The sequence below is a fragment of the Ziziphus jujuba genome, chromosome 8 (assembly GCF_031755915.1).
Source record: "Ziziphus jujuba cultivar Dongzao chromosome 8, ASM3175591v1".
NCBI classification, from domain to species: domain Eukaryota; kingdom Viridiplantae; phylum Streptophyta; class Magnoliopsida; order Rosales; family Rhamnaceae; genus Ziziphus; species Ziziphus jujuba.
The window spans coordinates 9,995,703-10,050,470 of NC_083386.1; the positions used below are offsets into that span (position 1 = coordinate 9,995,703).

Genomic DNA, 54,768 nt, shown 5'->3' on the forward strand with positions numbered 1-54,768 from the left:
AGTGCACCAAAACTGAGATTTTTTTTTATTTTTTATTTTTTATTTTTTACTATATATAGTTAACAGGCGATGCACCAATAAGATTGTGCGTCGCTTGTTCTCTCTTCACTTTTTTTTTTGATTTTTTAATCAATCTAATTTTATTTTAATAATAAATAATCAGTCAAAATATTAGTGCGTCAAAACTTAGCTTTTTTTTGTTTTGTTATATATAGTTAAGGCAACGCACTATTAAAATTGTGCGTCGCCTATTTTCTCTTCATCTTTTTTTTTAGTCTTTTAATAATCTAATTTTATTTCAACAATAAATAACCAGTAAAAATATTAGAGTGACAAAATTGAGATTTTATATATATATATATATAGTTAAATGGCGACGCACTATTTATTTAGATTGTGCGTCCCTGTTCTCTTTTTAAATTTTTTTTTTTTTATGTAGTTAACAGGCGACCTGTTCTCTTTTTAAGTTTTTTTTTTTTTTTTATGTAGTTAACAGGTGACGCGTTTGTTCTTTTTTTTTTTTTTTTCAATTTTTTTGTTTTAACATTTAAAAAAAAAATCAAAATAAGACCATAACAAGAATTGAACCCAGAACCTCCTACATTTTCAAGAAATCACCACACCACCAAGTCAAATGACTTGTATGTATTAATGCAACAAAAACTGGTTAATATAGTGTTAAGCGACGAATTATTTAAAGAATGCGTCGCCAAATAGATGAAGCATTCTTCAACAATTCCGTTGCCTCTTTTTTCTTTTTTTTTTTCAATTTTTTCGTTTAAACATTTAAAAATAAATAAAATCAAAATAGGACCATAACAAGAATTGAATCTAGGACCTCCTACACTCTCAAAAAATCACCATACCACCAGGCCAAATAACATATATGTACCGATACAGCAAAAACTAATTAATATAGTGTTAGACGACGCATTATGTTAAGAATGCATCGTCAAATAGATGAACAGACGCATTATTCAACAAATGCGTCGTCTGTTCTTTTTTTTTCTTTTTTCAATTTTTTTGTTTAAACATTTAAAAAAAAATCAAAATAGGGCCATAACAAGAATTGAACCCAGAACCTCCTACACTCTCAAGAAATCACCACACCACCTGGTCAAATGACATATATGTACTAATACAGTAAAAACTAGTTAATATAGTGTTAGGCGACACATTATGTTAAGAATGCGTCACCAAATAGATGAACAGGCGACGCATTTTTCAACAAATGCATCGCCTATTCGTTTTTTTTTTTTCAATTTATAGGGCCATAACAAGAATTGAACCCAAGATCTCCTACACTCTCAAGAAATCACCACACCATCAGACCAAATGACTTATATGTACTGATACAGCAAAAACTGGTTAATATAGTATTAAGCGACACATTATTTAAATAATGTGTTGCCAAATAGATGAACAGGCGACGTATTATTTAAACAATGCGTCGTCAAATAGATGAACAGACGACGCATTCTTCAAGAAATGCGTCGCCTGTTCTTTTTTTCTTCATTTTTTTTTTGTTTAAACATTTAAAAAAAAATCAAAATAGAACCATAACAAGAATTGAACCCAAGACTTTCTACACTCTCAAAAAATCACCACACCACCAAGCCAAATGACTTATATGTACTGATAAAGCAAAAACTGGTTAATATAGTGTTAGGTGAAGCATTATTTAAACAATGCATCGCCAAATAGATGAACGACGCATTCTGCAACAAATGCGTCGCCTGTTCTTTTTTTTTTTTCAATTTTTTTAAACATTTAAAAAATATAAAATCAAAATAGGGACAGAATTGAACCCAAGACCTCCTACACTCTCAAGAAATTACCACACCACCAAGCCAAATGACATATATGTACTAATACAGCAAAAACTAGTTAATATAGTGTTAGGCGACGCATTATGTTAAGAATGTGTCTCCAAATAGATGAATAAGCAACACATTCTTCAACAAAAGCGTCGCCTATTTTTTTTTTTTTCAATTTTTTTGTTTAAACATTTAAAAATAAAATAAAATCAAAATAGGGCCATAACAAGAATTGAACCCAAGACCTTCTATACTCTCAAGAAATAACCACACTACCAGGCCAAATGACTTCTATGTACTAATATAGCAAAAACTGGTTAATATAGTGTTAGGCGACGTATTATGTTAAGAATGCGTCGCCAAATAGATGAACAGGCGACGCATTCTTCAACAAATGCGTCGCCTGTTCTTTTTTTTTTCCCCAATTTTTTTGTTTAAATATTAAAAAAAAAATCAAAATAGGAGCATAACAAGAATTAAACCAGAACCTCCTACATTATTAAGAAATCACCACACCACCAGGCCAAATGACTTGTATGTACTAATACAACAAAACTAGCTAATATAGTATTAGGCGACACATTATTTTAACAATGCGTCGCCAAATAGATGAACAGGTGACGCATTCTTCGACAAATGCGTCGTTTTTTTTTTTTCAATTTTTTTGTTTAAACATTTAAAAAAAAAATTCAAAATAGGGTCATAACATGAACTGAACCTAGGACCTCCTATACTATCAAGAAATCACCACACCACCAGACCAAATCACTTGGATGTAATAATACAACAAGAACTAGCTAGTATAGTTTTAGGTGACGCAGTCTTTCAAGAAAAAGTCGCTAAATAGAATAAAAGGTGATGCATTTGTAAACAACTGCATCGTCGTTTCACCCAACTAATTTTTAACTTTTTTTTCAATTTGAAAATTATTTTTAGTAATTTTTTAGTTTTACAAATATGCTTTTTTTTTTTTAATTTGTAGATAACCAATCAACAAAACTAATTAAAGATTAAAAAAAGAAAATGGAATAGGCGACATGTTTTAATGGAATTGCATTGCCTGTTCCTTCAATTATTTTTTATTTTATTTTAAAAAAAATAAAATTTAATAGATTTTCAATTTTTAAAAACAAGTAAACTATCAATGACCATAAATATATGAAAGTTAAGCTCATTTAACATACTTATCTAGATAAATTGGTCAATAAATACTTGTTGAATTAGAATTCTATATTCGGTATCCTATCTCAAATTCGGTCTTGAGATATTTTGTGCCTCGTCTATACACATATATGTATAACTAAGAAGAGCATTGATAAAACTATTTTCTATTTTTAGATCAATGGAATTTATATTCATTGGATTGCTACATGAATATATTTGTAGATGAATAATTAAAAAATTATTTAAAGATTATAAAGAAATTATAAAAAAAAATGAAACAGGCAATGGTTTTCGACCATAATACGTCACTTAATCCCAAAATTCAAGAACAGGCGACCCTTCTTGAAGAGAATACGTCGCCTGTTCTCTCAATTAAAAAAACAAAAATTTTAAAAGACATGCAAATTTTATAAAGAATAAAGGTGTACTTGAAAAACAGAAAAATAAACAGCAATCTTCGATATTTTGCTTCACATTTTTAAAAAATATTTTCAGTTTTTATTTGTAGTTGAAAAATAAAAAATTAATCAAAGAAAAAAAATGCAATTGGGAGAAAAGGTGAGTTCTTGCCATTTTTTGAAAATTTTTGGCGTGTTTTAAAATTTTTACGCGCTCTTTTGAATCTATTTTTTCTTTTTTAAAATTACATCAAGTACATTACCTAATCGATATTAGATTTGGAAGCTATCTAAGAGAGATTTGAAGAGTGCGATATTTCAGGTTTCATTTTTCATTTGCCTACATTGTCATCGGTCGAGAAGCTGGATTTCTCTGTGTCGCCCTCGTGATTTTTTGGTTTTCTTCTTTCTTTGTCTCCATCGTTTAGGTGAGTTTCTTTTTTCTTGACATCAGGTGTTTTTTTTTTTTTTTCATTTTAACTGCAGCTTAGGTTCATTAGTTTTTATTAATCTTGCTTTTGTAGAAATTATGTTTGTGATATTGCTTGACATTGTTTTGCTAAGTTCAACAAGTATTTTATGTTGAAGATCAACTTGATTCAAGATGGTCTATTGTTTTAACTTCACCATAATATCGTACTTTTGTTGAAGAAGATGTTCTTGGAGATACAAAGATGGCTCACAATCCATTTGTTATATAGTTGCCAAGTATCGATGAAAATGATAATGAGGATGAATGTGAGAGTGACTATGTTTGTAATGACTGTGAGGGGAAAAATGTGCCTCGTCAAATCTTAAGAACAATGGTAATATTATTTAAATTTTTATTTACTAAATTACAAATTTAATAATGATTAATATTTTATTTATTTTGCATAAGTGCTAATAATTTTTTAATTTTTCCATACGCAGTATGATGAAGTAATATCGTCAACAAGAGGATGTCAACTTCATCTCAATGAATATGCATTCATGGAAGTTTAATTAATATTAAATTTGTTATGAAAAATACAATAGCTTACAAATTATGTAAAAATATGTCAATGAGATGATATTTAATTTATTTAATAATTAATTTGTTATGACAAAATATTTATTTAAATTTTTTATATTCTATTTATTTTGGATGAAGCTAGTTTTTGTTTTTTTGTATTTTAATTATTTTTATATTTTTACTATTTTAATCACTTTTCACAAAATTTTAAAAAATTTTTTTTAAAAAAAAGAAGGGGCGACCCATTAACAAATAATGCATTGCTAAAAGTGTCGATGCGTCGTTAAGTAGGTGACTCTATTAATGCGTCACTAAATAGGCGATTCTACTAATGCGTCGCTAAATAGTCAACTTTATTAATGCATCGCTAAATAGACGACTCTATTAATGCGTCGCTAAATAGTCACTTTATTAATGCATTGCCAAATAGGCGACTCTACTAATGCGTTGCTAAATAGTCAACTCTATTAATGCGTCGCTAAATAGACGACTCTATTAATGCGTCGCTAAAAGTCAATATGTGTTGCTAAAAATTCAAAGATAGACGACTCTCATGCTGCGTCGTTTGTTGTTTTATAGATTTAGCGATAGGACGTTAGGCGACATCGTGCGATACGTCGTTATTTATTTTGTGCGACGCATTTATTGCATCATTTATCAATGCAATTCTAGTAGTACTGTCCCAAGAATGCGATGAAAACAAAAGTATAAATTAGAATTAAGATCGTTTAAAATAATATCAAAGTCAATAAAATCAAAACAGGTTTGAAAATACTGTATAATATAGTTGATCGAAAAATTTGCTGAAAAAAAATGATAGAAAATCAACAAAATAGACAATATCTATAAAAAATTGAAATAAATTATGAAAATTAATAGACAAAACTGAAATTTTGATTCAAACTTTAGAGTTTGCTTTTTTAATTAATTATCTATCAATAAATCATATATATATATATATATTCTCTTGTTTTTTTATTTTTTTGGTTGAACAGCTATATATATATATATATGTATATATTCTATGCTAAATATATTTTCCTAAATCTTTTATGTTGAGTTGTCACTTAAAAATTTTAAATTGGTGCTCAAATTGGCCAGCATAAATTAATTTAAATATATAAAATTTCAAAACAAAGCAGAAACGGACGAAATGTACAAACTGCGGACAAACATCACTCTGTTTCAAAGTCAGAAAGGTAAAAGTTGAACGTCATAGTCAAATCTTACTTAAGATTTTCCACGTGTAAACCATCCAGTGCTGCTGCTACATAGTCAAAACTCATGATTCAACAACTAAAATAGTAATAAACAAAGGAGTATTAGGGTAAGGCCGTTGATCAAACTTTTTTATTTTTATTATTTATTTACTGATATGGACCCACTATGTCCACGTGTGAATATATTGTAGGTTTCCTTTGACTTCGGAAACGTAGGTGTCGATGTTTTAACCACGAAAATTTTTGGTGGTGGCAATTAGGGGTTGTCTCCGATTATAAGGTTTTGGTTTTAGATGATGAAAGATATTTTGGTTGGTGCAAGTTTTATTTGAATAATTGAAGAAAGAAAAGGTTAATAATTAGTGTTTTTAAAATTTTTTAATTCGTAAACAGGATTTCCTCACAACCATTTTCAATGACATCCGTATATTTGGTAAATAATTTAAGTAGATTAAATAGTTTAATTAATATTTTTATATAAATAATTAAAATTTTTACAATATTATTATAGCTTAGTAAAATATTTATTAAATTTAGTTATTGAATAATATAATATATAATGCAGTAGTGTTTAATTAATATTTTTAATTTATTTATTCAATTAAATTTTTTTTTTATAATTAGTTATATGAATATATTAATCAATAATAATTTAATATATACTATTTAATAAATATTTTGATATTTATGTTATTATTGAATTTTTTAAATGTGTTTTATTAACTATTTGATAATGCTTATTCTGATAATAATACATAATTATTAACTATTTAATCATGTTTATTTTGATAATAATACATATTTTTAAAATTAATTGAGTTCTTTTATTGTTCTTTAAAATTTTGGACAGTTCCAATTTTTAATTTTCAAATTTAAAATATTATAATGCATTTAAATTTCAATTTGTTAGAGATCCAACTGTTGGCTGTTGATTATCTGCTATTTCTTTTGAATTTATGCCTTTTAATTTTAATTTGTTACAATATTTTTGGTCATTTAGTGTTTTTTTTTTTTTTTTTTTTTTCAATTTTTATTGGAATAAACTCGTTCATCCAAGATGGGGGCATTGGTGTGCTAAGAAGTACCTCTCACATGCCACGTACAAACAGCAGAACATGTGGCAGCAAATTTTGCAGCACGGATTAAAAATTTATATATATTTTATAATCTCTAACTTGTTATACAAACAAAAAAGGTGAGAAAAAATATCTCAAGTCCCTTCGTAATGCAGATATTTTGGTGGTTTAGCATTTTTATTTATATTATAAAAATATAAATTTAAATTATAAAAATAAAATCTGAAATAATTTGTAATTTAAAAAATTTCGTTTTTTAATAATAAATGTTTAAAAAAAACAAAAAGTCTCCTTTTATTAATAGGTTCATTTTTTATTATAAATTGCGTCTAACTTGTTTATTTTAATATATTGTTAATGTTAATTGATAATGATTAAAAATTATTAAATAAATAAATTAACTATAAATATTAAAAAATAAAAAAAATAAATTTGTTTAATTGTAATTTAATACAAATAGCGCACAAAGGCAATCAAAATTTGAGGGTTCAAAGTTTAACATTTCTAATTACTGGTCAAACTTGTAACTTCACCAAACTAGAAAATTAAAAACGTAGTTGCACTATTAATAAAATTAATGAAACTATGATGCATAAAAGAGAAATTGAAACTAATAAAAAGTAAAATAAAAAAATTAAAAGTTTTAAAGGGGTATTAATAAAATAAATTTTTTTCTTGATGTTAGCCCTTTTTATTTTCAATATTAAAATGTAAATAATTAAAAAGAGGTGGTTGTGACCTGTTTTCTCACTCAAAATAGCATATATCTACGGTTAAAACCAATGACAAGAGCACTTCAACAAAACTATAAAGAAATACATCTTCATCTTTATTAAAACTACGCATATATTCAAAAATAATTATTTTCCATATGACCAAATTTTTAAAAGCAGGGGTACATGTGATCGACAATATATTATACGTCTTTTCTTTTCTCTGTTTTTTTTTTTTTTTTGGGATAAAATAGCAGGATTAAAAGCAATTGCTAATAATTTGTTAAAAAAAAAAAAAAGCAATTGCTAGGTAATTCAGAAAATACTCACTGCAGAGTTTGGATAAGGTATGCAAAAGACAACAATTATGAAAACCTGCAATATCTTCTCAGAAAGAAACAAAAAGGGTACGTAACGTAACAAAGGAATAATGAATATTTTACCCAAAAAAAAGAAAAGAAAAAAAGAATCAAGAATGAATAAAGTAATTAAGAAAAGGAATAAATTAATAGAAGAAGAAGACTGAGTGAATAAGGTTGGTTGTTGTTGGTTGTGTCTAGGCTGCATGGTGAACACTTGTCGTCGAGCTGTGGCTTTGCTTCTTTTCATTCACAAAGTCTTTGCCCACACTTGCATGCCTGCCACCTCCATGCTTGATTACTTATTATTATATATAAAATTAGACTCGTATTAAATTTGAATTGATAATTTTAATATTGAATTTTTATATAATTTTTTGAATTTTTTAATAGTTGAAATAAAAAAAAAACTATTTATGGTTTGTTAAATTCGGTTTGCTTTTTTAATTATAATTTAAATATATCATTATATTTATATTATGATATTTATTAATTTTTACAATTATCCAAAAAATTATAGAAGATCTTACATCTGATGCTTATAACTGTCAGATCGATTTAACGACTAATGTTGGACAGCTTAGCCTGATGGTTTAACACTTATGTCTACATCGCATATAAGTAAGTTATATTCGAATGTAATTCATGGGATATTCTATGATAAATTGAGTGATATAGTACATCAACTAGTAGAATAAAATTAATATATCATTTAGGATTTTGATGTTCTTGCAACTTAATATATGTTGAAATATTCATTTGTTTCATATCTATTGTTGGGTAAATTTTCTATCAATAATAATTTTTTTTTAATCAATGGTAATTTTTAGATGGTATAGAACATAATTATTAAAAAATAAAATTAGTACCAAAACTTTGATAATTGAGAAGTCCAATTTATTTTCTTTCTTGATCTTTTTAGCACCCGTAAGCTATACAACATTACAAAAACTTGAAAAAGAAAGAAAAACAATTATTAAAGATTTTAGTACAACTAATAATGATAAGATGGTATATTAATCATATAAAATATCTCTTTTTTTTTTTTTTTTTTTCTCTCTCTCTAATTTGACCTATGGCTAGACATGACCATTTCTTTTTTCTTTTTTTTAATATTTTTCTTTTTGGAGGATTAATTAGTACATCCCGAGCAAAATGAGGGAATAAATTAGGGGGGCACTAATAATTTGTTTAGGCTTGGCGTGTTTAGAAGATTTCTTGAAAATTAATCTATATATATTTGTTATACAAATTATTTTTAGATTTTAATTAAATTACTAATTTCACTACCTGTTGTGGTGTGATCACGGGTTGATAATTTTTAGGAACATCCGAAGAATGAAAGTGGCATCAATTGCGACTTGTGAGATTCTATTATGTATTTCAAAGCCCCAAAAAAAGAAAAAAAAAAAAAAGGATTCTATTATGTAATTTGGCCTTTTTAAGGCGATGGAGAGGCATGGAGTAAATATCATACCATGGTTGGCTTCTTTTACATTATATATATATATATATGTATATATAACATTAACATCTAAATCCAAAACTAGTACTTTAATTAATTTTAGTAATCATAAAAGTTATTGCTTTTGGTTTGATCCACACAAAATTTTATAACTTTCTAATTTTCTTTCTAATTTCCATAACATTTGGAGTTTGCTGATAGTTCTATTACATGAAATTATGGAAAGGGCTGAGTTAAAGTACAGTAGTATTAAAATATTCACCTTATCAAATAATATTTATTTAGTAGCTTATAACAAATAATATTTAATTAGTAGCTTATAATAATAATGAATTATTTTTTAAAGCGGTGATCTTGATATCAGGTTGAAAATGTCAAGGTTTCAAACAATGAGCCTAAATTGCTTCAAAAAAAAAAAAAAAAAAACAATTAGCCTATATTTGAATTCCCTCTTATTACAATTTAAAAAAGTTGAAATCTTGTGATCCTTGGTTTGGACAAAAATGAAATAGATACTGAAGATTTACCAAGTACCAAGTCGGAAAAATGAAAAATAACAGTAGGGGAAAAAAAAAAAAAAAAAAAAAGTAACGCTCCAAAGGTATGGAAACACCGTCACCAAAGCCACATGTAGCAAACTTCTGACAAATTTGATTCACAACCAGACAAACTATTAAATGACAACGTTTGAGCATAAACAGAGCCTGCAATGGCGCGTGGGCCTTTATACCTTGCCAAAGACGTCCTAGCCGTTCAAGCTAAAACGACGTTTAAATTTGTAGTTTGCAGTTTTTTTTTTTTTTTTTTTCATTTTTATTTCTCTTTCATACTTTCATTTATTTATTTGTTACAAATCTGTCTGTCTTTCAAGTACGTATTCCACATACACCACCTGCCAACCCCACAATCCTTTCTCTCTCTCTCTTTCTGATATATCTCTCAGGAAGTTTCCCATTTGCTTTCTCTTCCTGAAATACCAGTCTTCCTTTTTTCTTTCTCACTCTGGTATTCTGTTTCTTCTTTTTTTGTGGTGGGGGTTAAAAAGAGAGGAAAAAAAGAGAAAAAAAAAAAAAAAAGCTTGTTTTATGGGAAAGAACCACCATTCAGTTCACTGAACATATAACACACTGAAAAAGAGAGAGAGGTTTTCTTTTGCATTTGGGTATAGAAGTAGAGGAGTTATTATATATGGGTTCTATAACAAAAGGAGGGAATGGTAATTATGATTACTCATTCAAGATACTTTTGATTGGTGATTCTGGGGTTGGCAAGAGCAGTATCTTGCTCAGCTTTATCTCCAACTCTGTTCAGGATCTTTCCCCAACTATTGGTATTAATTAATATTCCCCCCTTTTTTCCCATTTTTCTTTTATGCGTCTTTCTTATATTTTTTCTGTATCCTATTAATTTCAAAGCTTAGAAAACTCCGGTTCTAGTTCTTTTGAAATACTGATTCTCTATATGTGAATTGCTTCTTTGTTGCTTAAGCTTTCTGATGGTGGCATGCAAACTTGACTACATAATTACTATGTGTTAATGCTATTGTTTGTTTTTGCTGGGTAAGAAAAATTCGAGTTTATTTTCTCTCTTTTGTTCAGTATCTAAAACCCTATGACTAGAGTTGGGATATTATATCATGGACTTGAACCAGGAGAAAAGATATTGTTACCGTAGGAAAGTGGCTGCAATTTTGTTATGTGTTTTCTCCCTAGTTTTCATGTTTACAGAATGGTAATTAGGCTTTTAGAATTTGTTTCTGTTATACATGAACTAGTTTATTACCAATTCTTATTATAACGAGTAGACAGTTTCAGGTATTTTCCATCAAGGGATATTAGGGGCTTCTTCCTTGAAATTATTACTGCTTTTGATTATAAAAAGAGGACTCCAGAAGGAGTTCTAAGATATCTGAAAATGTATTATTTGTTCTTTATATAAACATGCTTTTGTAAATGATAAGAGCGAGTAATGATTAATATATGATACATAGTAATAGTATTTTCCATCATAACAGTGCTGAAGTGAGCCAAATCGGTTTGTGACTTCTGGTTTCCTATGGCTTAGACTAAGAACATATTTTACCTATCTTAGCATTGAACATTACCAAAATATTGAAATGTTGTATTTTTTCTGCTTTTTCTGTAATCATGTATTTAGAGCTGAAATGTTCTAACCATTTGCAGGTGTGGATTTCAAGATTAAGCTGTTATCAGTTGGCGGGAAAAGATTAAAGCTTACGATTTGGGACACAGGTAAGTGATGGATTTTCATGATCGGCAATTGCAGTCACTCGTCCTTAATTTTTCCCCTGTCCCTTGATTTTATTATTTTGTTTGAATAGCATAATTTACAATGTTTATCTAACAAAATTTACTCTGCTATTGCATATAGATGGAAATAGCTAACTGAATTGGTGCTTCAATCAGCTAAAACGCTACCTATATCTCATATTACCTTTCTCATTAAAAGCTTGTCCTTAGATTTCAAAGTAGTCTTCATTGGCAGGATGTCCTTTAAAGAGAGTGGTGAAACTTTTGCATCGAGCTTTTACGACATCTCTCCATGGCTTACGTATATCATCTCATATTACCTTTCTCATTAAAAGCTTGTCCTTAGATTTCAAAGTAGTCTTCATTGGCAGGATGTCCTTTAAAGAGAGTGGTGAAACTTTTGCATCGAGCTTTTACGACATCTCTCCATGGCTTACGTATATCATGTCTGAAGTATAAAGTGCTGATGTACAGACATAGAAGATGAACACAACATACATATTAGCAAAGAGCGAGATTGTGTTAGTGCATACTAGTTAGTCACTACAAAAACTTACAGTTTGGAAAATGTGGCCTTGTAAATAAGATTGGTACCTTGAAAGGCACAAAGTGATACATGAACATTTTGTTGTACTTTAGTTAGCTATAAAGCACAACGCTAGATGTGAAACTCATTTACAAATGAAGATAAAGATTAGAATACAATATGAGCAGTATGATGATTTCTTTAAAGAGATTATACAGAAGAGATGTAGGTTATATTGAAACCTCAACAATATTTCCCAAGTGTACATCCTGTCAGATGATTAAGTACTATTTAATTATCGGGGACAAAATGACAGGAATCTGGAAACATTATGTTAAAATGTTGTTGTTGTTTTAATATCATTTTTCACATTTATTAATTGGATTTTTGATTTGAAGTTTCTTTTTCTTCAACATTATGTTGTATTTGCAGCTGGACAGGAGAGGTTTGGAACATTAATAAGCTCTTACTACAGAGGTGCACATGGAATCATTTTTGGTATGCAATTGGAATTATATTAACATTTCATTTTGCAAATATTTAGTGGGGTTATCATTATTCTTGAAATTGATATCTACTCAAATGCTTGTATTTGGCAATAATTGGAGATCGATTTAAGTGCTGTCAGTGTTCTTATGAGAGTTTACTAACTGACAATAATCTGAAAATTTAAGCATATGAAATAATGTTGAGGAAGCCACTTTTCCTCTACAAAGGTCATTGTCTTGTTTATTATTTCTGTTTCAATCTACAAGATCTTCTTTTCTTCCTTCCATTATTAGTGTATTATGCACAAGGGAAAAAGTTGAGGAAGCTGTTTAATGTATCTGGTTTGCTTTCAATGGCCTGTAATTTCTTTTCCCACTCTAGTATCTGACAACTTAACTTGTTTCAGCTAGCAATACATATGAAATTATAGTGAAAGCAATCAAACTGGTTTGTCATTCGATTTTCATTGTAGTTTATGATGTCACACGTCGAGAAACATTCACAAACTTATTGGAAATATGGGCAAAGGAGGTAGATCTCTACTCCACAAATAAGGAGTGCATCAGAATTCTAGTTGGGAACAAAGTTGATAAGGTAAGTTTTGTTTGGTTTAGCCATTCATCTCTTCGTGGAAGATACTTAGAATAGTGCATACTTGTTTATTTATTTATTTCTTTATACCTATGAGTTCTTATGTGCTTTGAAAAGATGGTGACGTGAGTGGTTGGTAGGAGTAACTGATCATATGCTAGAATTAGAATTATGCATATGAATTGCTCGTATCACTTATGTAAACATAAAAAAGCCCTTTATCGCAGAATTGAATACTTTGTTTCTATAACAGAGAAAAATTTTGCAGGATAAAGAAAGGGAAGTAACAAGAGAAGAGGGGATGGCCTTTGCACAAGAGCATAGATGTTTGTTTCTTGAATGCAGCGCTAAAACCAGAGAAAATGTTCAACAGTGCTTTCGAGATCTTGTGTTAAAGGTGTATTCTTTGCTCTTTCAGTCTTAAGTGTCATTTCATTGGTTCCTGTGAGCATTATTTAGTCATGTTTGTTGTTTCCCCGTCGTGTTCCTAGTATTGTCAAAGCATAGCTTCTTCTCACCTTTCAGTTGGCATGGCATTCATCTAAATTTGGATGCTTATTCGTGTAGTATCCTATTCTGTTTCTTTGGTTTACAGATAATGGAAGTGCCAAGTTTACTAGAAAATGGATCAGTAACAGTGAAGAGACAAATATTGAAGCAGAAACAAACGTACCATGCACCGCGTGGTGGTGGTTGCTGCTCTTGATAAAACATGAAAGAACACCTTTAGCAATGCTAAAGCAGAATTCTGCATAGCCAAGAGAGAAGAACTTGAGGTGTCACAATGGCAATTTGGTTCGACATATCATTGTCCATTCTTCACCATGATCCAGTCTAGATGAGTACATATTCTTCAAAAGGCTTTTTGAAGCAACTTTCATCACTTTCATTACAGTTTTGGGAATATAAGGGTTTTAGCGACAGCTTCCTGTTTTTATATACATCTGTTTCTCTGTTTAATATCCTCTATAGGTGTTAAGAGAATCTGTTATTTATTTCTGTCAACAACATGTAGAAGGATCCAGGTATTATAGGGTGAATAAACTGACTTGCCATCGTAATAATGAGTTTGTATCCGAAAACTTATTTAATGTATAAGAGATGTACAGTATAGAAAATGGCTTTTAGTCCACATGTTTATATCCGAAAACTTATTTGATGTATAAGAGATGTACAGTATAGAAAATGGCTTTTAGGCCACATGGATGCTTATTCATTTTGCATATTTCTGATTCATTGTGAAGCTTCACCCGTTTATGTTAATCAGAGGTTATTTGGTTAGCTGAAAAATCCGAAGAGAACCATTATACAATTCAGGCTGAAGAATTGCAACAACCAGAAGGACAGGCCATGTTGTATGTATATATATATATATATGTACTTACACACATATATACAAAATGCTACACGGCCAGAGTCCCCCACAATAGCAAAATCATGCATATATATAAATTTAAATATGGTAAGGGATTTTCAGACTATGGAAAGTTTTTACCCCTCACAAGTAAAAAAAAAAAATCTGATTTTATGGTATATGGCATATACCACATGAAAATTACTCATTTCTTATGGAACTGGAACAGACATGAAATTTCAAATATTTTTGGGTGCTGTAGTGGATAACTACTGTCCAGTTTAAAGATCTTCAGGCTTGGGATTGCACCAAAAGATATTGTTGGGTCATAAAGTGCATTATAAGCCATTTTTTTAATTAATTGTCAGGCATGTATATAATTTGTTCTGGATATCTGTGACTTCTCCCCCAAAAAACCAAAAAAAAAAAAAAAAAAAAAAAGTTACTGGTGCAACTCAATTAGAAGGCAACTAAACCTGAAGTTTCAGTAACACCTAATGACTCTTGTCAATCAGAAACAAGAAGGTCCAAATGATACCACAGTAATATGGAGAGACTATTTGAATTGTTTCTTTGTGCAAACGGTTTTGCGCCCTGCTCCATTTCCTCGCTGGAGGATCCCGGCCCACGAGTTTTGAAAATAAATGGATACGGGATCCCGGGCACGCACGCATGCGGTGACAAGGGAGACACTTATTGGAGTACTTTCCTTGTTGCTTTCTTTGCTGATGTAGCTTTACTTGGCGGAACGTTGGCTGTGCTTGCAAGGGGTGGTATTGCTGAAACTCTTTGTGCCTATAGGAGCTTGTCAATACTGGTTTTGGTGCTGTTGAATACTATGTTGCTGTTGCCTATTACAGTAACGTGTTGGAGGTATGGACGTGCTGTCTGACAAAACATAAAATTGTATAAATTTTATCAGGCCAAGAGAATAGAGTTGTATGGGATACATGAATGCCCACAATTGGATTTTGCAGAGGCTGAATGGCCTTTGGATGTGAAGTTTAGTTTGATATTGTGTCTGGGATGCTAATTGTAGCGGTTATATTAGTGATCATATTGTTTTTACTTCAATGTACCTAATAGGTTAATTAGTAGTTAATTAACGTAAAGTGCTTTTGGGCGCTGTTATAGGCTTTAATTACTAGTTGATATTTAGAGAATAGTTACTTGTTTTTATCTGTTTGTAATCTATACGTTAGGTTAGGGATTTTTTTCCATTTATATCATTTATTGTCAAGCGGGTTGGCTCAATTGGTATGCCACTCACATCCACACTAAGGAGGTCGTGGACTCAACACATTGGGGTTTTTTTTGGGGGGACGCGGGGGGGCGGAATTGTTGTAAACGATCAAAAAAAAAATAAAAATAAAAATAAAAAATTGATCTCTTATGCAATTGTGTTGTAACAATTGCTCCATTTATGCATCAATAATATTTTGAGCATTCTTTCCATATCCTCTACCTTTCTTGCTGTATTTATACCGGTTTCACATCAATAATATTTTGAGCATTCTTTCCATATCCTCTACCTTTCTTGCTGTATTTATACCTGTTTTACATCAATAATATTTTGAGCATTCTTTTCATATTTTCTACCTTTTATATTAATTAGCATAAAGTGCTTTTAGGCACTGTTATAGGCTAAAAGGGAGACCCTTTATGTATCCTAAAAGCACGTGCCAAAGTGGAGGCTCTTTTAACAGTCTGGAAGTTGGAGTCGTTCTCTTGTCACTGGATCTTTTGCACAATGAAGTGGCTGTATCTATCTTTAGACTTCAGTTGGTGGAGTTAATACAGAGGACAGGCATGCATGGTTTTCTAGCGCCAGTGGTTCTTATTCTGTTAGTTTGGGTTCTTGGCTAGCTAAAGAATGGAGTTTATGGGGTACTAGAATGCCCAAACTGGCTGTGAAGTGTGAAGTCCAGCCGCACCAACCACAGCCGTACCAACCACAGCCACCATTTTGGCAGCCATCATTTTTGACACCACTGCACCGAAAATGGATTGTTCAACAATTGTGGGCTCTGCAGAGGCTGTTATAAGCCTATAAATAGGCTCCATCCCGTTGCATACAATACAAGCCAAGTGAGCAAGCTCAATATTATCCCAAGTGAGGAATATTGAGAGAAAACTCCGAGAGAGAGAGTGTTTAAGCTCCAGAGAGAGCTTGAGAGAAGAGTGAGCAATTCCAGAGAGAGAATTGGAGAGTGCAGAGAGAGGTTCCACGTGAGAATCCTCCATGAGAGAAGTTTTTATTTTTGTATTCTATTTTTAAGAGATTAATAGAATTCTTTTTATTTTTCTTCTCATATTTCTTCTCTAAAGTGGTCAGAGAACCACAACAAGTGGTATCAGAGCTCCAGGTCGAGAGCTTGGGTTCAAAATTTAAAGAAACAAAGCTACTGTTCTTCAAGTTGGTGTTTTGAAAAGTTGTTCAAATAATTAATTTGACAATACCAGGTGAAAGTACCCGACGAGAGGAGAACACACAAGTTCGCCGGAGAGAAAGCCAGCGTCTCACGCGCCCGCACGCGCCGCCTGAAGTTTTCTGCAACAGTTCACGCGCCGCACGCGCCGTCTGGAGGTTGAAGACGACCACGTCAGCAACCACGTCAGCGCACCCCTGCCACGCCAGCCGACACGTCGTCAGCCACGTCATCTGCCACGTGTTGACATGTCAGCACCATCTGCCACGTCATCAATATTTTCTAAAATTACGGAACAGCCCCTGAAGTATTGGAAATTACAGATTGACCCCTGTAGTTTTTTGAAATTACGGTACAGCCCCTGAACTATTGGAAATTACAGATTGACTCCTGTAGTTCCTGTATTCGCAGGTTGACCCAGAAATTTTATGAAATTACAGTTTTGCCCCAAAATTTTTGGTAATTATATTTTGACCCCGGAAGAGTCAGGTCCACCATTTTTGGCCATTCCGGACGCAACGATTAACTCCGTTTTGCCAAATTCAGCTCCATTTTTTGGTCAAGCCATAATGTCAATGGAAGAATCATCTTCGGGAGCTATGGTTAAGCTCACTGCGACAAATTATACACTTTGGAGACCTCGGATGGAAGATCTCCTCAATTGTAAGGATCTGTTTGATCCTATAGAAGCTAAAGGAGAAAACCCCGATCCCAGCAAAGTAGCAGAATGGAAGAAATTAAACAAGAAAATGATCGGTCAGATCAGGCAATGGATCGACCACAGTGTCTTCCATCATGTAGCAAAGGAAACGGATGCATATGCCCTCTGGACAAAATTGGAGGACATGTACCAGGCCAAGACTGCTCGGAACAAAGCCCTATTGCTTAAGCGATTGGTAAATCTAAAATTACAGAGTGGAACTTCTGTAGCCGAGCACACCAGTGAGTTCCAGAGCTTGGTAAATCAACTATCTGCTGTGGATTATCAACTAGGGGATGAGGATCAAGCCCTCCTACTTCTAAGCTCTCTTCCAGACAGTTGAGAGACATTGGTAGTTTCTCTAGGCAATTCAGCCCCGAATGGCAAACTTACTATGTCTATGGTTAAGGATGCCCTATTTAATGAAGAGGCCAGGAGAAAGGACATTGGCATGGATCAATCACATGCCCTCTTCACAGAGAGAGGAAGACAACAAAGAGGTAGTCGAGATAGGGGGAGAGGTAGTCGAGATAGGGGGAGAGGCAGGACCAAGAGCAGAGGCAGATCTACAGACGGCAGAAAATCATCGTATAAGTGCTATCATTGTGGCCTGGAGGGTCACATGAAGAAGAACTGCAGAAAGTTGTTGAGAGAGCAGAGACTCCAAGGTAATCAGCCGAAGAAGGATGGAGAGACACTAGTCACTTGTACAGGAGAAGTGGCGCTCTGCTCCACCGAAGAAGAGACATGCCTTCATATATCAACCCAAGATGTTGAGTGGGTAGTTGATACTGCAGCATCCTACCATGTCACTCCACACAGAGATTTCTTCAAAACGTACAAAGCAGGAGACTTTGGTACGGTAAAGATGGGAAATTCCAGTTTCGCAAAGATTATGGGAACTGGTGATATTCAGGTAAAAACGAATGCTGGTTGTACAATCACTTTGAAGGATGTCCGCCATGTTCCAGACCTTCGGCTTAATCTACTTTCGGGAGCAGCCTTAGACAAGCAAGGCTATGACAACTACTTCAGCAAAGGCACATGGAAAATGACGAAAGGTGCCATAGTTGTCGCCCGAGGACATATTTGTGGAACGTTGTACAAGACTCATGTGAAGATATGTGCAGATAGCCTCAATATTGCAGAAGGAGAGGCGTATCAAAATCTGTGGCACCAAAGACTCGGTCACATGAGTGAAAAAGGATTGTCCACTTTGGCAAGGAAGAAGCTTATCACTGTTTGCAAGGATGCTGTGCTAGATTCTTGTAATCACTGCTTGTTTGGTAAGCAGCATAGAGTCTCCTTCAGTTCCTCTGCATTGAGAAGATCAGAGTTGCTTAGTCTGGTGCACTCTGATGTTTGTGGTCCCATGGAGGTGGAATCATTAGGTGGCAACAAGTATTTCCTGACCTTCATTGATGATGCTTCTCGGAAGGTGTAGGTATATTTCTTGAAGACAAAGGACCGGGTATTGGATTACTTCAAACTGTTTCATACCATGGTAGAGCGTGAAACAGGAAAGAAGCTGAAATGTCTCCGCTCAGATAATGGAGGCGAGTATACTTCCAAGGAGTTCGATGCCTACTGCAGAAGACACGGCATTCGACATGAGAAGACGGTCCCTCGCACCCCACAACATAATGGAATAGCCGAAAGAATGAACCGAACCATTATGGAAAAGGTCAGAAGTATGATCAGTATGGCTAAGCTGCCAAAGCCATTCTGGGGAGAAGCTGTTCGTGCCGCCTGCTATTTAATCAACAGATCACCGTCAGTACCGTTGAATTTTGAAATTCCGGAGAAAATGTGGTCGGGTAAGATTCCCTCCTACTCTCATTTAAGAGTGTTTGGTTGTTTAGCTTATGTACATGTATCCAAGGAGCTCAGACAGAAGCTCGATGCAAGATCTACTCCATGCATCTTTATAGGATATGGAGATGAAGAATTCGGATACAGGTTATGGGACCCGAAAACAAAGAAGGTTATTAGAAGCAGGGATGTAGTATTCCATGAAAACCAGAAAATGGAAGACATTGAAAAGCCCAGAATGTCTCCTAATTGTAGTTCTAGTGCCGAGAATTTTTGTCCTAATCCAGCACCAGCACAAATAGCCACAGAAGATAATGAGGTGCATGAAGATATACCAGAAGCAGACCAGGAGAAAGAAGGGGATATTGAGCAGGGGGAGACTCAATCCTCTCAAGCAGCTGCAGGGCCATCACAGTGGTCAGATGATGGTACATCTCCTGAAACCAGTGGTTTACAAGTTCGAAGATCTGAGCGAGGCCGAATTCCATCAAAGAGATTTCCAGAATCTGAGTATATTCTGCTTACTGAAGAGGGGGAGCCAAAGAGTTTCCAGGAAGCTGTTTCTCATCAAGAGAAGGAAAAGTGGCTGCAAGCAATGCAAGATGAGATGGAATCCTTACAGAAAAATCATACTTATGAGTTGGTTGAGCTTCCAACAGGAAAGAAGGCACTAAAGAATAAATGGGTGTTCAAGCTCAAGAAAAATGGCAGCGGAAAGGTGGTGAAACACAAAGCCCGATTGGTGGTCAAAGGATTTCTTCAGAAGAAAGGAATTGACTTTGATGAGATTTTTTCACCAGTGGTAAAAATGACTTCAATTCGAGTCATTTTTGGTTTAGTAGCAAGTCTAAACCTAGAGCTTGAACAGATGGATGTGAAGACAGCATTTCTTCACGGTGATTTACATGAAGAAATCTACATGGAGCAGCCAGAAGGATTTGAGGTTTCAGGGAAAGAAAACCTCGTATGCAAGCTAAAGAAGAGCTTGTATGGCCTCAAGCAAGCACCAAGACAATGGTATAAGAAGTTTGACTCGTTTATGGTGAGTCAAGGTTATAAAAGGACTGCAGCAGACCAGTGTGTTTATATTCAAAAATTTTCAGGTGGAAACTTCATTGCACTTTTGCTATATGTGGACGACATGTTGATCGTTGGACAAGATGCAATGAAGATTAGTCAGCTGAAGAAAGAATTGTCTAAGTCCTTTGATATGAAAGACTTAGGACCAGCTCAACAAATTTTGGGAATGCAAATAATCCGAGACAGGAAAAATAGAAGGTTATGGCTATCTCAAGAGAAGTATGTTGAACGGGTGATAAAGAGATTCAACATGGATAAAGCCAAACCGGTCAGCATTCCACTTGCAAATCATTTCAAGTTGAGTAAGAGATTGTGCCCCTCATCCAAAGAAGAGATAGAGGAGATGGCTTCAGTACCATATTCTTCAGCGGTAGGAAGTCTGATGTATGTAATGGTGTGTACCAGACCAGACATTGCTCATGCAGTAGGTGTTGTGAGCAGATTTCTTTCAAATCCTGGAAAGAAACACTGGGAAACAGTCAAATGGATTCTCAGGTATCTTAAAGGTACATCGAAGCTGTGCTTGTGCTACGGGGGAGGTGATCCAATCTTAGAAGGCTATACAGATGCAGATATGGCCGGAGACCCTGATAATAGAAAGTCTACATCAGGTTATCTCTACACTTTTGCAGGGGTAGCTGTGTCATGGCAGTCAAGATTGCAGAAGTGTGTTACTTTATCCACTACTGAAGCAGAGTACATTGCCGCAGCGGAAGCGGGTAAGGAAATGTTGTGGTTAAAGCGTTTTCTCACAGAATTGGGCATCAAGCAAGAAGACTACAAGATACATTGTGATAACCAAAGTGCCATGGATTTGAGCAAAAACTCAATGTATCATTCCCGTACAAAGCACATTGACATCCGCTATCATTGGATACGCGAAGTAATAGATCAACAGTTGCTGAAACTGATGAAGATTCACACAAAAGAGAATCCAGCAGATATGCTAACAAAAGTTGTTGTTCAAGAGAAGCTGAAGCTATGCAGAGACATAGCTGGAATAGATGGCAGATGACCATCAGTTTTAAATGCGGCTGGAGGGGGAGAATTGTGAAGTCCAGCCGCACCAACCACAGCCACCATTTTGGACAGCCACCATTTTTGACACCACTGCACCGAAAATGGATTGTTCAACAATTGTGGGCTCTGCAGAGGCTGTTGTAAGCCTATAAATAGGCTCCATCCCGTTGCATACAATACAAGCCAAGTGAGCAAGCTCAATATTATCCCAAGTGAGGAATATTGAGAGAAAACTCCGAGAGAGAGAGTGTTTAAGCTCCAGAGAGAGCTTGAGAGAAGAGTGAGCAATTCCAGAGAGAGAATTGGAGAGTGCAGAGAGAGGTTCCACGTGAGAATCCTCCATGAGAGAAGTTTTTATTTTTGTATTCTATTTTTAAGAGATTAATAGAATTCTTTTTATTTTTCTTCTCATATTTCTTCTCTAAAGTGGTCAGAGAACCACAACATGAAGATGCTGAATGGTGTTTGGGTGTTAAGTTTCAGTTGGCGTTATATCTGGGAATGCTTACTGTATTAGCTATATTTGTGACCAAATTGTGTTTAAATCAACGTACGTAATAGGTTAATTAGTAGTTAATTAGCATAAAGTGCTTTAAGGCACTGTTATAGGCTAAAAGGAAAACTCTTCCGCTATGCCCCCACGCACCCCCTACCCCCCAAGACTCGAGCCCAGCTCTCACAGTCTGGGCTGTGGTGCTCTGCCAACCGAGCTACCACACGAGTCTTAAAAGGAAAACCTTTAATGTATATTGAAAGCATACACCAAGGTGCAGGCTCTTTTAACAGAGTCTGAAGGTTGGAATCGTTCTCTTATCACTGGGTCTTTTACACAATGAGGTGGCTGTCTTGATCTTTTGGACTTCAGTTGGTGGAGTTAATACAGAGGACACGCGTGCACGGTTTTATACTGCTAGTGGTTCTTGTTCTGTTGGTTTGGGTTGTTGGCTGGCTAGAGACTTGAGACTTCTAAAGGTTGGGAGTGGGAGTTTTTGTGACACGAGTGATGCTTCCGGTAGAGGATGTTGGGAATTTATCTGGAATCTTAGTGTGCCTAAAAAAGTTAAATTGTTTTTATGGCGTGCCTTAATTTTTAACCACCTTCTTTAAATTTTAACTAACTTCTTTGAGTTTTTTTTAGAAAGAAAGTGATTTGAGGATTTAATTCATGTAGTATGGAATTGTGTGCGTGTCTTGGCAGTGTGGCAGCGTGTAAAGTTCTGTGAACTAGGAAAGAAGATGTTGTCATGGAAGGTTTCCAGTTTTCGTGTCCATGGAGAAGTTATTAGGCATTATGAATTTGGTTCTGTTATATATATCGCATTTTCAGGTTTCCATGAACTATTTCATTACTAATTCGTTTTATTCTTCTGTTGCATACAACAACTAGAAAATTTCAGATATTTTCCATCAAGGGATATTAGGGGCTTCTTCCTTGAAATTATTACTGCTTTTGATAAAAGAGGGCTCCAGGAGGAGTTCCCAGGTATATACAGATATATTTATTCGGATAGACATGCTTTAGTGTTGTAAATGATAAGAGTGAGCTATAATAAGTATTTGTAAATAGTAATAATTTTATCCATCATGAGGGTGCTGAAGTGAGGCAAACGAAATCAGCTCTGGTGTCTTATGGCTAAGACTAAGAGCATATTGTACCCATTTTAGCGTTGAACTTCAACGAAATATTTAAATGTTGTATTTGTTGTTCTACCTTTCTGTGCTTGACGTATTTAGAGCTGAAATGCTGTTATCAGTCGGTGGAAAAAGATTGAAATTTACAAATTGGGACACAGGTAAATGATGGATTTTTGCAATGGAACTGTGATGATTTCTTAGAAGAGATTAAACAGAAGAGCTGCAGGGCATACTAAAATCGATCTGAACTATTGTCCCAAGTGTACATTCTGTCTGACTATATATTAAATACCATTTAATTATCAGGGAAAGTTGAAACCAAAATGGCAGTTCTTTGGCTGTGTCTGTGAATCTGTGATTATTATAACATTGTTGCTGTTTTAAAGATTTTTCATGTATCTTAAATGGATTTTGAATTTGATGTTCCTTTTTCTTCAACATTATGGTGAATTAGCAGCTGGACAGGAGAAGTTTGGAACTTTAATAAGCTTTTAGTACAGAGGTGCACATTGAATCATTTTTGGTATGCAATTGTGATTATATTAACATTTCATTTTGCAAACTCTTACTAGGGTTATCATAATTCTTGAAAATGATTTTTATTCAAATGCTTATGGTCGGCAATAATTGGTGATCTAGTTAGGTCCTTTTCATGTTCTTATGAGAGTTTACTAATTGACAATAATCTGACAATACTCTGAAAAAACAATCATATGAAATAATGTTGAGGAAGCCACTTTTCCTCTCCAAAGGTCATTGTCTTGTGTATTATTTTGCAGGTTCAATCTACAATACCTCCTTTCCTTCCTTTCATTCTTCGTGTATAATGCATAGTAGAAAAAATTGAGGAAGCTGTTTAATATATTTGGTTTGCTATCACTGACCTGTAATTTTTTCCTCTTGTATCTGACAACTTTGTTTAAATGTTTTTGCTAGCAACACATATGGAAATTATGGTGAAAGTTATCAAACTGCTGTGTAATTTGATTTTCATTGTAGTTTATGATATGACATGTTGAGAAACATTCACAAAGTCATTGGAAATATGGGCTAACGAGGTAGATCTCTACTCAACTAATAAGGAGTCCATCAGAATTCTTGTAAAGAACAAAGTTGACAAGTTTTGTTTGGTTTTGCTCTTCCTTCCCACCTGGAAGACACAATTAAATTCCCATAAATTTGACGTCAGCACTTGTCAAGTAAATTATCCAAAAGATGATTGTTAAATATTCATGATCTATATACCTTAGAATAGTGCATACTTGTCTATTTATTTATTTCTTTATACCCATGAGTTCTTATGTGCTTTGACAAGATGGTAAGGGGAGAACTTGGTGGGAGCAATGGATCATATGCTAGAATTTGAATTATGCGCAATGAATCGCATGTCTTACTTGTCTAAAAAGACCCTTTGTTGCAGAATTGCATACCCTGTTTCTATAGAAAAGAAAAATTTTTGTAGGATGAAGAAAGGGAAGTAACAAGAGAAGAGGGGATGGCCTTTGCACAAGAGCATAGATGTTTGTTTCTTGAGTGCATGTCTAAAACGGGAGAAAATGTTCAACAGTGCTTTAGAGATCTTGTGTTAAAGGTGTATTCTTTGCTCTCAGTCTTAAGTGTCATTTGATTGGTTCTTCTCAGCATTATTTAGTCATGTTTGGGATCTTGTTTCCCAGTTGTGTTCCTAGTATTGTCCAAGCATAGCTTCTTCTCACATTTAGTTGGCATGGCATTCATCTAAATTTGGATGCTTATACGTGTAGTATCCTATTCTGTTTCTTTGCTTTACAGTTAACAGAAGTACCAAGTTTACTAGAAAATGGATCAGTGAAAGTGAAGATACAAATATTGAAGCAGAAATAAATGTACCATGCACCGCATGGTGGTGGTTGCTGCTCTTGATAAAACATGAAAGAACACCTTTAGTAATACTAAAGCAGAATTCTGCATAATCAAAAGAGAAGAACTTGAAGTGTCACAATGGCAATTTGGTTGGACATATCATTGTCCATTCTTCACCATGAGCCAGTCTAGATGAGTACATATTCTTCAAAAGGCTTTTTGAAGCAACTATCATCACTTTCAGTACAGTTTTGGGAATATAAGGGTTTTAGCGACAGCTTGCTGTTTGTATATCCATCTGTTTCTCTGTTTAATATCCTCTATAGGTGTTAAAAGAATCTGTTATTTATTTCTGTCAACAACATGTAGAAGGATACAGGTATTATAGGGTGAATAAACTGACTTGCCATGGTAATAATGAGTTTGTATCCGAAAACTTACGTAGTATATAAGAAATGTACGGTTTTGAAAATGGGTTTTAGTCCACATGGATGCTAGTCATTTCTATTCATTTTGCATATTTCTGATTCATTGTGAAGCTTCACCCCTTTATTTTAACCAGAAACTGGTATGGATATTTGGTTAGCGGAAATATCCCAAGAACCATTATCCAATTCAGGCTGAAGAATTGCAACAACCAGAAGGACAGGCTCTGTTGTATATGTATACATGCATATATACAAAAATGCTACAGCGGCCAAAGGCCCCCACAATTGCAAAATTATGCATATATATAAATTTAAATATATTGAGGAATTTTCAGACCATGGAAGGCTTTTAACCTGCACCAGTCAAAACAGAATCTGATTTTATGGTATATGGCACATGAAAATTACTCATTTCTTTGTCGAACTGGAAGAGACCTGAAATTTCAAGTATTTTGGGTGCTGCAGTAGATAACTGCTGTCCAGTTTAAAGAACGTCGGGCTTAGGGTTTCACCAAAGGATAATGCTAGGCCCTAAATTGCATTATAAGCCTTTTTTTTTTTTTTTAAATTAATTGTTTGGCATGTATATAATTTTTTCTGGATATCTTTGACTTCCCAAAAAAAATATGACAGGTTTAAGTTAAATGAGAAGGCTACTAAACCTGAAATTTCAGTAAGTAACACCAAATGACTGTCAGTCAGAAACGAGAAAGTCCAAATGATACCACAGTAATATGGAGATTATTTGAATCGCTTCCAAAGCATGAGCATTCTTCTCAAATGCTGAAGTTGCATTACGCTCTTCATTATTTTCTTAGAATTTTCTACAAACCATTCAAAACAATTAACCATTTATTACAACAAAACTAGTTAGGATAATTTTCAGCTTAGTTTCATTGGAGATGGACTTTCAACTGGGTTAATCGAGATCATGACAGGCACAAAAAGAAGACAGAAAACAGCTTGTAGAGACTAGACATAGTCACTTGGTCCCACATGTGGATTAAAACAAGGCCATAAGAATTATCATAGCAAATATATGCCTCGCTCCGATGCCTGTCATGCTATGTTCTTCTGCCGGCTTGATTTACCCAAAACTGCATATTTTGAACACTTGGTTACTATGCGGTGCAAAGTCAATCAGAAACAGCTAAAACTGATACTAATCTTAACTCTTTCCTTTCTCTGGTCCTTGTTGGCTCACATTCTTAGGAAATTTAATCCTTTTGTCCCTCCTTGATACATTCACATATATATACTGTTTGGTCCATTTCTTTTTTCTGGTTAGAGGCCTAAAAGGAGGTCGCAGAAAAATAAAAGAAAAAAGGGGGGTTGCATTGCAATTCCAGGCAGCTGGTTCCAATGGCCTCTACTGGCTCGGGCTATAGCAGGGCGGATGGTTTAATTGCTTGTGCATTGTTGGTAGCAGTTCTTTTTGCTGGAACCAATGCAATTGATATTTTTCTAGAATGGAATGTTGCTCTTGACACCACTCTCCAACCAGTGTCACAAGATCAACCTGTATGAATTGCTTAAAACTCTGTTTCTTTCTGCTTTTCATTTAATTTGTTCTTTTTCTTTCAATGATGCAAAATGATTTAATTGCGAGTTCTTACAGGTTATCACCATCAATGGGTTGTTCCCCGGACCCCTTATCAATGCCACAACCAATGATTTCATCCATGTCAACATCTTTAACAACATGGATGAACCAGTTCTCTTCACATGGTATATGCACTCTTGCCAATTCGTGTTATCCTTATATTGGTTTGAGAGAGAAAGGAAAAAAAAAGAAAAGAAAAAAAAAACAAGGTTTTCTAAGAAAGAGAAAGTGATGGTTTATGTGCAGGAATGGAATCCAACAAAGGCTAAATTCATGGCAAGATGGAGTTTCAGGAACAAACTGCCCAATCAAGCCTGGTACAAACTGGACATACGTGTTCCAAACCAAGGACCAAATTGGCAGCTTCTTCTACTTCCCCAGCATCAATTTCCAAAAGGCTGCTGGAGGATATGGACCTATTCGTGTCAACAATCGAGTGGTCATCGACGTTCCATTCCCTAAACCAGAAGCAGAGTTCGATCTCCTTATTGGTGATTGGTACTTCAGCAGCTACAAGGTCTCTCTAAGTACAAATTTCATTCATATTATATAAATAAATAACATCATTACTTCTAAAAATTATTTGAGAAAGGCCAACTCGTATGAATTTTTGGACATGGCATTGCAACAGTGGATAAGGTCAGCAGTACAGAACAACTCAATAACTGCATATTATAGTCCCCCTAATACCATTTTGATGAATGGCAAAAGCCCTTATAACACCAAATGGTCAAAAGCATATGAGTCATTCACCGTCACAAAAGGTATACCTTGTAACTAAGCATAATTTGGGTGCTTGTTTTGTGTTTGGCTTAATGTTAGTAAATGGGTGTATTGTTTTGAAGATTCTTCAATAATGATATGAACCTGTTTATTCCCATAGGGAAGACTTACAGGTTAAGGATATCAAATGTTGGGAATGCTTTCAGTCTGAATTTCAGGATTCAAAATCACAAATTATTGCCGGTTGAAACAGAAGGATCTTATACAAATCAGATACTTTTGGATTCTTTGGACATTCATGTTGGGCAGTCCTACTCAATTCTTGTCACAGCGGATCAAAATGAAGCTGATTATTACATGGTGGCAAGCTCTAAATTGGATTCCAAAGGCCCAATAGGCAGCCTTGAGGGTGTTGGGGTGCTACACTATTCCAATTCTAGTACACCAGCCATTGGGCCTCTCCCGGTTGGACCTGACAAGGATGATATTGAGTTTTCCATGAATCAAGCCAAGTCTATTAGGTATTACAAGTTCATCATCTATCCCTTCTACATAACTCAATGCATCAGCTGTCACATATTTAAAATTTCATAACAAGAAAACTTTATATATATATATATATATCATTTTTCTATGCGACTTGCGAAGTTATCTTCATATTATGCATTATAAGCTGAGAGATAGTCTTAAGAAGAAAAGTTTTTATATATGTCCAATGTTGATCATGACCTTATGCATATGCATATGCATGTTAACAAGTGGTTTTTAATAAAGTCATGATTGACAATCTACTTTCTTTCCCCCCACAAAACCAGGTGGAACTTAACCACAGGAGCTGCAAGGCCAAACCCACAAGGAACCTTCAATGTATCAAACATCACACTGTCTCAAACCTTCATCCTCCAAGTCTCAACAGCCGAAATAGATGGATCACCACGCTATGTCGTGAACAATGTATCATATTGGACTGTGGAAACACCATTGAAACTGGCTGATCAGTTTGTCAATGGTTCAGGAGTATACCAACTGGATGCATTCCCAGTTCAGTATGTCAATTTGAATGCTTCATATGGAGTCTCTGTTGTGAGTGGGATCCATAAAGGTTGGGTCGAGATTGTGTTCAAGAACAATTTGGATGTCGTGGATTCTTGGCATTTGGATGGTTTTGGATTCCATGTTGTTGGGTAAGTATACCAAAACTTCTAGGATCCATTTGGGATGTTTGATTAAACTAGACTATTTTAAAGGATTTTGTCCAACTATCCTTAATTTGTTTTGGGTTTAAGGACTAAGGAGGTTCGGTTTTGGTAAAACGTACATATATCCTTTGTTACATTAAATTGGCAGCTTCATGGCCAAATGAGATGTATATATCTTGAAATTTTCAGGTATGGCATTGGAGAATGGACACCGGAACTTCGTAACACTTACAACCTTTATGATCCGGTGGTGCGTTCGACAGTGCAAGTATATCCAGGAGGATGGAGTGCAGTGTATGCATTCCTTGACAACCCTGGAATGTGGAACCTGAGGTCACAACTCTTGAAGCATTGGTATTTGGGTGAAGAACTCTATGTGAGAGTTTTCGATGATGATCTTAACCCTATCAAGGAGCGGCCGGCCCCAGACAACCTCCTTCTATGTGGCATATATATGTGAAATTTCATTGAAATATCCCGTGTGTCACATAATTTGGATTGTAAACATTTAGTACTTGTAATAAAAATAACAAAAATGCATTTTAGTTCCAGACGTTCTTTAATTGTCTTAATTTAATTAGATGAGTTCTGTTACTTGTAAAACAAGTTAGCTTATATGTTCTCTGTTTGTTTGTTTTTTACAGGGATTTTTGGTGATTCTAAGGCTCCAGCTCCTCCGCCACCCCCAGCTTGATAGACTTATTAATTATTTGAAGCCTTTTCTTTTTGCGAAAAGATTAATGTAAGGACGCATTAACATAAAATAGGAATTGGTAACATATCCAATAAGCCAAGAAGGATGTCCACACTCTATCCAAATTTGAACCTCAGAGAATGCAACGCCCACTTTGCCATTGATTCCTTGATAGAGTTGTTGATCCCAAATATTATGTATGTTAATAATTTGTACGGTGCCTGATTTATTAAATTGATGATCTACGATTAATTGTTTTAAATCCTAGAACCAAGAAAAAAATAAATTAATTGTTTTTATAAACCACCTAGAACCATTTCCAAAACCTAACCCTGATATGATCATAAATTTGTTAAGCAATTTTCTTCCCCCCTTTTTTGTTGAACACTTGTTGGAAGAGGACCACCCGGATGTTTAAACTATTTCTATTTTTATCAAATATAATTCAATTAGTATCAATCGTTATTAATTTAAAGTGACATCCAGTGGCAAAGTCCAATTTTTTTCATCCAGAAAAGAAAGAAAAAAAAAAGTCCATTTTTACTATCATAATTATTTTTGTAAGTTTTTATTTTTTTCTTCTTTATTTTATTTTATTATTCTGGATAATCAAAGAGATTTAAATTTAAAATTATTATCCGACTACTTATTTATATTTTTCTATGAAATATGTCTTTGTTAACATGCCCCTACGTTAAGTTGCTAAGCAAGTTCCATGATGATGGTGAAGCAATTTGGATAAAAGTCCTCAACCAACATAAAACTTTATTTTTTGTTAGCATAAAATGACGTCTGCGGCACACAAATTGTGACCTTTTCATTACAGAATTTAATTACTTTAAATTTAAAAAAAAAAATGGTCACTTGAATATAATGTAAAGAATCAAATTTTTTTTCCCCTTGTAATAGAGAAAAGAATCGAGTTTTTTTTTTTTTTGGTGGAAGATAAAAGAACTTCATTAAGAAATATCCAAAAGTAACAGAGTTTGTAGCTCAGCCTGCTGGGTAGTCAGATTCCATCCATGGACTTAGGAACCCTTCAAGGTCTACTTAGCCAGTCAATCAGCTAATTTACTACAAAATCGTGGAACAAAAAGGAAAAATAACAGCTACTAAATTCTCTACTGACAGAAAAATAATATCTCTAACTAAAGTTTCAGGAGTCCGACAAGGACTTGATCGAGGAGTTTGATAAACAAGTTGAGTTTAAATTAGACATGTATATATATTTTTTCGTTGAGCTTAAATTCCTTTCCTAAGCTCCATCAGAAAGGTCTGTGTCAACTCATCGTTTCATATATATATATATATATACATATATATATATATATATATATATTTTTCCTTTTAAATTTTTTTGGTAAATCTGTCAACTCATTGTTGATTCACTTATGGTCCAGAAACTTATTGACTTTTAAAAGCTAATTGACAAAATGTTCCCAATTCTAATTAATAGGCAATTACTTTCATCAATCTCTCTCTCTCTCTCTCTCTCTCTCTATATATATATATATATATATATATATATATTATCTTATGAAAATCGACTCCTGATTTGTCCTTTAAGTTATCCTCGTTTTTTCTTTTAAAAAAATATTTTTGTTTGTTTTGAACAGTAAAATATTTCTGTTTTTGACAAATTATCTTGTTATAATGGGTTTGATAGTACGCTTCGTTACCCTTTTAATCCGTCCGATTTAAATTAATTGATTGAGACTCTCTTTAATTTTTTTTTTCTTTCTAATTCCTAATTAAAACCATACTGCTATACCCTAACACAATGCAACAACAACTCTAATATATTAAAGTGAAACGAACATATTATAATTATTATATTCATGAGTCTTCTAATTATTTGCCCTAGACGTTAAAGCGTTTTTTAATTTTCACGGTTTCACGATTTTGACATTTCCTCTCCAATAATGATTGATAATTTCGTTTTAGAATATAATAAAAACAAAGTTTAATTATTCGATTCAAAGATTCTTCCAAATGGCTTCTTCCAAATTAAAGTTCTTCTTTTCTTTCTTTCTTTTCTTTGTTTCTTTCTATGTTACTCTGAAAGTTTCACCATTCTTGATAAAACCAAAGACTTACAAAACTATATATTCGATATATTATATACATAGACCCAGCTTCTATATATAGAGTTGTAATTAATTACACCAATGAGAACGAACGTATACAGTTTTGGTTGGTTTTAGTCAATTTCAAAATTAATTAAAATCCTATTAGATTTAGGTAGTTGATACAAGCTACAAGTCCTTTACATAATTTGTTTATGTATACCGTATTAAATTGTTTATATATATATATATATATATATATAGTACATATATTTTCCGAGCTCTTTGTCTCTTACATCTTTATGTTAATTCTTTAATTCTTGAGGCTTGTTCTTGCAGATTAAGCCCAACAATGGCATTGTTGGGTGGCCATTACCAATGGCTGATTCTGCGTGGGATTTTTCTCATGATACTTGTTTTCTATGTAGCTGATTGCAAAAATATATATCTTGAATGGCATGTCGCCACCAATGACACTATTAGACCTGTTAATGCTGATCAACCGGTAAGAATTAACCAACCAGCTAGTAATATGTATTTTGTTAGAATATTAATCCTGTATTTAATTTTGTTCTTTCTTTTGGTTCTTGATTAATTTCCTTCTTTTATGTTGAATATGTTCTTAAACAGGTTCTTACCATTAACGGGTTGTTTCCAGGCCCTCTAATCAATGCCACAACCAATGATATTATCCATGTTAATGTCTTCAACCATATAGATGATCCTGTTCTCTTTACTTGGTATGAATGTGTGTGTGTATATATATCTATATGTATCTTTGATCTTGAAATTGCAATTAAGGTAATTATATTAGGGGGTTTTCTGATGATGCATGGTTCATGCAGGAATGGGATACAACAAAGACTGAATTCTTGGCAAGATGGAGTCTCAGGTACAAATTGTGCAATTCAACCTGGTAAGAATTGGACTTATGTGTTCCAAACCAAGGATCAAATTGGAACCTTTTTCTACTTCCCCTCCATCGATTTCCTCAAAGCTGGAGGAGGTTTGGGCCCAATTCGAGTCAACAACAGGATTGTTATCCCTGTTCCATTCCCTAAACCTGAAGCTGAGTATGATCTTCTCATTGGTGATTGGTACCAAAGAAGCTATAAGGTAGAATATACATATATATATATATATATATATATATATATATATATGTATATATATGCACACAGTACACGCATACATAAATATGTTAATTTACTTTTACTTGTCATGTTATATAGACTATGTAGATTAATGTGTCTCAAATTTGCTTATATTATTATTATTATTTTTACTTCACGAATTGTTAAATTATTTTACTTTTTACTTCCCCAAACAAATATAATTACTTTTTTCGAATCAGTTTTTGGTACTGATTAGAACACTATACATGTTTGTGTGTATCTATCTATCTATCTATCTATATATATATATATATATGTATGATGCAGATCATTATAGGTGATTTTTTTTTGCAATAAAAGTATGTAACAGATTGTGGTACATTAATTCATAATTAATCCAACAGGATGTTAGGTCCATGGCAAAGAACGGGTCTGATATTAGTACCCCTGATAAAATTCTGATGAATGGCAAAGGTTCATATATGGACCCACGTGCAAAAACCCATGAGTCCTTCACTGTCACAAAAGGTACAAATACATTAACCAAAGCGATTGCCTATAACTTGTTTGTTTCTTGGACGAAAAGAAAAAAAGTCACCAACAAATTAATAATGTGAATGCAGGGAAGACTTACAGAATCAGGATATCAAATGTGGGTACCACATGGAGTTTTAACTTCAGGATTCAAAATCATCATCTGGAAGTGGTAGAAACAGAAGGATCATATACTTCTCAGATTACGTTGGATTCCATTGATGTTCATGTTGGCCAGTCTTACTCTGTACTTGTCACAGCTGATCAAGTTGCTGCAGATTATTACATGGTTGCCTCTCCTAAGCTATACAATGCCACAGATATCAGCAAGTTTGGCATTGGTGTGTTTCACTATGACAACTCCTCTGCACCTGCCAATGGCTCTCTTCCAAGTGGCCCTGATCCCTTTGATCTACAATTTTCAATTAATCAAGCCAAAACCATTAGGTAATTAGTTTCAAATCTGTTGAATATTACACTATACTTTCTTTTTTCGTAAGACAGTGTAAATAGAACGATGCTATATTGGAAATTATGTTTTCTTTACTGGAGTTTGTTCAAGTTCTCATCTTGGTCATGTTTGTACTCTAATGTGTTGTGAAGGTGGAACCTGACCACTGGGGCCGCAAGGCCTAATCCCCAAGGAACATTCAACGTTTCGAATGTGACATTGTCACAGACTTTCATTCTCCGAGCATCAACAGCTAAGATTGACAGTTTTTCTCTCTACACTGTCAACAATGTCTCATACCTGACTCCAGATACACCACTAAAACTGGCTGATCACTTTGGCAATTCGTCTGGAGTATATGAACTCGACAAATTCCCAACAAATTCTTCCAATAACAACTCAGTGAAAGGGACTTTCGTTGCAAGTGGAATTCACAAAGGGTGGATTGAAATTGTGTTCAAGAATGATTTAAAAGTCATGGATTCCTGGCATTTGGATGGATTTGGCTTTTATGTTGTTGGGTGAGTACTGCATAGTCCATTAATCACACTTAACGATGAATAGTAACAGTTATTCCCACTGAAATAATCATTGTATGTACCAAATATCCTATTTAATCAATATGAAAGAACCGCTTCCATTCCAGTTAATAAATCTCAAGTAATAACATTACATGGGACTTACTAAGTGATCTGAAATTTGTTTGCAGTTTTGGTGAGGGGGAATGGAGTCCCGAAAGTCGCTATGGATACAACCTTTATGATCCAGTTGTTCGCTCCACAACTCAAGTTTATCCTGGAGGATGGACTGCAGTTTATGCGTATCTGGACAATCCTGGAATGTGGAATTTGAGATCACAGAATTTGAAGAATTGGTATTTGGGAGAAGAGCTTTATGTGAGAGTTTATGATGCTGATCCTGATCCTGCAAAGGAGAGACCACCCCCGGAAAACATCCAACTATGTGGTTTGTGCATATCTGACATGTCCACCAACTTCATTTTCGGCTGTTAATCTCTTTTCACATGATGTGTTTTGTTTGGCTTTTGCAGGAAAGTTCACTCCACCACCATCCCCCCCACCCCCACCCCCACCCCCACCCCCACCCCCACCCCCACCTCCATCAGACCCAGCTCCACCTAAACCTTCATTAGCTCCACAAACTTTGCAAAGATCAGGGTAATAAGCATAATTTTTTTTGTTCATTTTATTTTCCCAATTTTGTTTGCTTATTTATCTAATGGCTAATGAAATACTTTTTTCTCATTCACATTTGATAGGTTTCACATTGCCATCATCTGTATAGTCGTTATTCTCTGTATGTTTTGGTAGTGGCTGAAAGATGGCACCAGAAGGGAAGGAAGCCATTTTTCTGGAATACGTGGAACAAAGTTTCATTAATACAAATATACAAAACTAACAATGAGAGCAGAAATTAATTCTTAGGGAGCAAACCCTTTTTTTTTTTTTTTTTCTTTACTATTTTGTTTGGTAAAAGTGTTTTTTTAGAAGAAATCTTGGTTATATCATTATTATAGTGAACTTTCTTTTTATAAGAATTCCGAATTATTTGGTTGGACTAGCAAATGCATTAAGGATTTTTGTTAATCAAACAGATAGATTTTCTAATGTTTTGTTGTTTTTTTGCTTAGCATTTTTTCTTGTGTTTGTATATTCAGATTGCAGATAGTTGTTTTCCTTCCTCTGTTTTTCTGCTCTGTTTTCTTCCCCTGTTTTCTCCTCTCTCACACAAACACCTTTCGAATTTACCCTTTAGAAGGTAGGTTATTACATGTTACCGAAATTAGGAATCAAAAATCAAGTTAAAACACTCCAACAAATTTGATTAGAGAGCCATCAAGCAAATGGCCTTTTGTACTCTTAAAAGTTATTGGTGTATATGAGAAAATAGTTCATAGGTCTTTTTGTTTAAACAGAGAACATAATAAATATTGTTACTATTTTCATCATCAATCATTTGGAAAGGAGTACATAAAAACCATCACTATTATAATTAGTTTTAGATTTCTGGTCAATGTTACGGCAAGTTTCTGTTAAGTTTTAATTAATGGGAAGCATCTCATTTAATACATAATGCAATGAATAAATTTTACTTGCAAAGCACTTGCAAATAATAAGTGATTAGAAAAGCAATTGTGTCTCTGTCTTATTAACTATACACAAATAAAATAAATAAAAAGAAAGAAGATTGAAATGGAGCCTCTTCTTTGTTTTACTCCTTGATGAAGAAAGAGTGGTAGAGGGCTCTATTTTCACATAATAAAACAAAATACCTTATATGAACAGAACAAAAAGGACTAAATCTAATAAATTAAACTCTATATACAAGTAATGTGATTTGCACCATACATATAATAGATTTGGGCATTTGAGAGACACAAAAATCAGATACTTATGAAGTTGTCCATTCAATGGTGTCTTGGGTTAACTCCAGCAGATTTAAGGCTCTCCACATCTCTAGGCCTGTAAGAAAGCATAGCAGAAAACAAGAACCACAGTTAGAATCATAAAAAAACTTGTAGAAAAAGAAATGAAAATTACGAAGAAACCTGTATACGTTGTAAAAGGGTTCGGGCGGGTTGGATCGGGAAGGGTGTTTTTGTTTTCCTGGATGTGAGCAACTTTTCTGAAGAAAGATTTGTTCACAAACTTGTCTGCAGATCTAAGTACACCATCAGGATCAGACACCTCTGGCATGGTCTCTCTTTTCTTCTTGTTTATGTAAACAGTAGGGGAATGCATGAGCTGCTGCTTCGCTGTGTGAGTCCCGATGGCCATTGCAACCACTACCATTCCCATCACCACCATCACTGGTGCAAACTCTCCCTTAATTGGAAGAGCCCTGCAATATCCAAAAACTTCATACTTAAAAGAGTCTCTTACGGAGGTGCTTCAAGAATGATATATTAAAAACACTTCCTATAGCACTCGGTTAAACAGATTTGATATCCTATGAACTATCTCCCAATGATAAAGACTTATAATAAAATTGCATATACATATAATGGCTTTACTTGAAGTTAGAATGATCAGGATGGGAAGCATCAATAGTTGGTGCAATAGGCTTCATTCTAGGAGCAGTGGAGGTTGCATATGATCTGGCCATTGCCATCCGAGCCACCATTGATCTCCAGTAGTTCTGCAAAGTACAAACATTTTCATCTTATATACTTACCAATGAAAATAAACATTCAATCTCATGTTTTTGAACAATTTCATTTGTTCAAGGAACTTACGATTGCCCTTGAAGCCATAGTTTTCGGTCTAAAGTTATGAAGAAATGATTTTCTGATGAAGATGGTATATAATGTATATGTGTTTCAGGCTTTGAAAACTCGTAAATTAGTTAGTTTGGAGGGGTTTTCTTTTATATAGGAAAGCAGAAAAATGGAAATTTTGTAGTTTATAAATTAGGGAGCTGAAATTGTTGAGCTTTGCGGCTTTTTCGTTACCTAAAAGCCGATGGTCCTATCCTATATATATATAAATAGTCATGCATGAAAATAATAAGGAACAGGAACTGTTTGTGGCGAATCCATTAAATCCTGAAAGTTGGTTGCAGACTTTGAATCCTTGAATATAGGAGGCTCTTTCAATTTGCTCATCATCAAAAATATAGAAGAGCTGTTAATTTATACATTTAAATATATATTTTTGGTATGATATGGACTCAAAAGCATCAAATATTATCAAAGAAAAAATTCAAATACTTAATTAAATCATACTTGGGGTAGGAAGTCAAAATAGATTTCTCCAAAACAAACCATGTTCAATTTGAGGTCAAAAGATTGATGTATAGTAAAATAAAGAATAGCGACTTTAGGAGATTTGTTGATCAATGATTTTCTTATATACATAAGTAACTTTAGGAGATTTGTTGATCAATGATTTTCTTATATACGTAAGTAATTTTCTAATTTAAAAATATATTTTTAAAAATTATTAATAAAATTAAAAATTGTTAGAAGATGAAGGAACTAGAAGATAAAATTTAGTTCTGACAGTGTTTCTTTTTAAAACTAAAGTTTTCCCATATGGTTCAACACTTGATACATTTGAACCTTTCAATTATGTGACAATAGATAAATAAAAGATTCACCAAGCAAGCTTCGGAGCCAAAAGATGTTTCATAAATAGTTTTGACTAGCTATGACAAAGATTATCAATTGGAATGCTGAAAATGAAATTGATGTCGTTCATAGAGAACATTACAACTAATTCAACATAGTCCAAGGAGAGATAAGCCACAAAAACCACCAAAAAGGATACAAAACGAAGCTAGCTTGCTACCTTTATTTTGTTCCTCATCAACAACATGCCAAATAGTACTCCTAACCTTTTTTATGCTTTTATTTCCTATGATTCATGGCTAATACAAAGCATGTGGAAGCCTAGGGCTAAGCATTACATTTAATGGTTTTGTTTTAGCAAGGGTTATGCCTAAATCTTCTTCCATATCCACAGGTTCATTCCTCGGTGTAGTCAATGCAAACCCCTGGAGAAGACGAGCCAGAACCAAGTTAACCATTTGCATGCCAGAAGAAATTCCAGGGCATGCTCTTCTACCAGAGCCAAAGGGAATGTACCCAAAGTTTTGACCTCTAACATCCAAGTGTGCATGGCCGGTGAGGAATCTTTCAGGTTTGAACTCATCAGGGTCGGTCCAAATTCGCGAATCGCGGTGTAATTTCCATATGTTGAGGAGCAATCTTGTTCCTTTTGGGATGTGATAACCCGAAACATTGCAATCTTCCACGGCTTCATGCGGTACTCCGAGGGGACCTGCAGGGTATAGGCGTAGCACTTCCTTGACAATGGCTTGGAAGTATACCAAATTCTTAATGTCTGCTTCTTCGACCCACCTTTCTTTTCCAACATGAATGTCCAGCTCTTCTTGTGCTCTTTTTAGCACTCCATCATGGTTTAGTAGCAGTGAAAGTGCCCAAGTTAAGGTCAAAGATCCGGTATCTGTACCGCCTATTATAAGATTCTGCATCATTAACACAATTTTTAGATTTACAATAATTTTAGATAATGATTCTAGTTAGTTGAAAGTAGTGTTAGCTAATAGCAGCCTCCATAAGAATTAGACTAGAGCGACAAAATACAACACTTCAAGGGGCAATTTTATAGTGTAATTTACCTTCGGAAAGATTTGATCCCAAATTATAGCATATTTTGCACTTTTATTGGTGGGGGGAAATTATGGAAAACGAAACGAAATTATATTTAAGAAACCTGGAAAGAATAAAGTGTGAAACGAATAACAAACATACCACCGCAGTAGCCTTGATGACATTTTGGGTCTTGAATCCAAAAATTGAACCATCTTCATCTTTATCATCAGCCATTAATGATATCAATGCATCGATGAAGTCACGCTCTTCTTTCATCTTACCATCTTTCCTCTTTTGAAGATGCTCATCCAGCCAACTACTCATGAAATAGTCTAACTTCTTAGCATTAGCCTTCATGGCCTTTATGTGCCCCTGCAGATCCAACCACTCTGTTCCCGGAATAACATCCGAAACAACATTCATCCCAAGCAAATACATGAACTTATGGATAGCTTTTATGAATCTCCGAGATTCCCCATCTTCATCGTCGTCCTTGCTGCTATACCGTTTTCCGGATATCATTTTGACGAGTATGTTAAGAATCACGGTCGAAAACCACCTGCTCATGTCCACCATGGCTGAACAACTACTTGCTCCGTTTTCGGAACAAAGCAAGTACAGTTCCTTGATGCTGGTGTGTACTTCAGAAGCTCTTACATTCTTGAGGAGCTCAAGCCGGCGGTTCGAAAGAACCTCGGTGACTGCAATTTTCCGAACATGTCGCCAGTATTGTATGTTTGTGGTTAAGCCAAAAAAAGCATTTCCATATCCCATGTATTTTGCAGCTGCAGTAGCTGGACGAGTGAGGAAAGCTTGGTCGTTGGTACTGATGCATTCCTTTACCGTTTCCCAGCTGCTCACCACCATGGTCCTTTTCGTGCCTAGCCGGATCGAAAAGATCGGTCCGTGGTTGTCGGCGATAGCTCCCAGTATTCGGTAAACCGCAGTTTTTTGCCGGAGAAGGTTAAGGTGACCGATTAGTGGCCATGCACCTGGTGGCTCTGGCAGTTTCTTACCTTTGTTCTTGTTGTTGTGATGGTGTTTGACAATGTTTTTCCACGCTTTGTGGAGAAGAAGAAAGGCAATGAAAGTTCCAAATATGGCTTGAACAGAAGAGACTTCCATTTTTAAGATTGAAAGCATGGAGAGAATACTGTGTTGAAAAGAGGAATTTGAGGACTTCAGCATTTCTGGTCTAAAACAGTAATGATATTCATATACGAGGACAGGTGACGCATAAAATATCATATCTATAAATATATATACAAGTATATATCATATCCCATTCAAAAGATTTGCCGAAAGTGGGGGCCAGCTAGCCAACGTGGAAGAAAACGAAAGCATTTAAACGTGGCAACAATGCCCAACGTCATTCTAATGAATATTTTTATTAAAATACATTTCCCAACACCCGACATTAGACTATATATGACATGAACTGATTAGTGACATTATCAAATGCTTAGCCTTATGAAATTACTTCAATGGAATTGGAGGGGTTTTTCATGTTAAATGTCGAACTAGTTTATTATCACGCATTTTGCTTGGAAATATATAATACTAATTATTTATTTAGAAAAAAGAAAGCTTCCAGATTTTGGTTTTGGTGCTATTTTTTTCTCTCTTGATTAACATCCATAACTACGTCAAATGATATTAGTTTAGTTAAATTAAGTAATATTGATTTAATTAATAAGCTACTCAAATTTATATTTGAAAAGCTTTAAAATACAAAATAAAGAAGGAAAATTCACGCAAACAAAAATAATAATAAAAAAACAGACAAAAGCACCCAAAATCCATAATATGTTCGAAGAAAAAACTAACGTGGAATAAGACTCCAAAAAATCTATAAAAATTAAAAAAAATTGAAGCCTAGTTACTAAATTCGCAAAAGTATGTTTGTATTTTTATATTGATTTCAAATGAAAAAAAATATTTTTAAAATTACTATTAAATATATTTTTGTATAACACAAGAGAAAAAAATACATATTTTTAAGAAATAAATAATTTCAGTTATTTTTTTTTCTTTTACAACAATATAAAAAATATGTACAGAAAAATTTTATTTTATTTTATTCATTTATTCTTGCAATTATTTTCTATTTGTTTATTTTTTAATATATCAAATTATTATTATTTTACTAATAGTTATATTTTAACCATATATATTAAAAATTAGCTAATATCACTATATATTTTAACCTGTATTTTTTGTCCCATATAATTTAATTTACAATGTATTATATATGTTATAGAATTTATAAACTTCCCAATTATATATTTTTTATCAAAATTTTTGTCATACTTTTAAATAAATAAAACAATTTATATATACACATATTATTTATATATTTTTGTCATTCTGTGTTAAATAACTATGTTGTAGAGGTGTCATGAAACATGAGTGAAAAAAACGTTGATTTGTGCTTGTGGCCCCACACAAAGACTAATGTATGGAAATTTTAGGGATGATCAATTTTTCACGTGAAAAACATTGATTTGTGCTTGTGGCCCCACACATAGACTAACGTATGGAAGTTTTAAGGATGATCAATTTTTCATTAAGGCAAAGTTAGAAAATGATCAAGATTTATGTAGGTTTAGAAAATGACCAAGATTTATGTAGGGCCATATTATGATTTTGTTAGCATAAACAAATTCCCACACAAAGACTAACTTATGGAAATTTTAAGGATGATCAATTTTTCATTAAAGCAAGGTTAGAAAATGACCAAGATATATGTAGGTTTAGAAAATGACCAAGATTTATGTAGCGCCATATTATGATTTTGTTAAAATAAACAAATTATACAATCATTCATTTTTATTTTATTTGTGACATTGGTAGTTGACTCGATCACAATAGTGATGGCTTAGTCGACTTCCTCTCCGCTTCATCATCGTTGACATACCATGCCAGCTCCATCTATTGTGTGGTATACTAGCTTTTCACTCTATTTATATTTATCTTTGTTCAATTATTATTGTTTATTTTAGTATTCATAAAAAAAAAAAAAATTTATTTTACACGTTTTTGGAGTAAATAATGAAATCCTAAAGGCTCATAAGGATAATGTCTTTTTTGTAAAAAAATGAGATTGACCTTTTGTCAATTGCGTTTAAACAAGAGCACAAAAGTGTTAAATCCATTGTAAATGGTTTATCAATCAATGAGATATTGACTGTGAAACTTTAGATTAACTGTGAAGTTCCACATCGGTTGGAAAGGAGAATAAAACATATCTTAAAAGAAGATATTGATACTTTTCCCTTGAGATACGTTCCCATGAAGGAAATAAAACCATGAGGGGTAGGATTTGGCTCACTACCTAACTTCCAAAGCAGATAATATCTCGGTTGGGCTGTGAAGCCTACCAGTGAGGACGCTAGGCCCCAAAGGGGGTGGATTGTGAAGTCCCACATCTGTTAGAAAGGGGAATGAAACATGCCTTAAAAGAGGGTGTGGATACCTTCCCTTGAGACGCGTTCCCATGAGGGAAGTAAAACCGCGAGGAGTAGGATTGGGCTCACCATCTAGCTTCCAAAGCGGACAATATCTCGGTTGGGTCTGGAAGGCCCAGACAAGTGGGATTGACAGATGAAGGGGTGGGACCTCTAATAATTGAGATCTGTTTTGACAAAACCATACGGGCTGGGCCCAAAACGGATAATATTTCATGCAGATGGCCTGGACTGTTACATTAACAAATTTTTTTCATTTATTTTTTTCTATTAAATGAAACTCTTGATTAGCATAGATAAAAGATATTAATTTAATTGATAAATCATTTATACTTATATGTTAAAAACATTAAAAAAAAAAAATTCTTGTAAACAAAAATAATAATAATAATAAAACTAGATAAGCACCCCAAAACCCGCAACATGTTCTTAAAAGAAACGAACTTCGAACAAGAATCCAAAAAATCAGAAAAATAAAAATAAAAATTGAAGCCTAGTTACTAAATTCGTAAATAGTATATATATATATATAATACGTATATATATGTATTTTTAAAATATATTTATATTTTTATACCGATTTTAATTTTATGGAAAAATATTTTTAAGAGAAAAAGTTTAAATACTATTAAATATATTTTTGTATTATACAAGAGAAAAATACATATTTAAAAAAAAAATTTCAGTTATTTTTTTTCTCTTTTACAACAACATAAAAAAATGTGTACCGAAAGATTTTTTTACTATATTCATTTATTCTTTCAATTAATTACTCTTTGTTTATTTTTTAATACATTAAATTATTATTATTTTATTAATAGTTATATTTTAATCATTATATTAACAATTAACTAATATGAATATATATTTAAAACTGTATTTTTGTCTCATATTTTTTAATTTATAATGTATTATATATGTTATCGAATTTATAAACTTTCCAACTATGCATTTTTGACCAAAATTTTTCTTTTATTTTTAAATAAATAAAACAATTTATATATATATACACACATTATTTATATATTTTTGTCATTCTGCAGTAAACTAACTATGTAGTGGAGATGTTATGGAAATATGAGTGAAAAACATTGATTTTTCCTTCTGGCCCCACACAAAGACTAATGTCCAGAAATTTCAAGGATAATCAATTTTTAATTAAAGGCAAATTTAGAAAATGACCAAAAGTTATGTATGGCCATATTATGATTTTGTTAGCATAAACAAATTATCCAATTTTTTTTGTTTTATTTTATTTACGAAATTGGTAGTTGTCTCGATCACAATGGTGATGGCTCAGTCGACTTTCTCTTCCATTCATTATCGTTGATTTACCACGCCAGCGCTATACATTGTGTGGTTATTCTAGTGTTTCACTTTATTTAAATTTATGTTTGTTTAATTATTATCGTTTATTTTAGTATTCATTAAAAAAAAAAAATCTTATTTTACACGTTTTTGGAGTAAATAATGAAATACAGAAGGTTCACAAGGATAATATCTTTTTTTGTAAAAAGACGAGACTAACCTTTTGTCAAATTGCGATTAAAGAAGAGCCCAAAAGTGCTGTTGGTTAAAGTGTGCTAGGTATTGATTAAGAAATTGATGTTGGTTCCTAATTTCATGGAAATAAAACAGATAAAATGATGCAAGACTCAATAAACCCCTCACATTTCAATAATGCATTCATATTATCACTATAACCTCTTATTTTGCTATTTTTTTCAATACAGCTTTTATATCAAGAAAAATATCAATATAATTTTTTCATATTTTACTTTTGTTATAATATATCATTATTTTCTAAAACTCTTAATAAATTAAAAAATTGATGCATATGCCTTTCATTTTATGAAATTTTTTTTAAAAGAATAATAAAAATTAATGAATTAAAGTAACATGATCAAATTTATAATTAATTTTTTTTAAGTTGTATTTAAAACAATCATAGTAATTATATATAACTTGTTACTTTTTTTTCCTTCTGTTTTTGATAAATTGGAGAGAGATGATTTTTGTATCATGATTTTAAAAGTGTGTATATATGTTTGTGTTTGTATTTTTTTTTTTTTTTGAGTCTTCGAAATTAGAAAAACAAAAAGAAAACTATAGAAGTGAAAAAAAAAAAAAAAACTGATCAAAGGAAAAGTAGATGGGTCAAATTATAATTTCATTCATAAGAGTTTTAAAAAACGATATTATATTTTGAGAATAATGAAAAATGAAAATGTTGTACAGTTGTTTTTATAATAAAGATATATTATTAAAAAAATAGCAAATTAAGGGGTGTTATAGTGATATTTATCCTAAATATTATGTAAGCTTCATCTTATTTTTTTTCCATTTTTATGATGCACATGACTATATCAAAATGTTTTTCAGCAAAAAAAATAAAATAAAATTAAAAAGACTATCAAATTGTTGATTTTTTTTTTTTTTTGTTTGGGACATAGATCTTTTGGTTTCTTATATTACGTTAAACTTATCTTTTCTTCACACACTATCGGGATGGTTTTTAAATAAATAAATAAATCAAACAAATTATTTACACATATTATTTATGTATTTTTGTCATTCTGTGTTAAATAACTATGGTGTAGAGGTGTCATGGAAACATGAGTGAAAAAACATTGATTTGTGCTTGTGGCCCCACACAAAGACTAATGTATGGAAATTCGAAGGATGATCAATTTTTTACGTGAAAAGCATTGATTTGTGCTTGTGGCCCCACACATAGACTAACGTATGGAAGTTTTAAGGATGATCAATTTTTCATTGAGGCAAAGTTAGAAAATGATCAAGATTTATGTAGGTTTAGAAAATGACCCAAAATTTATGTAGGGCCATATTATGATTTTGTTAGCATAAACAAATTCCTACAAAAAGATTAACGTATGGAAATTTTAAAGATGATCAATTTTTCATTAAGGCAAAGTTAGAAAATGACTAAGATATATGTAGCGCCATATCATGATTTTGTTAGTATGAGCAAATTATACAATCATTCATTTTTATTTTATTTGTGACATTGGTAGTTGACTCGATAACAATGGTAATGGCTCAGTCAATTTTCTCTCCTCTCCATCATCGTTGACTTACCACGCCAGCTCCATATATTGTGTGGTATACTAGTTTTTCACTCTATTTATATTTATCTTTGTTCAATATACGCGTTTGTGGAGTAAATAATGAAATCCCAGAAGGTTCACTTTCTTGTAAAACGACGAGACTAACCTTTTGTCAATTGCAATTAGAGAAGAGCCCAAAAGTATTTAGTCAATTGTAAATGGTTTATCAATCAATGAGATATTGACTGTGGATTAACATTTTTTTCATTTATTTTTTTCCTATTAAATGAAACTCTTGATTAGTATAGATAAGTGATATTAATTTAATTGATAAATCATTTATACTTATATATATTATTTTTTTTTAAAATATAAAATAAAAAAGAAAAATTCTTGTAAACAAAAATAATAGTAATAAAAAAAACATAGATAAGCACACCAAAACCCGCGACATGTTCTTAAAAGAAACCAACTTCGAACAAGAATCCAAAAAATCATAAAAATAAAAATAAAAATAAAAATTGAAACCTAGTTACTAAATTCGTAAATAGTATATGTATAATACGTATATATATGTATTTTAAAATATATTTATATTTTTATACCGATTTTAATTTTATGGAAAACTATTTTTAAAAAGAAAAAGTTGAAATATTATTAAATATATTTTTGTTACAAGAGAAAAATACATATTTTAAAAAAAATAAATAATTTCAGTTTTTTTTTTCTCTTTTACAACAATATAAAAAAATGTGTACCGAAAGATTTTTTTACTTTATTCATTTATTCTTTCAATTAGTTACTATTTTTTATTTTTAATACATTAAATTATTATTATTTTATTAAAAGTTATATTTTAATCATTATATTAAAAATTAACTAATATCAATATATATTTAAAACTGTATTTTTGTCTCATATTATTTAATTTATAATGTATTATATATGTTATCGAATTTACAAACTTTCCAACTATGCATTTTTGACCAAAATTTTTCTCATATTTTTAAATAAATAAAACAATATATATATATATATATATATATATATATACATTATTTATATATTTTTGTCATTCTGCAGTGAACTAACTATGTAGTGGAGATGTTATGGAACTATGAGTGAAAAGCATTGATTTGTGCTTCTGGCCCCACACAAAGACTAATGTCCAGAAATTTCAAGGATGATTAATTTTTAATTAAAGGCAAATTTAGAAAATGACCAAGAGTTATGTACGGCCATATTATGATTTTGTTAGCATAAACAAATTATCCAATCTTTTTTGTTTTATTTTATTTACGAAATTGGTAGTTGTCTCGATCACAATGGTGATGGCTCGGTCGACTTTCTCTCCCATTCGTTATCGTTGATTTACCACGCCAGCGCTATACATTGTGTGGTTATTCCAGTGTTTCACTTTATTTAAATTTATGTTTGTTCAATTATTATCGTTTATTTTAGTATTCATTTAAAAAAAAAAAATCTTATTTTACACGTTTTTGGAGTAAATAATGAAATCCAGAAGGTTCACAAGGATAATATCTTTTTTTGTAAAAAGACGAGACTAACCTTTTGTCAAATTGCGATTAAAGAAGAGCCCAAAAGTGCTGTTGGTTAAAGCATGCTAGGTATTGATTAAGAAATTGATGTTGGTTCCTAATTTCATGGAAATAAAACAGATAAAATGATGCAAGACTCAATAAACCCCTCACATTTCAATAATGCATTCATATTATCACTATAATCTCTTATTTTGCTATTTTTTTCAATACAGCTTTTATATCAAGAAAAATATCAATATAATTTTTTCATATTTTACTTTTGTTATAATATATCATTATTTTCTAAAACTCTTAATAAATTAAAAAATTGATGCATATGGCTTTCATTTTATGAAATTTTTTTTAAAAGAATAATAAAAATTTATGAATTAAAGTAACGTGATCAAATTCATAATTAACTTTTTATTTTTTTTTAAGTTGTGTTTAAAACAATCATAGTAATTATATATAACTTGTTACTTTTTTTTTTCTTCTATTTTTGATAAATTGGAGAGAGGTGATTTTTGTATCATGATTTTAAAAGTGTGTATATATGTTTATGTTTGTATATTTTTATTATTATTATTTTTTTTGAGTCTTCGAAATTAGAAAAACAAAAAGAAAACTGTAGAAGTGAAAAAAAAAAAAACTGATCAAAGGAAAAGTGACTGGGTCAAATTATAATTTCATTCATAAGAGTTTTAAAAAATGATACTATATTTTAAGAATAATGAGAAATGAAAATGTTGTACAGATATTTTTATAATAAAAATATATTATTAAAAAAATAACAAATTAAGGGGTGTTATAGTGATATTTATCCTAAACATTATGTAAGCTCCATCTTATTTTTTTCCTTTTTTATGATGCACATGACTATATCAAAATGTTTTTCAGCAAAAAAAATAAAATAAAATAAAAAAGACTATCAAATTGTTGATTTTTTTTTTGGGATATAGATGTTTTGGTTTCTTATATTACGTTAAACTTGTCTTTTTTTCACACACTATCGGGATGGTTATCTATTTTATTTTTTTAAATAAATAAATAAATCAAACAAATTCATTTGAATACATATAAAAATGCATCTCGAAACCATACTTAACAAGTTGTGTTGGGGTAGATGATAATTTAGTGGACTTGTTCGGATTTATATATCTCAACATGTTGTATTCGGGCGATGAAAAACATTTGACGTAAACAAGATAAATATATATATATATATATATATAGGGTTTTTTTGAAAAGTAGCCATTTGTCTGATTCAAAATTGAAAAATAGCAAAAAAATTTTTTTTTTTTAAATAACCAACTTTTAACACATTTGGACCAAAATATCCTTTATTATATTTTTTTCTTGGTTTCCTTTTCCCTTTCCCTTTCAAAACTTAGCTTTCTAATTTCCCTTTCAAAAAACACCATTGCAGTCACCACCAAGAGCCAGTCATCATCGCAGCCGCATCATTGCCATAGCCATCAAAAGCTAGTCATCACTGCAGCTGCATCATTATCGTCGCCACCAAGAGCTAGTCGTTGCAGCACCAACACCATTGCCATCGCCATATCTGCACCATTGCTGTCACCACCAAAAGCTAGTTGTCGCCACAGCTGCAGGTTGCGTCTGTGTCAATGCCGCCGCAACCACCTATTCCTTCTTTCTCTACTTCTTCTTTTTTTTTTCTTTTTTTTTTTTTTTTGGGCTAGTGTTTGATTATTTATAAACTGTTGTAATATTGGAATTTTGCCTTAGCAGGGTAATTAATCCAAGAAAATTTTATATATGAAACTTGTTGAAAAAAAAAAAAAAAAAAGGATTTAGACATGGCCATTGAATATTGGAAGTAGAAGAGGAGGACCCATTTCTTAGATTCATTGAATATGCCAGATCCATAATATCCCCTGAAGAAAAAAAAGAAGAAGACCGAGATATAAATCCCAAAATTGGAAATGGAAAAGAGACCAAACGACCCAGTTGAAATTGGATTGCTTCTCGAATCCTCAAGACTTGTACTGCTTATTCCAGTGATGCTACCCCAGCAATTCTTCTCTTTGATATCACTCAGGAGGTATAGAGATTTTTTTTTTTAACACTTAATTTCATATTTTTTTCAATGTATTCTCTGGTGTTTGGTTAATGAGACAATTGAGGGAAAAGAAAAAAAAAAATCCACAGTTTGAACCTTTGTTTTGGGTTTTTGGTTATGGAAATGGGTAAAGGTAAAGATTTTAGATTGGCCAAGTTTTATTTCTACTAACGGGGAATTGGGGATGTGTGGAATGTTGTAGGCGTGGAGTGAGCAACATAGAGATGGGACTACTAAGAAGAGGCCTGAATATATCAACCAGTTGAGGAAGAAATATAGAAGAGCAAAGCTTCCAAACACTGTTATGATTGACTCCATTTATGAAAAAAATTTCTTGTCTTTGAGTAGTGTTTTGGAAGCTATTATTGTCAATGCTTATTTGCTCCCAGGTACTCTTTACAAATCTAAAAATCCTCATGTTGTTTTACTTCAATGGGGGCTTCATGTGGCTAAATAATAAAGCGAAGTGGAATAAATCTATTATGCAAAAAACTTTCATTTAAAGGGGAAAAAGATATATAAAAGTATACATTTAGATTCTTCTTCTTCATTGCTCCAATTGATTTCCTTTTTCCCTTTAGGTTTTTTTCGTATGTACTTCTTTTTCTTCTTCCATGAGTGATCTGGAAAATGAGTTCTGTAAACTAGATAGTTGACTTCTAATCATGCTATTGATAAATTTGGTTCCTCATGATAAATTTGGTTCCTACTTTAGAAACTTATTTCAAACTGAAAAAGGAAATTTCCTATGGTTGAATGTGGATATCCTACTGAAGAAAAATAATAAAACTTACAACAAAAAATTAAGCATATGAGCTGGGTGGTGATGCTTTTTTTTTTTTTTTTTTTTTTTTTTTTTTTTTTACTTTTGTCATGTTTATAGATGCATATTCTTTATTATATTAGATTTTTAATTATAAATATAATGGTGGCTTATAATGTTCATTTAACGAAGATAACGATGTGTTATTGATATAACGATAACTAATTGACCTTAAAGAAAATGTGCCATGTTTATTTATTAGATTTCCATTATGCATAAACATATTACGAGCTCAATTGCAGATTCTGAAAAATTTTCCACTTGTTGGAAAACTTTTCCTCCAGGTGGAAAAATTTTCCTCTTGGAGGAAAAATTTTCCTCTAGTCGGAAATCCCATATGGAACCAATTGAAACTTCTGGATAATTTTTCCCCAGACAGAAAATTTTTCCTCCAAGCAGAAATCATTTTCCTCCTGTTGGAAAATTTTTCTTCTTGTTGGAAAATTTTCCTTCCAAGCAAAAATTGTTGAATAATATTTACTTCTATCGAAAACTAAACATCATCATCTTTTCCAGCAGCCTTCTGCTCCTCAGGAACAAAAGGCTCTGGTCTTGCAAAACTATTACGGGCAATACGTATTGGTTCACTGTTATTTATTGCCAACCCCTTGAGCTCAGGTGGAAAATTCTTTGTAAATTCTTTTAGTTTTGACAGTTCAGGGCCAATGTCAATATCCGGACAGTTCATCAGTATGGATAAGATTGCATGGGTTGCACAAGCATTGTTAATGACCTAAAAGAGGGCCGACAAACAAAAACGGTAAGAATAGCTTGTAACTGTGATTTTAGACCAGCATATTAATTTTTAATGAAACTAACCTGGCTTGCAAAAAACAAGTTAGGTTTTGGGTCCTTAATTACAAGGCGGTCATCCTTTTCCCCTGGACGTCATTTGAATAGGAAAATCAACCCATATACAGGCCTGTAAACTGGAACGGGGGTGGGGGAGTACATGGAACTTGAAATAAAATATAAATATTATATATATATATATATATATTTTTGTATATATGATCAATTGAAATAAAATTTTTAAGGTCAAAATTAATATAATATTTTTAATTTTTTAGTTTTTTTATATTATATATGAAATTTAAAATTATATTTATTTATTATTAAATTATAATGAAGTTGATATGTTTTTAAATAAAATTTTAATATGTTATTAAGTTTATATTTATATATATTTTTTAAATTTTAAATCTTAATCTTTGACATAATTTAATAGTTATTAATAATAGATTTTAGTTTAATAAACTGAAATAAACTTTATTTTATATTAATTATATATATATATATATATGATGCTTATGTGATGATATCTTTAATTTCTTAATTTGAAGATAAATATGCTTTATTATTTTAATATGTTGGATTATAAGTATTTGATCATATAATTCAATCGTTCTTTAATAATTAAATATATTTTAATTTAATAATTCAAAACCGTTGAATTATATGTTATATGTATTTGATCATGTAATTCAATCCTTCTTGATGATTCAATGGTTCTTAATAGTTTTTAATGATTTAGCATAACTGCCGTCATTGTGGACATTAACAAATGCTCTCCTTTCCGGACATAAGCGGTGGGATCTGTGAAGCCTCCATTGACAGTGAGCATGTTTTTTGTGGCACATATTCTTGTAAAATTCTCCTCCTTAAGCTGCGCCAATCAAAGTGGATATGCCCACCTAAGTCACTACATAATAACAAACATATCTATATATATATATATATATATATATATATATATATATATATATAATACCGTTTATGGTACGGACGGTCTGCATGCATGCAGATCTACAGTATTGATAATAATTTTTAAAATAACCGTCCTCAATACTATCATACAGAATCTACATACGAACCATCCGTACTATAGAGGGGAACAATATGTTGCTTGACGGAGATTTCCCACAATATGTTGGATGGCATCAAGCGTTAATACTATAGAGAGGAACAAACGCTTTCTATGGCAAATATATATATATATATATATATATATATATATATATATATATTGTAATATGTGTATATGTATATAGAAATCATCTATTAGACTTGAGCAAACAATTTATATTCTGTGCTTAGCATCCTATTGTCACAGGCGCTTAGTAATATGTCATATATATGGAATAAAATATAAGTTATTTGATGGAGTCTATTAATTAGATAATTTTTGTGTAGAAAAAATATAAAAGCATATATATAATAAGTGCATGTATAAAAATTCCCTATCCCCTTTTTCTAGGATCATTTTATTTCTAGCAATAAATCATTTAACATCCAGAAATTAGTTAGGATAAATCTTGAACAAAAATTTTATAGAAAGGAGATTCATTATATATAATTATATATTTAGAGGGGTATATTTAATTTAGAGATTAATGTATTTAAAATAAGTTATATAATTTAAAGGATTTGATGGATTATTATGGAATTTCATAGACTCCATAAAGAATTTATAAGAAGCCAACGAAATCTTTAAAGTCAAGATTGAATTTTATATTGATAATTTTTTTCATAATTTTACCTCGAAAATAATTTCAAATATATTAAAATTCATCATTTTTTAAAATTTTATATAATCAATGACTTTTTAAATGCCTATAAATTTTTTTAAAAAATAAATTAATAATTAAATACACTTGGATTTTAATAAACTTTTATAAAATCCATTAAAATCTGAATTGAATACCATTGCATTTGTATGAACTCTTTTAAAATTTAAATTGAATACATCTAAATTTTTAAATATTTTTAAAATCCTTCAAATTCTAAATTGAATATCTTCTTTTTGATCTTTTTAAGTTGTGGATACTCACATTTTATAATTATTACACATATAGTAAATTGTAGGTCATCAAAATGGGTTAGATTCAAAAATAAAAAATAAAAAATAAATTTTGCTCAATTTTGGGCCTCATCTTTTAATCACTACCATTGAATGAATCCAAAGACTATAAAATCATATTTGTGCATTTTAAGACTGTAATCAAAAACTGAAAATCTATATATATATATAGGGGTGGGCTCGGTTCGGTTCGGTTCGGTTTTTTGAACTTTTTTAAACCGAACCGACCGATTCGGTTTGGGTTGGGTACAAAACCGAACCGAACCGACCGTTACATTCAACCCAATCCGAACCGAACCGAATGAATATTTTTCGGTTTGGGTTGGGTTCACGGGTTGGGCCGGGTTGGGCTTTCGGATGGGCTTCGGCCCAAATTTTTTTATTTTTGGTTTAGGCCGGTTTGGGCCTTATGATGAGTTTCACTTTCAGCCCAATTTTTTTTATTTTTGGTTTGGGCCAGTTTGGACCTCATGATGGATTTCGACCCAAATTTTTTTATTTTTACTATTTTGAGATATGGGTCGGTTCGGTTTGGGTTGGGTAAATTTTTTACCCACCCGTAACCCGAATCGAAAACCACGGGTTCAATCCATATGTAACCGAACCGACCCGCTTAACAGTTAAAAACCAACCCAACCCAACCCAAATAGTTCGGTTCGGGCGGGTTGGTTGGTCCGAGTCGGGTTTTGCCCAGCCCTATATATATATATATGTATGTATATATATACATGTAGTGGAATTCAAATAAAGTTTATTTTATTTTAATAAAGTAAGATTTACATTTGATAATTATTAGATTACATCAAATATTAGGATTTAAAATTAAAAAAAAAAGTCAAATATGTGTTTAATAACATATTAAAATCCTATTTAGAGAAAGTAAGCCATATCGGTATCTGTAATTAATAAATATAATTTTAAATCTCAATTCTTTATGTAATTTAAAAGTTAAAAAAATAAAACTTTATATGAATGATCTTATTTGATCCTAGTTATATATATATATATATATTTATATAATCTTCTCAAATATAATCTAGGACCAAATTAGAGAATGCACCAAACTTATTATCATTAGATAATTAATTAAAAAGAAGAAGATACCACCTGATTCAGCATTAACGCTAACCAAGCAATAATTGGGGGAGGGTAAATAATTAAACTTGCAACGAAACATAGTGATGGATATTAGCAGGCATGAAGATCCAATCCATCCAGGAATAAAAACCCCATGAGGAACCCAATGATCAAACCCATTTTCTTCATTCCCATTCCTGCTTTAATTTGGTGATAAAATCTTTCACCTTACTTTGTTTCTTATGGTTTTTCTGATTGAGCTGATGAGCTATTATTTATAGGCAAATTCAAGAGATTCATAATATGTATTCTGAAAAATTGTAACGCCAATAGAAAACAGGGAAAGTGGGAAACTGCATGTGTGTAGAAGTGGGAAAACAATCCTGTGGTCCTTGGACCAACACTTATGCGAGGAGAAGTGGAGTGCTGCTCTGCATATTTGTTTTGAAACGAGAAACATATGCATGTCAACTACATCACTACTAAATTAGTTTTAAAAAAAAAAAAATACTAGATTAATTAAATTGATATTATATATATAAATGTCTTATCATTTTATAGTAATTATAAATTGATGTTGCATATAATTGTCTTGTCATCTTATAGTACAGTGTAAATAAGCCTATTATATATAAATGCCTGGTCATTTTAGAGCGTCTCTAATGCCATATGCCATTTCAACATTCCATTGCCAATATATGACATTCAGTCTCACATTTCTGGACAATTTCATTTGCTCCAGGAACTTACAATTGCCCTTGAAGCAATAGTTTTGGGTCTAAAGCTATTAAGAAATATTCTCTGATTAAGATGATTTATAATGTATGTGTTTCGGGGATTGAAGACTTGGAAATTAGTTAGTTTGAAGGGGTTTTCTTTTATATAGGAAAGCAGAGAAATTGAAATTATGTAGTGTATGTATTAAGGAGCTGAAATTGTAGAGCT

General features: G+C 32.3%; 5 protein-coding genes across 6 annotated transcripts; 3 read left to right on the forward strand and 2 right to left on the reverse strand.

Annotated features, from left to right (window-relative positions):
* Positions 1-10,072: 10,072 nt before the first annotated feature.
* LOC107413269 (ras-related protein RABC2a) lies at positions 10,073-14,305 on the forward strand. Its single transcript, XM_016021178.4, has 6 exons — positions 10,073-10,536; positions 11,390-11,458; positions 12,435-12,500; positions 12,964-13,085; positions 13,351-13,479; positions 13,678-14,305. The coding sequence occupies exons 1-6, from the start codon at positions 10,395-10,397 to the stop codon at positions 13,786-13,788; spliced, it is 639 nt and encodes a 212-aa protein (XP_015876664.2). The 5' UTR covers positions 10,073-10,394; the 3' UTR covers positions 13,789-14,305.
* Positions 14,306-26,744: 12,439 nt separating this feature from the next.
* LOC107413257 (monocopper oxidase-like protein SKU5) lies at positions 26,745-29,742 on the forward strand. Its single transcript, XM_060819807.1, has 7 exons — positions 26,745-26,903; positions 27,001-27,110; positions 27,232-27,502; positions 27,617-27,749; positions 27,869-28,229; positions 28,524-28,892; positions 29,097-29,742. The coding sequence occupies exons 1-7, from the start codon at positions 26,745-26,747 to the stop codon at positions 29,365-29,367; spliced, it is 1,674 nt and encodes a 557-aa protein (XP_060675790.1). The 3' UTR covers positions 29,368-29,742.
* Positions 29,743-32,019: 2,277 nt separating this feature from the next.
* LOC107413256 (monocopper oxidase-like protein SKU5) lies at positions 32,020-34,949 on the forward strand. The gene is made up of 8 exons (XM_060819808.1): positions 32,020-32,172; positions 32,298-32,407; positions 32,513-32,783; positions 33,187-33,310; positions 33,406-33,763; positions 33,920-34,288; positions 34,477-34,733; positions 34,819-34,949. The coding sequence occupies exons 1-8, from the start codon at positions 32,020-32,022 to the stop codon at positions 34,947-34,949; spliced, it is 1,773 nt and encodes a 590-aa protein (XP_060675791.1).
* Positions 34,950-35,908: 959 nt separating this feature from the next.
* Positions 35,909-37,229, reverse strand: LOC107413276 (uncharacterized). Of its 2 annotated transcripts, none has more exons than XM_016021186.4 (4): positions 37,024-37,229; positions 36,802-36,926; positions 36,345-36,629; positions 35,909-36,250 (listed from the first exon to the last, which is right to left on the reverse strand). In XM_016021186.4, the coding sequence occupies exons 1-4, from the start codon at positions 37,039-37,041 to the stop codon at positions 36,196-36,198; spliced, it is 483 nt and encodes a 160-aa protein (XP_015876672.1). In that variant the 5' UTR covers positions 37,042-37,229; the 3' UTR covers positions 35,909-36,195. The 2 variants fall into 2 exon arrangements, with proteins under 2 accessions (XP_015876672.1, XP_024928014.1); XM_025072246.3 differs by having other exon boundaries at positions 36,337-36,629.
* Positions 37,230-37,959: 730 nt separating this feature from the next.
* LOC125421230 (xanthotoxin 5-hydroxylase CYP82C4) lies at positions 37,960-40,167 on the reverse strand. Its single transcript, XM_048469459.2, has 2 exons — positions 39,064-40,167; positions 37,960-38,777 (listed from the first exon to the last, which is right to left on the reverse strand). Exons 1-2 carry the CDS (start codon positions 40,150-40,152, stop codon positions 38,157-38,159), a joined length of 1,710 nt encoding a protein of 569 aa, XP_048325416.2. The 5' UTR covers positions 40,153-40,167; the 3' UTR covers positions 37,960-38,156.
* Between the last annotated feature and the right edge of the window lie 14,601 nt (positions 40,168-54,768).

Coding starts and splice junctions, on each gene's coding strand:
- LOC107413269 (XM_016021178.4), top strand. CDS start 10,395: ATGGGTTCTATAACAAAAGGAGGGAATGGTAATTATGATTACTCATTC. Junction 11,459..12,434: donor GCTTACGATTTGGGACACAG/GTAAGTGATGGA, acceptor TTGTATTTGCAG/CTGGACAGGAGAGGTTTGGA. Junction 13,086..13,350: donor TTGGGAACAAAGTTGATAAG/GTAAGTTTTGTT, acceptor AAAATTTTGCAG/GATAAAGAAAGGGAAGTAAC.
- LOC107413257 (XM_060819807.1), top strand. CDS start 26,745: ATGGCCTCTACTGGCTCGGGCTATAGCAGGGCGGATGGTTTAATTGCT. Junction 26,904..27,000: donor CAGTGTCACAAGATCAACCT/GTATGAATTGCT, acceptor GAGTTCTTACAG/GTTATCACCATCAATGGGTT. Junction 27,503..27,616: donor GGTACTTCAGCAGCTACAAG/GTCTCTCTAAGT, acceptor GCATTGCAACAG/TGGATAAGGTCAGCAGTACA.
- LOC107413256 (XM_060819808.1), top strand. CDS start 32,020: ATGGCATTGTTGGGTGGCCATTACCAATGGCTGATTCTGCGTGGGATT. Junction 33,311..33,405: donor GTCCTTCACTGTCACAAAAG/GTACAAATACAT, acceptor ATGTGAATGCAG/GGAAGACTTACAGAATCAGG. Junction 34,289..34,476: donor TTTGGCTTTTATGTTGTTGG/GTGAGTACTGCA, acceptor ATTTGTTTGCAG/TTTTGGTGAGGGGGAATGGA.
- LOC107413276 (XM_025072246.3), bottom strand. Junction 36,630..36,801: donor CCTGATCATTCTAACTTCAA/GTAAAGCCATTA, acceptor TGGATATTGCAG/GGCTCTTCCAATTAAGGGAG. Junction 36,251..36,336: donor CCCTTTTACAACGTATACAG/GTTTCTTCGTAA, acceptor GCTTTCTTACAG/GCCTAGAGATGTGGAGAGCC.
- LOC125421230 (XM_048469459.2), bottom strand. CDS start 40,152: ATGATATTTTATGCGTCACCTGTCCTCGTATATGAATATCATTACTGT. Junction 38,778..39,063: donor TCATCAAGGCTACTGCGGTG/GTATGTTTGTTA, acceptor TTAATGATGCAG/AATCTTATAATAGGCGGTAC.